Source organism: Chiloscyllium plagiosum, unplaced genomic scaffold (genome assembly GCF_037043375.1).
Source record: "Chiloscyllium plagiosum isolate Xiang-an unplaced genomic scaffold, Cpla_swu_hap1 HiC_scaffold_47, whole genome shotgun sequence".
In the NCBI taxonomy this organism is placed as follows: Eukaryota; Metazoa; Chordata; class Chondrichthyes; order Orectolobiformes; family Hemiscylliidae; genus Chiloscyllium; species Chiloscyllium plagiosum.
This window is the reverse complement of record NW_028270185.1, coordinates 39,421,943-39,494,031: the sequence shown is the minus strand read 5'-3', so window position 1 is coordinate 39,494,031 and position 72,089 is coordinate 39,421,943. Positions and strand designations below refer to the sequence as shown.

Genomic DNA, 72,089 nt, shown 5'->3' with positions numbered 1-72,089 from the left:
CTCGGTGGAATAATAAAATGAGATACCTCATTATTCTTAAATTCATTAATAGTAGTTTTAAAATCAATTTGTTGCTAATATTGAATAATTGTTCAGTTTGGCAAAGAATGTAAATGTGGAATTATCGTTCCATATAATAACTATTGCAAGGACTTAGCAATGTACAATCTCTCAATCATTGTGAATATTGCTTTTCATTTTAAACTTGGCAACACTTTTGAAAGTATTTGATTGTAATTCACTTCAATATTAACATTTATTGTGCTTCTAATCACAATAATAGTTGAATATTTTTCTTGTGCAAAATTATTTAAATTCCGATGAAAATTTTTGATTTACACAAAAAAAAGGATTGGCATCTTTCTTGTTTCATTAAACAATCACAAGAAATGGTGGCTTCTTAAAATCAGACATTTTCAGAAAGAATGAAAATTGTCTTCAGCTGAAGAGTCACATTGACTGACCAATTCATCATTTTGGTCCAAGTTACGTGTAGAACAAAAAAAAATTACATTACATTTCATAAAATGAGAAAATATTATGAACATATAGAATGATTGTATTCATTTTTATTTATCAATTTACAGTAATCACACAAATCTGTCAAGTTGTCATTCCACAAATTATCATAAAAATCATATTTAATTAAGACATCTGTTAACTCCCATCATTATTGTAAAATACTATTTAATTTTCAGTAGGTTACACACAGGATCCATCCATTTAATTCCAATCCAATTATCACAATAAACATCTGATTAATTTTCACTTGAGTAACCGCAGTGAGCATGTGATTGTAGACCTGCCCAGCCTGGTTGGGAACATTATGAAGGAATGTTGTGCAGCTCTGGTAGTATCTCTGTTACCAGACCAGGAGGTACAGCTTCAATTCCCACCTTGCACAGAGTTGTTCCAGAGCAACTCTGAATGTTGATTAGAAAATATCTAAGCATCAATTGAATTGCCTTTCAATTTAACATTAGATATGCTTCCACCTGTTGTTCATTCCAATAATCACAGTATTTGCTATTTATTTTCTTTAGGTCACTAAGAAAAGAATGTATGTAATCAATATTCGTTAGAAAATATTTGAGAATGTTGCAGTCATACAGATGAAATATACAAAGTAATGATATTAATTGATTTTCTTTTGTTCTGAAGAGCTGAGTTCAAACAGCACATAGAACTTGATGCTCCAGTACTATAAAAATGAGGAGAAAAAATAAATTTATTGTTCAGTCAAATAAACAAATGCCAATTCCTTTTATTTATCAATTTTTAATTATTGATCTGTTTATGAATTTTGTGAAATTTGTTTTTCGTTTTCCACTCACCTATTTGTATTGAATGTGAGATTAAACTGCTGTAGAACATAGAACATAGAACAATACAGCACAGAACAGCCCACGATGTTGTGCCGAACATTTGTCCTAGCTGAAGCACCCATCCATGTACCTATCAAATTGCCGCTTAAAGTTTGCCAATGATTCTGACTCTGCCATTCGCACGGGCAGCGCATTCCATGCCCCACCACTCTCTGGATAAAGAACCCACCCCTGACATCTCCCTTATACCTTCCACCCTTCACCTTAAATTTATGTCCCCTTGTAACACTCTGTTGTACCCGGGGAAAAATCTCTGACTGTCTACTCTATCTATTCCTCTGATCATCTTATAAACCTCTATCAAGTCACCCCTAATCCTTCGCCGTTCCAATGAGAAGAGGCCTAGCACTCTCAACCTATCCTCGTACGACCTATTCTCCATTCCAGGCAACATCCTGGTAAATCTTCTCTGCACCCTCTCCAAAGCTTCCACATCTTTCCTCAAGTGAGGCGACCAGAACTGCACACAGTACTCCAAATGTGGCCAAGCCAAAGTCCTGTACATCTGTAACATCACTTCACGACTCTTGAATTCAATCCCTCTGCTAATCAACGCTAATACACCATAGGCCTTCTTACAAGCTCTATCCACCTGAGTGGCAACGTTCAAAAATCTATAAACATAGACCCCAAGATCCCTCTGCTCCTCCACCTTACTAAGAACCCTACCGTTAACCCTGTATACTGCATTCTTATTTGTCCTTCCAAAATGGACAACCTTACACTTGGCAGGGTTGAACTCCATCTGCCACTCCTCAGCCCAGCTCTGCATCATATCTAAGTCCCTTTGCAGCTGACAACAGCCCTCCTCACTATCCACAAATCCACCAATCTTCGTGTCATCTGCAAATTTACTGATCCACCCTTCGACTCCCTCTTCCAAATTATTAATAACAATTACAAACAACAGAGGACCCAGAACTGATCCCTGCGGAATTCCACTTGTAACTGGGCTCCAGGCTGAATGTTTACCATCTACCACCACTCTCTGACTTCGACCGGTTTGCCAGTTTTCTATCCAACTGGCCAAATTTGCCTCTATCCCATGCCTCCTGATTTTTCCGCATCAGCCTACCATGGGGAACCTTATCAAATGCCTTACGGAAATCCATGCATACTACATCCACTGCTCTACCCTCATCCACATGCTTGGTCACCTCCTCAAATAATTCAATAAGACTTGTAAGGCAAGACCTACCCTTCACAAATCCGTGCTGGCTGTCCCTAATCAAGCAGTGTCTTTCCAGATACTCATAAATCCTATCCCTCAGTACCCTTTCGATTACCGAAGTAAGACTAACTGGCCTGTAATTCCCGGGGTTATCCCTATTCCCTTTTTTGAACAGGGGCACAATTTTCGCCACTCTCCAGTCCCCTGGTACCACCCCTGTTGACAGTGAAGACGAAAAGATCATTGCCAACGGCTATGCAATTTCCTCTCTTGCTTCTCACATAATCCTAGGATATATCTTCCGACTCAATACACAGTCTCCCACTACTGTCCTTGATCGGACCTACCCTCGTTCTCGTCATTCTCATGTTTCTCACATACGCATAAAATGCCTTGGGGTTATCCTTGATCCTATCCGCCAAAGATTTTTCATGACCTCTCTTAGCTCTCCTAATCCCTTCTTCAGCTCCCTTCTGGCAATCCTGTATCCCTCCAATGCTCTGTCTGAACCTTGTTTCCTCAACCTTATATAAGCCTCCTTCTTCCTCTTTACAAGACATTCAACCTCCCTCATCAACCAAGGTTCCCTCACACGACCATTTCTTTCCTGCCTGACAGATGCATTCATATCAAGGACACGTCGTATCTGTTCCTTGAAAAAGTTCCACATTTCCACGACATTCTTCCCTGACAGCCTATGCTCCCAACTTATGCTCCTCAGATCCTGTCTTACAGCATCGTATTTACCCTTCCCCCAATTGTAAAACCAACCCTGTTGTATGCACCTATCTCTCTCCATAACCAATGTTCAAGTCACAGAATTGTGGTCACCATCACCAAAATTCTCACCCATGAACAAGCCCATCTCTTGTCCCGGTTCGTTACCGAGTACCAAATCTAATATGGCCTTCCCTCTGGTCCGACAATGTACATACTGAGTTAGAAAAGCTTCCTGGACACACTGCACAAACACCGCGCCATCCAATATACTTGATCTAAAGAGCTTCTAATCAATATTTGGGAAGTTGAAATCGCCCATGACTACTACCCTGTGGCTTCTGTACTTTTCTAAAATATGTTTCCCAATCTGTTTCTCCACATCTCTGCTGCTATTGGCGGGCCTATAGTAAACACCCAACAAGGTGACTGTTCCTTTCCTATTTCTGACTTCAGCCCATACTACCTCCAAAGGCAGATCCCCCTCGAACTGCCTTTCTGCAGCCATTATACCATTTCTAATTAGCAACGCCACACCCCCTCCTTTTTTACCACCCTCCCTAATCTCAGTGTAATATTGGATACACTGAGCTGCCAATTTCTAGAGCGGCCTGCAGTAAATAATTTCAAATATTCAGTCGGCTCGAAGAGAAAGACATTCCTCCATATCTTTCTTAAATAGGTTACTACATCCTCTGAGACTATGTTCTCTGGTCTTTGATTCTCAGACAAGGCGAATCATTCTCTCCTAAATTATCCTACCATGTCCCTCATAATCTAATGTATCTCAGTAAAGTCTTGTTACATTATTCTACACTCCAATGAGTACAGGGGCATTATTCTCAGTTTCATCTCCCGAGAATATCCTCCAATATCCAGGATGATTTGTGTTAAATCTCCCTGAACTGCTATTCCTAAAATAGGGGGACTAAATTTGTTCACATTAATCCAGCTATGATCTGACTAATGCAATGTGTATTTTGAAAAAAAAAAACATATGTCCCCATTCCGTTTAAATAAAGTGAAACAAAATTATTTGACTTCCCGATTACCTGCTGAAACTGGTGCTAACTTTTCATATTTCATGTACAAGGACGCGAAGTGCTCTGTATGCTGATGCTTTGTGCTATGTATTTCCCTACTTAATACTTATATCTGCCAAAACGCATAAACATCTTTTTTTGCATGTTATATGCTGCTACGTTTTTGTCCACTTGTTTATCCTGATTCTGTCGTCCACAATGTTGCTGTGCCGCCCTCATTACTTGCGTCCATATCTATTTTGTGTCATCTCCAAACTGAGCAACAGTACATTAACTTATGTTGTACAGGTGATTAGTACATGTTGTCAACAGCTGTGGCACCAATATTGTTGGCTCCGGGAATCTGCAAGTTACAGTTTACTATCATGAAAATGCCCTCATTACCTCGCCTCTCCATTCATTCCCCTATCCTCGACTAATACATACCCCCAACTGTATTGGTTCATGCTTCTTTGCTTGTGAAGTACTATCGTATAAAACACCGTTCTGAATAATTTTAGAAATTCAGATATATTCTATTTACTGCATTCCCCTTTGGGTATTGTGCTTGTTAAGATCTGAAAATACTTGTAAACGTGTTAGGTCTGATTTCGTCTGCACAAAACCATGCGGAATCCATTTTATTCTGTAATGCATTTCTAATACTCTCTTATTCCAAATTTAATAACAGACTAACATTTTCCCAGTGGCAGATATGCTGTCCACCTGAGCTGAATTTCTCAGGCTGGACACTCACAAGACGTGACCATTGTTGAATAAATGTGTGCTGGAACAAATCAAAACGAAAGAGTATCCTATATCAGACAGACAACAGGGTTCAAGTGAATTTCTTGTAGGGACTTCAATAAAGTGCAGACCAAGAAGGAAAGAGGGGATATGAAATAATTTAATCTGCCAGTGCTGAAGATAATCCAAAGAGGGTCTACAAGTACATATCTGTCAAGAGAACAACGCGAGAAATATTACTTGAAAGATCAAGAAGGTTGACATTGCTTTTGAGCTCATCAGATGGAAGAGGCAATAAACGAATTTTTCACGTCATTTTTTATTGTGGAGACAGTGAGACCAAATGTTCACTCTCCATATGTAAAGAGGACGATACCTTTTCCGAAACTATTTGACCAAGCATCAAAAATTTGAGAGTCGGTGATGTTTCTAGCGGCTGGATTACATTCGACTCTGTCTGGCCTCATGCAACAAAGAGTCCACATGTTCTCAGGACTGGATTTTTAATATAACGAGCAGAGACTGTGTCGGCTTTGCCTTGTCGTACTGCAGCATCGGAGGTCGAAGATGACTTTATAGAGATTCATAAAATCAAGAGTGCTCTCGATAAGGCGAACAGCAAAGTTCGTTTTCCCTTGGATATGGGAGTCCAGACTTCATAAGATTTACACCGAATGACAAGACATCCTTTTCACAAAGAGGATGGCTTGCACATGGAATCAACTGCTAGAGCAACTGGTACGTAGAGGGACTGTTATATTATTTTATAAGACATTTGGACGTTTAGACGAAGAGAAAGTGTGTAGAGGGATTCAAGCAAGGTGGAACAGCTCAGTTTGGGAAGTCTGTTCGCCAAGGATATGTTAGACTTAAGGATACTACAGAAATCATGGAAATACATACTGACAAACATTTCATATTACAGGAAAATAATTGCTGGATATCTCAGAAAATGTAAAAGGCGTATAAAACTCCAGACACTGGACTAGTGTACGTCGTGTGAAAAAAAGAGTTGAAAAGCTTGCAAGGACACAGAACAATCTGTTCTGACCAAGGGAACAATGTGACATTTGTTCGAAACAGCCAGCAGAGCTGGATTGCCATCAGCTTAAATTATGAATCAAGATCCGAAATCAAAATCAGGTGTGAACTTCACGTTTTGATAGTATGAAAGCCAATGAAATAATCCGATGTTTTGGGGTATTAATCAGGACATTTGCAACAGCTCGGACTGCGTCAGTGACGTCCAGCTCAAGAGATACTACAAATGTACCTTCCTGGAAATGTGTTCGCATGGCAGAACATCGAGGAAAACCTGGAGAGAATCTTCCCAGAAAAATCCACAAATGACACTTGAAAAAGCTGAGTGGTTTTAAACCATGATTACTTTTTAAGTCATTATTGAATCGGAATTTGTGCGGAGTGGAAGATAAAAGATGGGTTTAAGAGAAACTAGTCATAAATAGTTGTTAGTTTTCATACTCTGTTAGACATAAAGAAAAAAGTTGATATTTTCCCTTTAAATCGTGACCTTTGCGAAACGTTTTGACTATCGAATTTTCACAGATTAGAGCACGGGGTAATTTTTTTTTCTGTGTTGCTGGTGTCAATTAGCATCGGTGTTTACCCTGTGTTTGTACTGAATCCCAGAGCATTATGGGAGATAAGCGCGGAAATTGCAAGATCCTTGCTGAAATAATTGTGTCATCTCTAAATATGGGTGTGATTTAAAATGACTGGATATTGACGAACCTTGTTGAAGAATGGATACAGGGAAAAGACTGGAATCTCCAGGCTTGTGAGTTTGAAATTGGTGGTTCGCAAGTTTTTTGAATTGGTTTTGGAAGATAGCATTTTCAGAGTCCAGGAAATATAGGGGATCATTAGCATGGTTTAGTGAGGTGGAAACTGGGTCTCACAAAATTGCGAGGTTTTGATCAAGTAGACAAGAGGATTGATGAGGCAAGAACAAATATCTTTGCTTACTTAGGCTTTAGGAAAGCGTTTAACTAGATTCAACATGGAAGACTAACGAGTAAAGTTAGATCAGATGTGGTTCACAGTGAGTTTGCAAATTGGATACAAAATTCAATTAACAACAAGAGAAAGGGTGAGGTTTTGGTGTGTTGTTTATCAGACTGGAGGCTAGTGACCGGCAGTGTTCCACAGGGACCAGTGATGGCACCTTTGTTTGCGACTGATGTAAATGTTTTAGATGACAATATGGAAGGCAGAGATCATTAGTTTGTGGTTGACACCAACATGAGCGACATGCATTTCATGAGGTGACAGCATAAGTCTTTGCGTATATGCGAAGAACATTTAAAAAAGGTTTTTGGACAAATACATGGATAGCAAAGGATTAGAATGATATGGTCCAAGTGCAGAGAAATGCGGTTAATGTGGACCGGCATTATGATCAGTATGTACCAGTTTGCAACAAACGACCTGTTTCTGTGCTGAGGGACGCTACAACTCTCCATGGTGATACAGTCCACAGAGAAGAAGGTTATCTGAGGTTATAGAAGATTAAAAGAGACATTGATCATTCGGGTATATGATTAAATGAATGGTAAAGAGAAATTATCTTGAACAAATGTAACGTACTGCAGTTTGAGTCATAAATGGATGTAGCCCTTGCACAATTACAAGTGCTGCTTTGAATAGTCCTGCGCAATAGACACGTGAATAGGTCACGGAATGGTCTTTGGAAGTCGTGTCACATATCTTCAGCTTCGTTAAAATGCTGTTAGAACGCTTTCATGCGTTGCTCAGTTTTTAGTGTTGAAGTTGGGACGTTATCCTGAGGTTGTACAGGATGTTGGCGAGGCATCTTCTGTAGTATTGTTTCTATGTTCTGGTTTCCAAGTCAGATAAAGAAGAATAAAAAACTGGACAGAGTTAAGAAGAGATTTTCCAATATGTTGCTAGGAATGAAGGGATTGAGCTGTAAGGGGAGGCTGGAAGGCTGGGACTTCTTTCAAAGGAGCATAGGAGGTTGACATTTACCGTATAAATGTTTTTAAAATCCTGAGGGGTACAGATTAGGTCAACTGCAACGGTGCTTTCCTTCTTTGGGGATTTTAGGACTAGTGGGCGTATTTTTAAGATGTGAGGACAAAAGTGAAAAAAAGACATGAGGTTCACTTTGTTTTACTTTACACGGTATGTTTCCTGTGCAAAGTTCTAGAGGAAGTAGGAATGTGGATAAGGTTACAACATTTAAAAGACACTTAGATAAGTGCATGAATAGGACATGTTAAGAGAGATATGGGCCCAGTTCACGTAGTTGGTACTACGTTTCGGTAAATGGTAGCATGGACTGATTGGAACAGTGGTCTGTTTCAATGATGTCTGAGTCAATGACTCAGTTTATTTGAAATTTACAGAGTGCTGAGAGGCCTGTGCAGAGCCAATGTGGCAAAGATGTTTCACCCACTATGACACACTAGAACCCGAGGGCACAGAGACAAAGTGAAGCGATAACAATTTGGAAATGAGACGTGGAGGAATATCTTCAGTCAGAGAGTGGTGATTCTTTGGAGATAGTTGCTGAAGAGGGCTTCGGGCGCCAATTCAGTGAGCAAATGTGTGGCACGTTGGCTCATTGGTTCACATGGCTGCCTCATAGCACCCGGGTCCCAGGTCCGATTCCAGCCTCGGGCGACTGTCTGTGTGGAGTTTACACGTTCTCCCTGTGTCTGTATGTGTTTCCGCCGTGTACTCCGGTACCCCCCACAATCTAAAAGGTATGCACATCACGTGAATTGGTCATGCTATATTGTCCATAATGTTAGGTGCATTAGGCAGGGGTAAACATAGAGTTGGGATGGGTTGATCTTCGGAGGGTTGTAGTGAACATGTTAGTCCGAAGAGCCTGTTTTCATCCTGCAGAGAATCTAATCAAATAATTTCAATTCAGATTAAAATGGCTCAGGATATTTTCCCACGACCCAATGACCTCTGCGCCATGTCAACAGAAGTTACACCGAGCGAGTTTGGAGCTCCCAGCCTCGGTTTTTCACGCGCCTCTCTACCATCACAGTAGGACTGCATGCTCATGGAGTTTGTCACTGGCAGGCAAAGTAGATATCCACTCGTTCATTCCACTCTCAATTTCCAATCGGATCTTCGCCACTGCGTACACAGTTTCACTGAATCCAGACCTGGGAACTCGTGTGATGTGATTGTGCAATAATAGTTTCTTCCTTGTCTCACGGCACGGGTACAGTTACGATGTGAAACTTCATGTTTATTGAAACCAATATTTCAACAATATTTGTGAACTCTCGCCTGTACATTTAATCTTTTATTGAAATCTATAGAATTCAATCTTCAACGTTCTCAATTATGGAATCTCCACAGCCACTGGGGACATCGAAGGTGACGATTCAATCCAGTCTCAGTGGGCTTTCCTGTTGTGCATGTGATGCGGTTCCTCGACTATCTCTGCAATTGCATTAAAGGCTTTTTGTATTGTGCTTTTTCAGGTAATCGAATAGTGGTTCGTCCTCTGCGTTGTGGTCAAGCAACCTCCATTCAAATCCGAGTATCTGTAATGAGCATTTGTTCCATGTTACTCCACATAACCTGTGCAAAACAAACGCAGAAAGGACACAATCAATTTTAAGATGAAAATACTCACTCAGGTGTTGGTTTTAATGTTTCAAGCCGCCATTCTCAGCATCCAATCTCGGAGACTTTTCTCCCTTTAACAATCACTATTCCACGTTTCCATCCCTCCTCCCATCTCGCTGGGGCATTGGAAAAATTAACATTCACTTTCACATTGACACCGTTAAGTCTGTGCTGCAGCTGTCACTCTTGGTAGTTGAATGTGACCCAATATCACCATCAGGACCATTAAGCCACTTAATGCTATCAGACAATGTGGTTGGGTTTTGAATCTTCACATATCGTGTTTTATTTGCATAGATCAGAGATCATTGAAGATTGGGTTCATGAAAAGGGCACAGAACAATATCGAGGGAATTACTTTATTGGAAAAGACCAATGTGTCTGGTCTCCCCACATTTATTTCAAGTCATCATTTGTCTCTCGCTAGATTATTGTGTATAATTTTACAATTCACATTATAGCAGTGATATGACAACTGTAGAAACGATGCAGAAGTGATTTACCAATATATTATCTGGATTGAAGCACTTCAACTTTTAAAGAGTTTAGACAGACTGGCGTTGTTTTTTTGAAAGTAGAGGAAATTGAGATGAGACAGTATTGAGATGTTCGAAATGATGAGCAGTATGGATTATGTACACTTAACGAAACATTTGATGGAGGGATCAATCACCAAGGAGCCATAGATTTATGATAAGAATAAAGAGGTTTGAGTAGCTGCACATAAAAAAATGTTATCAGACAACTAGTGGTTGGAATCTGGAACTCACTGTCTCTAAGTGTTGGAACGGCAGAAATTCTCAGAAAATTCAGAGATATTCAGATGTAAATTTGTAATGCTAAAAGCACACAACCTCAGACGATAAAAAATGGCTGAGGATATTCAAACAGTTATTTTGACAAGAGCACGCACAAGTAGCTTGCAAGAGACGTTCGCTCTGACGTCCACTGGCGTATGGCGTTTCGTATCCTCAGCTGTCATGTGGGATGCAAGGGTTCATTTTCCCGCTGGGGCGGCCCTGACTGTTTCAGCGTTTCAAGGTATGTGTAAAGATTTGCAGTTCCAGTGAAGTTTGCAGATGGTGTGTGAATGTTCGTTAGTGTTGGGAAGTTGGTTTGCAGCAGTTTCCTGCCCTTTCTAGGTGACATCCTCAAGGCTGATGAGACTCTTATGAAGCTCTGCTGTCCTGTAGCGTTTCGAATTGGTGTGATTTCCTTCCCACTGCTTTCAGTTGCTGCTTCTTGTCGTTCAGTACATGTCCCGGTATGTTACGTCCAGGTTAACATGTTCTTTGATGGAGTCGTTGGATGATTCTCGTCATTCTAGAAAATCTCTGGCTGCCACTATTGTCCAATTATTGTTGTGTTGTTCTGGTCGAATTTGTTGACCGCGTCATGTCTGTGCATTGCCACTCTTTACAACTGATTGTAGTGTTTACTGGATCCTCCAGAAATGCTTTCCAACAATAGATATTCCCGCAAATTCCTTGCCGACAAACAACGTAAGGAGGGCATGCCAAGACCCAGCACATCAATCAAAAATGTATCGGAACGGGCAGCCTTTGACTACTCGGATTTATGAGAGAATATAAACCGAAAGCGACATTTAGACAACAACTCACCAGAACAATGGACCCAATACCCATCATGTACAATACAAATATGGATAAGCAATGTTGCACGTAGTGAGAGCAGGGAACATTATACAGGACAGACAATTCACAATACATATTCATGAAGATCTACTTGACACTAAACACCACTGCCAGGTATCCTCAATAGGTTGACTCATTACACTGAGTGTTGCTGATTCTGCGGCTGGAAGCTTAGATTGTATGACAGTCTGCAGCAATGGAGACGGTATTGCGGAAAAGTACAGCAGGTTAGGCAGCATCTAAGAAGCAGGAGAATGAACGTTTCTGGCATGAGCAAGTCATCAGGCACATGCCCAAAAAATCGATTCTCCTGCTCCTCATGTGCTGTCTGACCTGCTGTGTTTTCCAGAACCGCATTCTCGACTCTGATGTCCAGTATCTAAAGTCCACGTTTTCTCCTCCGTTTGCAGCAGTTGTTGGTTCCTTGAGTGAGGGATCAGTTGATATAACCAATGTAAACTTCGATTGCTGATTGAGAAATATAACCAGGTCCGTAGTTGAAAAGAGTGTTTCTGTTGTTTCTCAGGTGCCGTTCCTGGCACGGCCTCTGGCACTGTAATTATTTTGAGTTTCCTGGCTGTTCAATGTGAGCTTCTGTGATCACACAGTTGCCAGGACTCTGGGCAGTGGCTGCAGTTATCTGCGCTCGCAGCCTCGATGCAATTTATACGGTTTGGGTCGTTCTTGATTTCTGCAACAGGTGCACAGTGATGAATCAATTGGTGTTGCAAGAAGGCAGACAGGCGTGGAAAATGTCGAGGTTCTGGTGATATTTGCACAGTGTTTAGAGATTACCTAGATTCAGGAGAAAAGAATGTTGAATATTACGGTTCGTATTGAAGAACTGTCTGGGAAACAAGTCACCAGCGGTGTGGTTTACAAGCGCACTCACAGTAAGCACAATACGAAATAAAACATACAAAAAATGAGGAAGACAGACGAAGGATGACAGTAATCATGGGTGACCTGAATTTCACTCCCCAGCTCCCCCAATTCCCACTTCCAGCTCCATTATAAACAAATTTTAGAGAGCCATAAGCATCAAAGTTGTCCATTGGAACGACTCAATTCTTTCCTTTGTTTTCGATTAGGTTATTTGTTTCAGGGTTTTTTACTTTCCTTGGAAACCATCTCTTTCATTGTGAGCATTCGGAAAGGGAGCCATCCATCTTGTTAGGGAAAGAATATGATGCTAAACATGTTTGTGTCAGGCATGAGATCCCTCTGTCTCAAACGTTTCTTCTACTTTCTCTCGGTTTTAATAGTGTTCTTTCTTTTGACTTCTCCTACCAAAGTGCATGACCTCATAATGCCAACATGAAACTGCATCTGACAAGTTATTCCCCATTCATTGAACCTATCTGTATGCCTGTGCGAAATGCCACGTTCTCAACATAATATGCGGTCCCACGAGTGTGCATTGTCAGCAGATTTGTGCACATTTCACTCTGCCACTCGCTCCATGCTATTAATAGAGAGATAATTGAAGGCTTAAATATACTGAGTCTTGCCAGACATCTGCTGTAAATACTTCTACATACTTGCCTACCTTCTGAACGTGAGAACATCCTCCTTATCTCTGTCTTAGTGGGTAACACCTTCCCCTGAGATTAGAACCTCCAGTCCTGCACTATTCTGGATATAAACCAGAGAGGAACAAACGCTTAAAGTAAAGCATAATCTCACTGGCGTCTCCTCTGGTTGAACAAACTGCCCTGATTAGCACTTTAGTTTTGACAATGACACACCTACTTCAAAGTTACTTCAGTGCCTGTGACTGAAGTAGTGCTGAAAGGCGCTGTAAAAATACAAGAACATCTTTGTTACTCGACCATTGCCGCATTGTTAATCTCTCTACACATGGAAATGGATCCTTCCCATCCACTCTATCTCTCATCAATACATAACATGTTCCCCTCACTGTTGATTTTAAATGATTTCCTATTGGATGAGTTATCCCTGCAACTCCAGAAAACCCGTCTCAACAACTCGATATTTTCTCAGTTCTGCTCAATGCAGGAAACTTTTGTTCTGAACGAGAAACGGATCTGACTCAAAACGTTAGCTTTGTTCCTCTATCCACAGATAATAACAAACACATGGTGTTTATGTAGGGTTCACTGAGTTTATTTGATACAAATTGTGTTTTCCATTAAACGTCTTCACTCCTCGTCCTTTGGTCAGTTGCCCTGGTAAGGGGCAGCAGTTCCTCCTGACCATCAACGCGCCCATCCACACCGCTTTCGAAAACATCATTGTAAACATTCCCAAGAAATCTCCCATTAAACTTCTTTGCTCCAAACAAAACATTCCCAGAGTCGGGAATCTCTCCACAAAGTGTGATTTATTTATCTCTGGACATAGTGCAAAGCAGAGGATTGTGAAGAAATTTTTGGAAAATTTTGCCAATTGGCCGGTGGGGAAACTGTCAAGAAGCAAAGCAGAAATCCTAGTCTCGAGGTTTTTGAATCTTTATATATTCCTTGGGAAGCGGATCCAGAGGCGAATGAACGATGAACTGTTCGACTGAGCAGAGACAGGTTAGAAATCTTTCCGTGCTTGCGGAGGCCAGTGCTTTGCCTCTGATGCTCTCCGGGCATGAACTGACCTGTGACATTGAAAAGATTCTTGTTCCTGCACGTCAGGACGTCAAATTTCATTTCAGCTCCGGGACAATGAGAAAAAACGCTCACAGACAATGCACTGAAAGGCTGGAAGAGACACGGTCCTGGTTGGAGGAGAACTGATTCTTGGTGTCATGGTTGTGTATTTAGAGGGTGGGAGTAGACTATTCCCATGTCTTCAGAATGAATTTCTAAGGATTTATTTTCGAAAGGTAAAGCTAATTAAGGAGTATTTTCCATGGGGGAGGAGTAGACTCAAGCTTGCATTCGGAGATCATTGACGCTGTTGGCTCATCAGTCTCTGTGGCGATGTTAGTCAGTGCGTTCGGCTCTTCACTAACAGGTGCTGTTCTCCAACGACCCAGGAAGGGAGTGACAATCACACCATCCTTTTTTATTCAGCTGCACAGTTCTGGGGTTTTACCGTGGTCAGGAATATGTTCGTCATGAGGCACGAAGGGAGTCGGTCCCGGTTTTAGGAGAGCTGGTTCCCGTGACATGAACGTGTCGGCAAGGCGTGGGATCAGACTGTTCCCATTTTACACAACGAATGCCCCAGGATTCATTTTGGAAACGTCAAACCAATCGAGGGCAATTGTCATTCTACGAAGGGCAGGCGAATTCTTGAATTCGCTAACAGTCTTCTTTATGAGATCCTGCAAGGGGCTTGCTACAAGGAACTCCCCAGTCTCTGTGGAGTAATTAGTTCTCTCGTTCGGCTGTTAACCGATAGGGTGTACCCACGCATGGAGCGGTCGCTGTTCTTATCCATCCGAATCCTTTGCTGTGCAGTTTCGTGTTTTTAGTAGGTTCGGGAATATGCTCCCAATCGGAAAAGCTATCCAGTGAGGAACGACAAATGTGTTTCCTTATTGTTTAATGGCTAGTCAAGTGTTGCGGATGCTGGGAATCTCTGACAAAAACAAAAACTGCTCAAGGTACTCGGCAGGAATAGAAGACCCTGTGAGAAAAACAGAGTTCTGAGAAACTCCTGAAGAAGCTCTGAATCATTGTCTCTGTTTATCTATCTCCAGATGCTGCCAGACATGCTTAGTTTCTCCTGCAATCTCTGTCTTTGCTTCTAAATGAGTGATAATTTGAAATATCGAGATTGATTACACAGACCAAACATATCCTGACATTTACCCTGTCGAAGCTGTGGTGATTCAATTCAAACAAACCTAACAATGATTGCCTATCCCTCAACTCCACAGGGAGGGAGAACTTGAAACCAGTGTAGTTGCGTACTTCTGCAGGTGTGGCCAAGTGATTGAGGCGATGGGTGTTAATTCCACTGTGAGTTCCTCATGCAGTTAAGCATTTTGCTGACTGTGATTGAGAGTCGAGAGTGAACTAGAAGTGTGTTTGTTCTCTGCTTTTTTGTTTGAAATTCAAATCGCAGGATGAAATAAAATGCATATAACCCAGATAAAGAAGCTTGGGAAACTGCAACCAACCGCCTGTCATGATTGAAAAGGCAGAAACCTCCAAAGCATGAAAGACCCATATAGTGGAACACTTACAGTGCTGACTTCGTTTGAGCCTTTGAGCAAAGTGCTGCCAAATGGGGTAAGAACAGTTCAGGGGACTGTATTGGAATGTGCAGACTTCGTGAGCCAAAGGACATTTTCTGTGCTCGACGCATCCATGGCCAGCTGAGAAAAACTCAGTTTGTGAAGGAACAGGACATTGTTTGCAAAACGCACCTCAGCGAGGAAGGGGTCAAAGCTACTTTCTGTCAGTCACGGTATTCATTGGAAGATTTTAATTGGTAATAACTGGTACGGTGCCCATTGGTGGAATCAGTCTATACGATAATCAGGACATGAAACCATGGTGCCTTGTTGCCCTGCCATGAGCAAGCCCTGGCAGCTTACATTCCCTGATACTGCTTTTGAAATAAAGATCACTTTCTCGATGTATCTGTATTTGTATCAAACAGCTCAATGATCTCGGGACTAGACATGAAGAGGAATCTGGAGGTGTGAGAGGGACAGAAACAAAACGAGACGAGACGAGACGAGACGTGAAAGTGTCTAGAGTTTGCCGTGTGTCAGTAGTTTTGTGAGGAATATTTGCTGAGCGCTATCCTGTCAGATCCCAGGAGCAAGATGCCTTGATTTGGTGGGATTCGTGTTATTGAAAGTTACACATGCAAAGCGTGTTGGACTATTTCAGCTCAGTATCCACTTCATATCCCAGCTCACAGCAACGGATCATATTTTCTGGAGAAGTGGCTTGTATTCCACTTAATGCCGCCTTTCACCAGAGAAACTTGTGGATGTAAAGCGCATTGTGTGTGTATAATGATGAGGACTCTATCACTGTCGAGGAATGTGCCTGCATGTCTGCCTCTGTATGTGAACATGAGAATACGTTCCTGAAATGTGTTGTAACCCAGTATGACCACGTCAACCGTCAGTACCATTGTTGTGTCATTTAAGCTCACAGAGCGAATCTCATTGACATTTTCCCTCGAAAGTCAGAACACTCAAAGTTATGGGGCAAATGCTGCAAACTGGGACGAGAATAGATGGACGTCTTATAACCTGGTCTGTACGATGGACGGATGGCCCTTCACTGTCCCGCCCCAACCCTACTCCCCCACGCTTTAAAAACTCGAGGACAGAGAGAGAAATTGACCTGACGAGAAAATCTCTTCACAATCTTCCATCACCTTTTTTTTTGTCCCTTTTCCGACGAATTTTGCAAATTACTTACCATGCTTTTTATCTTCTCACCTAAATCATTTATGTTAATGAAAAAAATGAATGTGGGCTCAGCATCGATCCTTGTGGGACACCATCGGTAATAGTCCTCCAGTCTGAAAGCTAATTTCCACGGCTATTCCCAGCCTCCTGCTGTTAATTTAATTTTATATCGAATTGGAAATCTCACCTTCAACTTTTTGAATCAGGCAAACATGTGGCACCTTGAAAAGGGTTTTATTAAAGTTCAAGTGAGCAATACCTACGACTTTCTCCGGATCAATCATATTAGTTATGCCCTCGAAAACTCAGTCATGTTTGTGAGATACAACTTCCCTCGTGCAAAAAACATTCTGGTTATTCCCATTTATTCCTTGTATCTCCAAATGCATTTAAATCCTATCGTTTCTAATTGCATCCAACAACTTACTTAAGACCACCGTCAGAAACACAGGTCTATCGTTTCCAGGATTCTCCATGTCACCCTTTCTTAACAAAAGCACAAACTTAGCCACTCCCCATTTTTTCGGCACCTCACTCATAGTAATAGCTTACACAATTATTTCTACGAAAGACCGAACAGTTTCATTCCCTAACTTGCCAAAAAGTTCCGAGATACATGAAATAAAATCCCACAGAAATATCCATCTTCATATTTTCCAAGTCCTCCAGCACTTGCCCTTTAAGATGGAAACGACTTTATAAACATCAATATTTAGTTTTAGGGTCCATTTCGTTCTCCACGAAGTGAACATTATATATCTCTCCATCTGCTGAGGTTAAAAACAAAAGTGAGCTCTTTCATCTTAAAGTGGCCCTATTTCGTCTCTAGTTCTTAATGTAATTGTGGAATCTCTTTAGATTATATCCTTAACTTTACGTGCTAAGGCGATCTGACATTCTCGCTCGACCTTTATGATGTCCTCTTTAAGAATGCCCCTTGCCTCCTTATATCGTTCAACAGATTCAATTGAAATCATATGTTTATATGGAAATTGTGACCTTTTTTTAAAAAAGAAATTCATAAGACAATCTTGTCCTAATATAATACCTACAATGTGGAAACAGGCCATTCGGCCCAGGAAGATTCCTTTAATCCTGCCACGAATATCACACCCAAACTCACACCTCTGCCCAATTCCTGTAGCTCTGCATTCCCCATGTCCAAAGAAGGTCACCGACGCATCTTTCGTCTGGGGAGGAAATCCAGACAGAATCGGAGAGGATGTGGAAACTCCAAAACACACCGTCGTCTAAAGTAGAAGTTGCCTATTATTGAGCAGTTTGTCATACTGCACCTCGCCAAAAGCCTTTTGGAAATTCCAGCTGGTCACCTCTACAGGGTAGACTTCATCTTACTTGCTCATTACCTCCTCACAGATGTCTAATATGTTTGTCAGACATTACTTCCCCTTGAGAACCTGTGCTCATGCTTCAAGTACTCGTTAAACCCATCCTTCCAATGACATTTGACAATAAATTTAATACAAAGCTGATTTATTTTATTTTTATCCAGAATATCAAAACTTTGCTTTCAGATCCGAATATGATGAACAACAAGGTTAAATCGCTGTTGAGATATATAATCTCTGCACTGTCTCAGCAGGGTCGATGAGTGAGTGAATTCTTTCCCTGAGTGGGATCCCTCTTTTATCTCAGCAGTGTCGATGAGTGAGCTAACTGTGTTTCTCACATGCAGCAAGTAAATGCTTTCTGACCACTGAAAACTGCCTGGTTTTGAGAGTTGAGAGTTGAGATGAACGCTTGAAACTATTCCTAGAATAACTACACTTGAAACGTCTTGCACATTGTGAAAATGTGGAAGGGACATCAGTTCTACAGAGACTGTTAAGCACATCCCACAGACTATCCATTTAATAGGTCTCTCTTCAATGAGAAGACGTTCATGATAAACTGCCCCCTGGAACTTTTAGAGTGAATACTGTCTTTCCACAGTGTGAATACGTTGATGACACGTTCGTCTCCAGGAACTTGTGCAGCACTTCCTGCAGTCAGGGCATTTAGAAAGGCACGTTAATATTGTGAGAAATGTGATGAGCCATCCGGTCTCTCGGACTTTTACAGCAGGTCCCATCGATTTGGACACAAAGATATCTCTCCTCCCGGGTGAGCACGTAGATCAGACGTCACGTCTCCAGGATTCTTAAAGGTCTCTCATTCATGTGAGCATATTTCTCAGAGATGAAGCACACAGAGGTTTGATAACATTTTCCAAAGTCTGGCGAGATGAAAGATTTCTAATTAGTATGAGCGTTGTGCTGGACGTTTTAAAGCATTTTCGGCAGTCCAGACATTAAAATGGTTTCTCCTCATTTTGAACGAGCAGGTGCTGCAGCAGGTCAGAGACAGAGTGAATCCCTTTCCACACTCTGAGCAGGTGAATCGCTTTTTCCTGGATTCTTTGTCTCCATGGGAAGTCAGCTCAGACAAGAAAATTAATACGCACATTTACATAGACTTTCCTTAGTATGACTGCATTTGTGTTTTGTGAGCTCTGATGATGGGTAGAACCATTGTCCAGACACACAATAAGAGAACGATTTCTCTCTCACTATAACCAGAGGGTTTTTTTTTCCTTTCATGTTCTCTATATTATCAAGTTCTACTTGTGATAAAATGTGCGATTTTATCAGATCATTGCGGAGAGATTGGTTTGTAAATCTTCCCCTTCTAATATCCTGCGAAATTGATGTTATCCAAAAATGAGAGTGGGAAAGCAACTTTCACAAGACTCTGGAAACTTTCTAAGATATGGTCTAAGGGTGAGGGAGTTTCGATACTTAGAATGTGACCAGAATTTCGTCAGAATCTTTCATGCACACAGCATCCACCACAAATAGATCTGCAGGTGGATATAAACACGATCACCTCCCTGTTCCTTCCAGGTCATACGCTGTCCTGCCTTGTCTGACATGCAGTTCTGTTGGAGCAGACATTTCTCACAATTGCATCATGGCAAAGCTGATGCCTCTGTCTTCAGTCCCGAAATCAAAATCCACTGCCTCGCTCCTGAGTCGGACGTGTGCTGCTGGAAAAGCACAGAAGGGCAGACAGCATTCAAGGAGTAGGAGAATCGACGTTTCGGGCAAGAGCCATCATCAGGAAATAAGCTTCTAAACCGAGGGGGTAGAGAGACGAATTGGAGTGGATGGGGGTGGGACAAGGTAGCTGAGAGTGTGATAGGTGGATGGAGGTGAGGGTAGTGGTGATTGGTCACAATGCAGTGCGGAGTGGATAGGTGGGAAGGAAGATTGATACATAGCACAGTTCATGAGAGCGATGGAAGCCCAGGACCTTCATGAACTTGGCTGTTTGGGAGGGACAGTTGAAGTGATCGGCCACCGGTCAGTGATGTTATTTGTTACGGGTGTCCGGGGGTGTTTTCTGAAGCGAACTGTAATTAGGTCTCCTGTTTCCACAATATAGGTAGACTGCATCAGGAGCAACGGATACATTCAATGACATGTGTGGAAGTGCAGGTAAACCTCTAATGGATATGGATGGCTCCTTTGGGGCCTGTGAAAGATTGGAGGTCTGGGTGGAGGTTTTGCAAATTCCGTGTTGGAATGGGAATGGGGCGGGAGGAGAGGGTGATTTGGTGAGGGGCGTGCACTTGACAAGGGAGTCGTAGAGGGAATGATCTTTATAGAAAGCGGATAGGGGTGGGGAGGGAAACACATCTTAGGTGGTGAGGTTCATTTTCAGATGGTGGAAATGTCGGAGAATGACATGATGTCTGCAGAGGCTGCTGGAATTTCAAGTGATGAATAAGGGAGCTCTGTCCTTGTTGGAGGGATGGGTTTTGAGAGTGGAGTTGCGGCAAATGGATGAGATGAGCTGGAGAAAATGCCTCGCCACTGACTCAATCTTCCCACTCGCAACTGTCTGAGTCTGAACGAGTACGTCATAACCATAGTGACATCCGTCACGCTTTCAACAACATATTGCCATCGTCACCATGTCAGCCTACTTGCACCTCATTAACATCATTAACTCTTCCACGTCTCCGCTCTTCTGCAGCTCAAACTCTCATCCATTCGTTTGGATTAAACGGTGGTAACACACTTCCATCCGTCCTCTCAAATTCCCCCTCTGCTCTGGCCTAACTCCCTCTGCCTCTATTCAAGGGTGCACTTGCGTTCTGTTCAGTATTCCATTGTTCCTGACCTAACTGATATTTTTACCACTGCACATTTTCCCAAACGTGCACTGAGGCCTTCGCAACTTTATCTTTCCACACGGGCTTCCACATGCTGGTAGGGCAGGGATTGCGGGTTATTCACCCAAAGATGTAGTCCTGAGATCTTTCGACAATTTTGCTGCACGTGGGAGTATTAGCAACAAGGGTTGTTCACCCATTACCGGGCAGCTAAATTCCAACGTTTTTATCATTTCTGCAAATCTCTTGACTGTCTTCGCTCTGTCTATCACTGTCATATCCACCAGCCCACTCAAGAGCAATTAGTGTTGTTCAATAAATGCCAACCCAGCCAGTGAACACGACACCCAAGATTTTGTTTTAAAACACATTCTCAGATACCTGCATAGCCTGCAATTCCAATTTCCGGAGAATGTTCGATTTGAACTGTTCCACATTTGTTGCCTAAACGTCATCTACCAAGGTCATTAATTTGTGAAATCTCTTCACTCTGTAAATCGCACAATGCTATAGGAAACGAATTAGTCAACAACGGAAGATGAAAAGCTGTAATCTTTGTTGAAATGAAGGGCAATTAATTGCTATCAATACTACATCGTGCCTTTCACATAATGGAAACTTCAAAGTTGTTCCTCTGGAGGGAGTTTAAACAAATTTTGATCCCAGTCACATCATGAGATATTGGGAAGCTGATAAAGTGTTATATCAAACAGGTGATCAAAGAAATGGGTTTCAAGTCGTATTTTAAAACAGAAAACAAAGCTTGCATCACGGACCTCAGACGACGGAATAGACTGTGCTAGAGTTTGTCAGAAAAAAACGCTCTCTTCGCCGGTGGATAGACCATTGGTCTTCTCAACCATTGCTCGTGAATTCAAATCTCACTTGGGCCTTGCTGAATTTGGTTGCAACAAACATTCACAGAAGCATTTTCCCTATTGGTAGGAATTATTTCTGAGGGAACATTGTGAAGTGATTTCCCCTACGGACCAGGCCTCATCTGCTTGACTTTTGAAATCCCCATCTGTGTTTCTGCTTCGAGGAACATTAGGACGACAAGCATCTGATGCCAAGAATGCGATAGTTTAGCTGGAAGAACAACGTGATACAGTCGAAGCAGTAAAGTAACGGTGAAATAGTAGGGGAGGAAAACGTCCAGCAAAGCGGCTGAATGCTACCATTCCTTATGGCGAGGCAGGAATCTGCTGGAATCCAAAAGAAAGGTAGGAGGCTGGAAGAGCACAGCTCGCCAGGCTACCTCAACAGGTGGAGAATTCAACGATTAGCATATACCAAGTATTCACGACTGTGCCAGTCCTCGAAGGACAGTCGCCTGCCTGTTTACACCGTTGCGTATGCAAACAGAATCGGGTTTTAAAGCCCGAAGTGAAGAAAGAAGAGGCAAACAGTTCAATTCCTCATTTTCTGAATGTTGGCCTCTCCTCAGGCCTTTGTCATTCTCACAAGATGTGCCTGTATATTTCCCTCTTTGATTGAAAATGAGGTTCAGTTCTCCCGCAGCTCATGATCAAATTCAATGGTATCTGACTTCAGTCTCATTCGCTTCTTCATTTGAGATTAAGCCTTTGCAGGGAACGACTCTTTAAGATGAACACTTCAGAAGTCAGGCTGCGGGCTACTGGAAGTTGGAAATGAGAATGGATGGATGTTTGATGGACTGGCATTGACATAATTCATTATTCTGTGCTGTAAAAGCTCGGTGTCACGGATAGTATTTTGGAAGAAACGTCTCATTGCAGGAAAAAATCTATGCTGTTAAGAGAAGATGCAATTGCACCTGCCGTCCTAAATGTCAGCTAGTGGTTACAATTCATCACTATCACCGCTATGGTTTGGTTTCAATGCCTGGTCAGGGAATTAGGATTATTGTTCCTGATAATGACAACAACTAAAGCGGAGCATCTTTGACAGGAAACGCATTTTACACGCGTCCGCATGGGCCTTGAAATATTGCTGCAGGGCCGCAAGGTGGCTCACTGGTTAGCACTGCTGCCTCACAGAGCCTGAGACATGGCATGAATCCAAATGGGTCGACTGTCAGTAAGGTGCCTTATTCAGGAACAAATGAAGAGTAATGGGGCAAGAAATTGTTCTGTGAGGGTTAATCCCTGGAGGGTCGGTGTGAATTTGTTGCATCAAATGGCCAGTTTCTATACTGTCGGCATTCTATGATACCTTACTGTGTTGTTTTAGCACATGTTCAGAGAGGGGAGAAAAATGAAGAAAAACAGTCATTTCCCAGTCAGTGGTTAATCCATTGTGTGACCACCAATCTATTCACCTGTGTCTGGACTAGCTCCCATCTTCCCTATACTGGTAATGACAGTGTACACCATTCGAGCGGGTTTTCATGTGTTGCATCATAACAGCATTCTTTCTCAAGATGGACTTCCCTGGGATACAAAAGAGATGATAAAAGACATGGATGCCGATGACTGGAATCAAAAGAAGTCAGGAAGAATGGAAAGCGTCTATTGGGAAACAAAAAAAAAATGGAAAGGAAGCCAACGAAGTACTGGGGCATAACGCCTTTATAAAAGTCAAGGCGGGGTTTCATGAGATGGTGGAACAGATGAATAGATCATGTGGCGTGAAACCAGGTAAAACTGAGTTGCGTCCATATGGAAGTTTCCCTGATGATGTGAATTTGCTGAGAGTAAACCGGAGGGAAAATCCTATATTCAGATGAATCTATAACTAGACTTTCGAACTTCAAAACCAGCGTTGAATGATAAGGAAAAGTTTGGAGCACTTTTTCATTCTATAGTAATTGTAATCGAAAATGATTATTTTTCAGGAAAAATGTGTCAGAAGCTGATTCTGAAATATTTGTAAAGATGCGTGCATAAACATAATGAGTGAATTTCACCAAGACAGGGAGTCTGGTCGGCAGGGTCGGGTAAGTGTTAGGTGCACAATTTCTAATTGGTTAACGTTAATTGGAAATATACCATATATCACCTCCAACCGAGTAGAAAATACTGGTTGTGAAGAAAGGTTTAGCAGATTGTTCTACGTGAACTTTCATAAATTGTGAAAGAACTGAGCTGTTTCTGTTAGCTCAGCATTAAAGGGAAGTCGGTAAGCTCAGTCCGCTGCATAATTGGGAGCCAAAACGCTAACTGGCAGACAGTGCAGGCATCTGCTGTGGCCGTGCCCCTCAGTAACATGTATACAATATTTGGTTTTTTTGGGGGGTGGGATGACTTCCGAGGGGAAAGCCATTGGGAATAGATCTTTGGCACAGAGTTTGCCCTTTTTTCTCAGAAGGGTGGGGGAGAGAGGAGGAGAGCATTTGTTATTGGGGACTCCATATCGATGGGAACAGATTGAGATTCTGTGGATATAGGGCAGACTCATGATTTGTGTGTTGTCTCCCAGCTACCAGGGTTTGTGATGTCTCGAATCGTGTTTTAAGGATCCTTAAGGGATAGGGTGGGCAACCCCAAGTCATTGTCCACATATGCACCAACATCGGTAATAAAAGTGATGTGGATGTATGGCAGAATTTCAGGGATCGAGGGTGACATCTTAAATCTAGAACAAACAGAGTTGTTCTCTCTGATTTGTTGCCCATTCTACGTCGTAGTGAGGTGAAGTATAGGGAGAGAGCATTTGAAAATGTTGTTGCAAGGATGGTGAGATTCCGATACCTGGATAGTTGGGGCTCATACTGGAGTCGATGAACCTTTACAAACAGGATGATCTTCACCCGAACTAGAACAGTACCAATACCCTGAGGGGACAATTTGCCAAAGCTCTTCAGGAGGGTTTGAACGAATTCAGCCACGGAGTGGGAAGCTGAATTGTAGCTCCATTTTGCATGTCGTTGTGAGTGGTTTTGTCATAAATAGCGTTTCAGGTTTACAAGAGTGTACTGGCAAGGATGAATGTGGCTTGAAGTGTGTTTGCCTCAACGCCAGAAGCATCTGGGATAAGGTAGGTGCCATGGGTTGTTACCTGGGACTTCGATGTTGTGGCCATTTCAGAGACATGAACGGAGGACTGAAGAGAATGGTTGTTCGTGGTACCTCAGTTTCGATTTTTCAGTCAGAACAGGAGGGTCGTTTCAGAGGGGGAGATGTGGCATTATTCGTCAAAGACAGTATTATGGTAGCAAAAAGAATATTGGTGAGGACGCGACTGAATCTGCTGAGGTAGAATGGACGGAGATTAGAATCAGGAATGGAGAGGTCACCACAAAAATGTTCTAGATATATGGAGGAAAAGATTGCAAAGATGATTCTGGATAGAAACAAAAGTGACAGAGTAGTTGTTATGGGGAGCTTTAACTTTCCAAATATTGATTGGAAATGTTATCGGTTCAGCACCTCGGATCGGTAAGTTTTTGTCCAATGTGTGCAGGAGGGTTTCCTGACGCTGCTTGTCGACAGGCCAACAAGACGCAAAGCCACATTGGATTTGCTTATGGGTAATGAACTCAGCCAGCTGTTCTCTATGGAGGTAAGTGAGCACTTTGTTGATAGTGACCACAATTCGGTTATGTTTATTTACTGATGGATAGGAATAGGTATTTATTACAGAGCAAGAGGTATCGCGGGGTGAAAGGCCATTTTGATGCGATTAGGCAAGAGTTAAGATGCACCGCATGTGGAAAGTAACTTCCAGGGTTGTGCACACCTGAAATATGGAGCTTGTTCAGGGAAAAGCTACTGCATATCCTTGGTAAGGATGTATGCGTCATGCAGGCAATATGAGGTCGACACAGGGAGCTGGGTTTACTGAAGAAGTTGAATCTCTTGAGAAGAAAGAGAAATAGGCGTATGTAAACATGAGCTATGAAGGCTGAGGTAGGACGCTTGGGAATTAAAAGCTAACCTGGAAGGGCCGAAAGAGAGAGGAGGCATGAGAAGTCTTTGTCTGGCAGGAAGAATCCTGAATATTTCAGTTGATAGTTCAAGAATAAAAGAATGTCTAGCATATAATTATAGCCTGTCAAGAACAGAAGTGAGAAGTTGTCAGCGGAGTCCAAGGATAGCAGAGACGCTGAATGTATTTTGTTTATCATATCAAAAATGAAAAATACAATGTTGTCGAAGAGAGTATTGCGATGCAATGTATTGGAATAAACGAAATTGACATTCATAAAGAGGAGCTGTTAGCAATTCATTAAAGTCTAAAAATAGGTTTGTCCCCTGGACTTGATGGGATGTATCCGAAGATTCTCTGCGAATCGTGGGAGGAGATTGCAGAACTTTTGACTATAAGCTTTATTTCGTCAGTGTTTATGTCATTAGTGCTAGAAGACCCGAGTTTAGCAAATATTGTCCCCTTCTTCACGAAGGGGAGTAGAGACAATGCTCGTAATTATAGAACAGTGATCCTTAGCTTTCTTGCAGCTAACCTTTTGGAACAGATTATGAGCGATACGATTTATGATCATCGAAAAAGAAAGAAGTTGATTCGGGATAGTGAGTAAGATTTTATGAATAGCAGGTTATGCCTCACAAAACTTATTGAGGTCTTTGAGAAGGTGGGCAAACAGGTGGATGAGAGTAAAGTGGTTGATGTGGTTTTCAGTAAGGCACTGTCGGCTGTTGCATGAAATACAGAGTCATGGGATTGAGGTTGGTTTAGCGGTTTGGATCAGAAATTGGCTCGCTGAAAGAAGACAGAGTGTAGTAGTTCATAGGAAATGATAATCCTGGAGTTCCGTAACTGAGAGTGTACTACAAGGTTCCTGTTTGTGTCCGCTGTTGTTTGTCATTTTTATAAATTACCTGGATTCGGGCATGTAATGATAGATTCATAAGTTTGCAGATGACATTAAGATCGACGATGTTGTCAATAGTGCCAATATCTGCTGACGGTTACAGAGGGGCATGGATAATCTGCCGAGCTGACCACAGAAGTGGCAAATGGATTTTAATGTGGAAAAGTGTGAGATAATTTACTTCGCAAGAATCAACAAGAATAAAGCATTGCTGGCTAATTCCAATATTCTTGGAAGTGTAGATGTGTACAGCGATCTCGGTGCCCATGTATATAAAACTCGGAAAGTTACCACCCACGTTGACAGGTTTGTTTGCAAGGATTACGGTGTGTTAGTTTTTCTTGGGAGAGTGATTCAGTTTCAGAGCGAAATGATCACTTTGCAGCTCCAGAAATTAACTGGTGTGGCCGCACTCGTAGAGTTGCGTGCACTTCTGGTCGCCACTTTATACGATGGATGTGAAAGCATTGGAAAGGGTGCAGAGGACAATTTCTAGGATGTTGCCTTCTATGGAGAGACGGTTTTACGAGGAAAGGTTGAGGGACTTGAGGCGGTTATTGATAGCGACAAGGTGTTTGAGAGGTGAATTTCGAGAGACATAGAAGATGATCAGAGGTTGCCATAAGGTGGACAGTGAAGACATTTTTCTTCAAATGGTAATTTTGGCACAAGGACACATCGATGTAAATTGAGGGTGATAGATACCGAGGTAGGTTCCTTTATCACTGAGTAGTAAGGGTGCTGAACGCCTTGCCTTCAACACTCGTAGACTCAACAACTTTCAGGGCAATGAAATGGTCATTGTATAACCTTGTGGATTATGATGGTAAAATACTAGTCAGATTGGTATCACAGGTCGCTGCAACGTTAGGGCCAAAATGAACTTTATTGCGGTGTAATATTCGGTGTTTGAACTGTTCTTCAGCTTGAAGCCGCAATCATCTCTGGTCACTGTAAGTAAAACCAACACCTGGCGAGAACCGAATGTGCAACTTTGGCGCCTTATACACTTCCAGTCTGTTGTGCAATTACATCAAACTGACGAATTGCACCACTGGAGCTGCCGTGTACTGATGACCAATGGCTACTGATCTTGCCACTGGGTCCCTCAAACCAATTACTCTTTTTTTGCTGAAGATCTGAAATGAAACACAGCGCAGAGAAAGTAATACTGATGATGGATCATCGATTATGGGGCATCAGGTTCAGGAAAATGACATAGTAAAATGTGGTGAAAGTACGCATAATTGAATTCTGTGTTCGTTTACCGTGGCTTCCTGCGTTGAACACAGGAAATGTTATGTCGCCACTGTACTGGGATTTTCTTTCTATCGGTATCAATTCGTCAGAGAATTCGATTCACTGTTACTTCACCAGCATTCTTTTGAATGTTCATACGGCACAATGACCCACACTGTACATAACGTCAATAATCTTCTGCATTACTACATCCGAGGGCACGTGGCATGGTTGTTTAATAAATAGTGAAAAATTAATCATATTATGCAAGGGCAAATTGATTTTTAGTTTAATTAGTCAAGTCGCAAGAATCCAGAGCAAGTTTCAAAATGTCAGAAATTCACGTTCATTACTTTGGCCAGAATTCTAGCGCAGCAAAAGGGAAATCTGTCCCTGAATCCCCCGCATCCATATAATCGCTTGCTCCATGTGTCCACTTGGAAGCCTATGTGAAGGGATGTTCAGCCTGACAGAGAACTTGTGAGAATCCTCCACTGTCTGACCTAAAGCTGAAACAGGCGCTATCTATTCCAGCTTGGAGGGTAGCGAAGTGGAGGTGAGACAGAAAATATTAATCGGTTTAGATTCACATTGTTCTCATTGTGATTGTTTAAAAACCTGGGCCAGAAAAGACTCAAGCAGAAAGGAGCAGAAGTAGGCCATTCTTAACACCGCTCCTGCCCCGCCACGCCATTCTGTACCATCATAGCTCACACAGCACTTATATGTCTTTTTCCAGTGTACCCACATCATCGTGTTGCCAAGTGGCTGACGCATATTTATCGATCTCTACCATAAATAGTCATCGAAGTTATTCATCGCTGAGAGGAAAATATTGCATTTCAAGGCAGTTGGATGTTTGCATGAATGTTATTGGTTTTGCAGATGATCAGCCGAGTCTGGTCTGAACACCTTTCAAACCATAGACTAAAACTCGACTCTGATGAGATTTGCATCCACAACTTTTGAATAGCAGTCTTGAGAAAGGCGTAGAAATTCAACGCGCTTTCCATTGCACCACAGAGTGGCGGCCTCACCCAGTTTTCAGCACACAAGTTTGCCTTCGAACGATTTCGTTCGGGACACCCATCTCACGTCTGTCTGACCTCGTCACACTTTCCAGTATCTGGTCCTTATCGACGTGTGCTCTGGATCTTCAAGTGTTCGGCTACATACTGCTGAAATGTCCTCATAACACTGAGCATTACCACACGTTCAAATAAGAAATTCCAGATTAACAACACGCCATGGGTGAAAGCGTTCTTCCTAAATCTTCTCTAAACCGCTTTTCTCCTGCTTTTCATCTATGTCACTGGTTATTATTCCTTCCCGAAAAGCCTCATCCTTGTCATACATATCTATCCTCTTCTTAATATGCGTATGTTAATCAGTTTCTCACTCAGCCTTCTCTGTGCTTAGTTACACAGCCCCAGTTTAGCTCATCTACCTTCACAATGGGAATGGTCCAACCCTTGGCATTATTTACATCTCCTGTGAACTTCTCCTGCAATCAGACGGTTCCTGCAGTCTTGCAATTACAACGGAAAAAGAAATGTTCTTTGAAGAAATGCCAAAATGTCTGAACAGAATCAGCAGCTCTTGTCCCTCTATGATGAGAAAGGACAGTTAACGCTTCGAGTCCAATGATTCGTGTTCGGAACTGATGGGATGTGTAGGTGGGTGAAAAATGTGGAAGAGGGCGGACAGGATCCAACATGATTGAATTCGATGTTGGGTCCTGAAATCTGCATGGTCGTTCAGTAGAAAATGAGTTGCCGATCTTCCAGCTAGTGCTTTGCCTTGAAGAAGAATTGAAGCAGACCAGAGACTGGTATTATGGATTGGGTACACAATGCAATGTTAAAGTGACTGGACACTGGAAGACCGTGGTAATTTTTGTTGATTCTGGACAGAACTTAAGTGATCTCAGCTTTGTCACCGGCTCTGTTTTCCTCTCTCCATTGTAGAGAGATCACATTCTCAGCAGGAACTACAGTTTTCTGGATTGTATAAAGTGCAGACAAATCACTGGAAGATGTGTCTGGAAGTTTCCACAGTGAGGAGAGACATCGGATACCAGTAGGAAATGTATCTTACAACATAAAACGTTACAGTGCAGTACAAGCACTTCGGTCCTCGATGTTGCACCGACCTGTGAAAATAATGTGATGTCCATTGCAATGGAAAATTAACATTTCTTTTGAAACCAATAAAAGCACAGGGAAACAAACAAAAAATAAGGGCCTGACTTTGCAGAGGGCAAGTGTTGCAGGCAGAAAGAAATTCTATGCATATGTAAACCGAACTAATAGCAGACTTACAAGGCCAGCAAACTACCATATCAACAGCCAAGGAATTAGAAAAAAAACAACTCCTTATCTGGAAAGGAACTCGAATGTTTCAGGCCCCTGACATTGAAGTGTTGATAAGAAGAAGCGAATTGTACTTTTAAGGGAATATGTGAAAGCTATCAGGCGCCCATTACATGAGGCGTCTTGCCAATGTATTACCTGGGACACGGGAAACCTGAATTTGATGGAACTCCACGCGCTACATGCTGAAAATTTTCTGGCCCAAGAGAAGGAAAAACGGAAATTAAAGATGGAACAGCAAACACATAATGCTCAGCTGACTATGATGCAAATGGTCGCCCAGCCGTTGGAAGGAGGTGCTGCGTGAAAAGAAGGGCAGGCAGAGGTAAATCCGGCAGGTGCTTTGTTTGCCGAGCAATGGACCACTGAGTGAGGCAGTGAACGCCCAGGCAGCCTCAATCGTCCCTGGAGACTAAGCAGCAGGGTGACTAATGGAGGAAGTTTGAGCTGGAGGTGGGCAGCCCCAAAGTTACAGGTAAACCTCTTTGCTTTATGCTTGGCAACGAATAAACGCTTATGCTCATCTCTACTACTAACCTTATGGGCACTGAAACATGTCCCACCTCTACACTGAGCACTGAGTTTGCGAAGCGTGAACTATATTTTCAGTACAACGATGATGCATATAAGTCAATGCTTACATCTATGTTGTATGTGGAAGGTGCACCTCTTACTTTATTGGAAGATACAAGGGCAACATATTCAGGTCATAAATCAAGGCAGTTCAGAGAGTCGACGCAAATAAAGATGAACGAAAGCTTCCTGAACTCAATGGGTGCATCAGGAGTCGTGACACGAGAGAGATTTACCGCACCCCTATTGTGCGAAACCAGTAATGGGGAAACATTCCAATTCTCATTTCTGTTATCGGAATTCTGTTCTTTCAATCTGATGTCTCGGGATCTCATAGTGAGGCTGGGGTCGGATTTGCGCAGTTCCCCAACGGGCTTGCAGGTAATACAAAAAGAAGATTTAACAGTACAGGCTGGAAAATACGAATCACGACCCCTGATGCATGTCAGAGAGCGATAGGTCCCGTGAGCAATTCACTCACCCAGGAAGCAAGTAGCCATGTTAATCCCATTATCACCGATTTTCTTGCTGGAGATATGCTGCACTGCACAGCACACCACACATACACCGAGATAGTCCTGACAAATCATAAGAGAAGGATTGGTTCAGGAGATTGGTTAAACCAGATCAGTTGTTATTGTGCGAATTTTATTGGAATGATCACAGATGTGCTGTCACTTTAAACATTTTTAAGTATCTGTGACGGTAGGTAGACCCTGTTTTTTTGATGTGGAAGGTTTTTTACCTCACGGATCATTGGCGAAGGCATCCAGCGACAGGTGTCAGAATTTGGGACCATGGGTACGACAGGCACAAAAAACGAAAGATTGTATCTTCAGTGTCGGTGTGGTTATCTGCTTCAATGCAGTTATAAGGACATATAGGAAGATACTAAATCTGCTAACTCAGGCAGATAGGGCAGTCCAGATAATCCCCACCAGGAGTGTCGTCTGGCGTTGGTAGATGTCTCGGATCCAAGATTAAGAAGGGTCCCATCTGATTTCAGGGCAAAAGGAAAACACGACGTGGGGCTCATACGAACCCGTAAGAAGAACCCCGAAATCTGAGTATCGTCCTTGCAAAGCAAAAGAGCCGTTAAAACCCGAGGCTGTGCAAGGAATTAACTCAGTCTTTGAATCTCTCTTATAGGCTGTAGTGATAATCCCCCGTGAATAATCACTGGTGAGAACACTCATTTTTTATCGTTCAAAAAGGCAAACATTCCAGGTGAATCAGGGGAATGGAGGTTTGTTCATGACCTGAAGTTATCAAGAACGCTGTTGTTCCGCACACCCCAAATGTTCCCAACCCCTATATTATATTGGCACAAATTCCACCGGATGTAAATGGCTCTCCATTGTGGATTTAGCAAATACCTTGTTTTGTGTACCCTGACACGCCGACAGTCAATTCCGGTTCACTTTTCCATTCAAAGGCCAATAGTATACTTTTACGTGACATTTTCAAGATTACTGTGAGTCCCCACAATAAGTCAAGAGGCTCTACACAGGAGTCTGGAGACTCTTGTTTTAACCGGGGTGGGGGGGGGGGGGGAAAGGGGGGGGGGTTATCGCTTCTGCAGTATGTAAGGGAATGCTTACATCAACAGAGAAACAATGTGAGAAAGGTAGGCTTGCGATGCTCTGCCATCAAGCCTCGCAAAACTACAACTTGTGGAACAATTGTTGAAGTTCTTGGGGCACTTAATATCTGAACAAGGAAAGGCCATTGGGCAAGACAGAGTTCAAGCAAACCAGCAAAATACAAAGCCTCACATGAAGAAACAATTGCTATCCTTTTTGGTCATGCGATCTTACTGAGAATGTTTAACCCGCATTGCACAACCCTTCAGGCGCCCAATAGTGACATAGCTCATGGTTCAGGTTTGCAGAGCTAGAGTCCGTTACAGTGATCCCTGAGGCCTAGAGTGCCTTTGTTGAATTTAAATGGCACTCCAAACTACACCGACACTGGGATTCCAAATCCAAACAAGCCTTTTGTACAAACAGTGGATGAGAAGCTTGCCTGCATGACATCTGTGCTGATGCAGAATTATGTGTGGAAAATTGAGGCCAGTAGCTTATTTTTCATCTCAACTTAGATCCCGTCATGGCAGGATTTCATAAATGCCTCCGTGTCGTGCCTGCATTTGAAAAGGCTGTTGTAGCTTCCAAGGACATAGTCCGCTTTGTTGAATTAAACCGACTGGTCCCACATGCAGTATCCTTAATGCTTTCTGAGCAAAACACAGTACACATGTCGGCAGCACGTTGTTTCACATACAATGTTATGCTATTGGAGAAGCCTAACATGTCAATAAAGCGATGTAACGTCCTTAATGCTGCTTGTCTTCTCCCCACAGAAGGAGAATGAGACCCACATGACTGTGTCGCTGTAATTAATGACATTTGAAGCCCGAGACCAGACGTGTAGGATTCACCAATTTAGAATCTGGATACGGCGTTTTATTGTGGATAGGTCAGCATTCAGAAGCAAAGAGATAGGCCAGTGTTTGGTATGTTGTAGCAACTACCCACGATATTGTCAAAGCGGGATCACTTCCTTCTCATCTGTCAGCGCAAGCAGCAGAGCTGATTGCCTTGATTGAGGCATGTAAATTGGCCGAAGGAAGAACTGTGAATATTTACATCGACAGCAGATATGCATTTGGGGTTGCACATAATTTTGAATCCCTGTGGAAAAACAAGGGCTTCTTGACCTCCACTGCAAAGCCAATCACATAACATGGCCTGATCTCTGACCTCCTCAAAGCAGTCCGATTGCCTAAATTAATCACTGTATGTACATGTGAAGCCCACAGGAAAATTTATGATTCAATTTCTCAAGGCAATGAAAATGTAGACTGAGTGGCAAGGACGGCGGCCAATGAGCCGCCAACTGATGAGTTTGACATGTGTATGTCAAATATTTGTAATCCAAAGCTGACTTATGGGAGTTACAGTCGCAGGCCACATCGAAGGAGAAGCGTGAATGGACAAGGGCAGGGTGCAGAATGAGGGAATGGGTGTGGTGTGGCCCCAATGGTAAACCCTGTCTACCACGATCTTTATTCCCTTTCTATGCCAAAGTAACATACGGTAAAGACCATGTGTCAAAAGTGGGGATGTATGACAATATTTCAGCACGCTGGTACAGAAAGGGATTTACTCATTACTCAATAAAATAATGTGAATAATGTGTTATCTGTGCCACTAATAATGTGGGGAGGGGAATACAAATGAATCAGGCAGAACACCCCCAACCCCAAAGACCCTTTGAACATTTACAGATGGACTTTATTGAACTAACACACAGCGAAGGGAAAAGGCATTGTCTGGTAATAGTTGATGTTTTCCCACGGGGTGGAAGTGCTCCCACGTCTCAACAGGATGCCAGTGCGGTAGCCAAGGCTTTGCTAACTGAAATAACTCCGAGATGGGGCATCCCTGAAAGGCTAAGCAGCGACAATGAAAAGCCATTTATAAATATTGCCCTACAGCAGATCAGTGATTACTTGGGAATAAAGGTGAGGCAACATTGTGCCTACCACCCAGCGAATGGTGGGGCAGTGGAAAGAGATAAAACTACAGTTATAAATAAATTGGCAAAATGTTGTGAGGAACTGGAGGTGACATGGACAAAGGCATTTCCAATTGTGCTAATGTATATGAAGGAGAGGACGAGTAAATCTTAGGACGTTTGTGATTTTGTTTGGGAGGTGGCCCAATACAGGAATTGGCCCAAGACCGATTGTAAGACAGATAACAGACCACTGTGAGGACGAGATATTATGTTACGGCATAAAACTCTCCACACTTCTGTCTCAAATACAGAATCAAAAGAAGGGCAGCAATACCCCAATCAGCAGAAGGGAAGATGCACAATCCAGAACCTGAAGACTGGATAGTGGTGAAAGACTTCAGGAGCAAAAGCATGAAGGCGAAGAGCTGGCTGGGACCGTTCCAAGGGCTCCCTACAACACAGACAGCTGTTAAGATCGCCGAAAGAGCCACGTTGAAACCCGCCAGCCATTGCAAACGTGTGGCTAACCTTGAGGAGACATCGGACAACACCGGATCCAAATAAGTGTAAGTAGTGATTATAAGACTCATACAAATATGGGGCTGCATGGCAGGACGAGTCGTGAAGGCAGGGGTGTCCGGGATACAACCGCAGACGGTAATCTGAACCAAGGATGTTAAGTTGACTTTTACATGTCCGTAAAAGTCATGCCCGTTTCGTAACCAGGACGACTATAAATAAGGCAATAAATATTTGCGCAGAGATCCTTCAATACCCTGTTACTGGCACTGAGTAGTATCCACCACAGTTACAGTTACACCTGACATGGGATATCAAAGAAGGAGGTGCCATGGAACGGTAATAATAACCAAGATTCAGAAGAGCGATGAGGAAGCCTGGTGGAGTGAAACAGATAGACCCTTCTCCGGTATCTATAGACAGGTGAATATAGTGGTACAGCCTCGCACCCACCCCACCCGAGATGCAGTGCAGAAGGTCCTCGAAGAAATAGTCGCTCCTGGACTCGAAAAGATGAATGTCCAATGAACCGCACTGCAGATGGGCGGAAAGGCCTTTTCCACGCTGACAGAAATGGAAGAAAGAAAGAAACTGTTGTGCAGCTAAAATGATCACAAATGTATGAAGTAAAAGTGGATTCATTGAGAAAACGTACAGCGCCATATTTCACTTTCCGTGGACGTCTATTGTTAAGGACGCAGTGCTCTCACTGCTGTAGCAATGTGGGATATCCCCTGACCGTTTATGTTGTTGACAACCTTCCCAAAGCAAGGAATATTGTATGGAACTGGCCATTAATCGAGCATTGTCACAAACAGGATTCAGACGAGCATAAAACAAAGAAGTGCGAATCCTGGATATCTGAATCAACAACAGGAATTGACAGAGAAACTCTGCAGGCCTGACAGGATCTGTGGAGACACAGAGGTTTAATGTTGCAAACGACAGATTCAGGCTACTTATGCTTTTTATTATTTTATTGCCTTGTTAATTGTCAATTTCACTTCGCAAAACAGCATACTTACCAGAATCTCTCATGAGCTGACAGACGTCATCTGTAAAAATGCAAAATTCCTTTATCGGCTGTAATGCTGTTGCTGTTGCCCTGAGTTGGTGAAAGGCTGGCCTTCATTACCTTTTTCTTCGCCTTTATGTCGATGAGCAGCCATGGTGAATGGAGAATTTCTGTTTGTGTCCATTTGTCTCTCTGTACCATCTCACTCTCTTCTACATTCTCCCACTCTCTTTCCGTCAATATCCATCATTTTTCATTTCTACTCTTGGAAAAGTGTTAAAATTGGAGACTGTTCCGTGGCTTTCTCCGCCACCCCCCCCCCCCCCCCCCCCCACCTCTCCCCCGGCCAGAGTGTGTAGAACTGGGCTCATAGTCTCCAAGTAATGTCTGTGTTACTTAGGTCTGAGATCAGGTGACATTTGTTCTCTCAAAACGTTATGAGCTTTTACAATTCTAAATAGTATTCATAATAGACCACAAAAAAAACAGTTTCACTCCAATTATAGGATTTCTATGATGCCATTGCCGTTTGCCTAAAATCAATGAATGGTGACAGCAGACAATGAGAGCCATTATCTCATTGGATGCGTTATTATTACAACATTGTCCTGCAAGTCTGCAGTGTCTCCTGCGTCTCTTCATTATTCCCAAAAAACTTGAAAAGACGGACGATGAATAATAGTAGAAGAGATAGACAAATCCTTGTCGAACAGAGTAAAAAGAACTCTGCGTTGAATTAGCAGGATAGAACAAAGATTAATGGGTCTACATCAGGCGGTAGGGCCTGGTAGCACGAAATAACAACGGTCTGAGTTCAAACACAAGAAGCATGCTGATCCGTCACTTTCGCGATGTTGGATAAACAATACGGCTTTTACAAAAAGTTTAAACAATTACCTTTCAATGTACAGAACATTTGACAGCATTTGACACCATTAACACCTGGTTAGTACCATATGCTTAAACTGACGAAACCACAGATACTGTTCTTCAAATCAATAAGGGCAATTAATGAAGTATTTGCTCACAGTTATCCAGACCACCTTTCTGTAATAAAGCTGCTCGATGAGAATTTTTATCAACGTCCTCTTGTGCAGGAATGAAGTTCACAGCTGGCGACTCTCCACTGAAAATGTACAGGAAGAGGCAATCTCTTCTTGCTTTGATTTCAAACTGATGCCTTCACCTCTTTAACCTGACAGGATAAACAATATGCGTTCATCCTCTCGGGGCCGATTTACCGCGTGAATATGCACAGAGGGAAACTCATACTAAGAGACCGTAATTGTGGTGAATTTACCAGGAGTGGTGTGTGAGCCGGTGTTAACAGTGGCCAGTAAGGGCTAAATCATTGGCACTGACATTGATCCTTGTACCAACAGCCCCTCACTCACTTTCTGCCTCATTCATCCCAGTCATCATTGACTTTCAGTTTATCCTACTTTCCCTTCGAATCTTTACACTTGTTCTGGACCACTTTCGGGTGTCCACTTGGAAATGCAGCTTTTCGAAACGAAATTCTGGAGAATGCACGTCACTCTTTGGGATAGGCTTCACTGCCCAACCATAATTACTCAAGAGATTGAGATGATAAGTTACTTTACTTCGTCCTCGAAGTGCTCAACACAGTGATACCGCCATGATGTCGATAGGGAGGGAGTTCCAAGAATTAGACATAGCGACATTAAATGAATAGCGAGATAGCTTCAGCTCAGAAAGGTGAGATCCTTAGAGGGGATTTGCAGTGACAATTTATTCGTGTATGTGCTGCCATGGCTGCCAGAGGATGTGGTGGAGGCTCGTACAATTTCAACATTCAAGAGGCATTTGAAATGGTATGTAAGTACCAATTGGGTTAGGAGGGATATGGACCATGTGTTGGCAAGAGGGACCAAATTGGGTTGGGATTTCCTGTCAGCATGAACAGATTTGAACGAAGGGTCTGTTTCCCTGCAGTACATTTCTATGTCTCGATGATTCCAGTTGGATGCAATCAATCAGTGGATTCCTTCTGGCAGAACCGGCTCTGTGCTCTCTGTGGAAGCAGAAAATGGTTTTCATTCAGATTAGCCACAAGAAGAGGAGCAATAAATCTTCATTTCCTGACTTGGAATTTTATCCAGGCCTGGGCGATTCAAACCCAGACTCTGAAGCAGGGAATCCACTGAAGTTGACAATAACCCTTTCGACCGAACCTGTACAAACTCTTGTGCCTATCGTTCTTTGTCCCCACATTTTGAAGCACCGGTCCTTGCCGTTGGTGGTGAAGGAGCTAACTACAGCCTCGCAGAAAATCCGTGGGGTCAGAGACGCGATCGATCTGTCATGCAGCGGGGATTGCATTGCTCAGAGCAGACGTGTTTGCTGTGTGGGACGGAAACTGAGCTCGATCACACACAGATACGGTGTAACAGCTGCCATGTGGAGATGGTTGGAACGGTTTCATTCGCACTCTGGGAAAAAGACTGGATCCTAAATTCAGGGGGCCGAAAAGTATCACAGATAGAAGGCTGAAAATTAGTTTGGGAACGATATGAGTCATGACCGAATGGCGGCAGACCAGATGGGCTGAAAGCTCTAACTGTCCTCCGATGCCTTCTGGTTTCTTGCCATTCATTATCTAAGGAAATAGAAACAGAGTTAATCGTGCATTTCGAAGTCCTCCTCTCATAACTCGCCGAGGTGAGAGATGAAACAGTTCTGCTATTAAATTTTGAGACTGGGAGAATGTTTGGGGACGGAGTAATAAAAGAGAAACTGAGTATAAAGTTGAGAGTCAGGAGATATTCAATAAAAAGGTAGACGGAGATGGGCATGGAGAAATAAATGTCACTGGTCTTGAAGACTTAACTCGATTTTCAATTCCAAGATTCTACCAGACCTGCTGAGATTTTCCCGCAATTTCATTTGTTGGTACTGAAACAGAAGGGAGAAGTGTGATCCTGGACCAATCAGCAATGTCTGCTCTGTGGACGTTTGAATTCCCTGTTCGAACAAATCACTTCTGACCCACACGGAAACCTCATTATCCTGCATCACCCCCACTCGTGTTACTGACAATAAGCTGTTCATGACGTAAACCCATATGGGTACACAACAGCATCATTTACCGAGTTTATGGGAAAATTGCAGGGAGAGTTCCATTCGCTTTCCATCAGAACATTCACATTCAGTTAATTCTATTGCAGCACCATTTGACATGCAGCTGTCACTGTCATGTGGCCATTCGCTTTCGACGTCTCTGGACATTTTGGTTGGGGCACGTTTGGAATGGTACCTCACGTTTTGGAAGGGACATTGTTTAAAGCATATTCGGCTGAACTGATAACCTTTTCTCTTGCACCTGCAATACAGTGGAGACAGTTTCCACTCAGAAACCAAGAGATGATCAAAATCGGAGGAAGAAATGTGTCAACAAAATCTGCCTCAGCGAGGGAATTCGCTCTTGCAACATTAATGGGGAGCGGCATACCTATTAACAAACAACAGCGCCCTGCGTGGGTCTCGACACCACACCATTGAGAGTAAAGGTCTCAAGCTCTACCGACTGAGCGAGCCAGGACAGGATTGGTGTTGGTTAATTTATCATTTCATACTGAGTTTAATTCAGCTGACACGGCAATTTTCAAAAATCTTGTTCATTCCTCTCCATTGCAAATAACATCACCCAAGTGGCGGCACGCTAGCACAGTGGTTAGCACTACTGCCTCACCTGAAGCAGGGACCTGGGTTCAATTCTCTACCTCAGGCGACTGAATGTGTGGAGTTTGCACACGTGGGTTTCCTCCGGGTGCTCCGGTTTCCTCCCACAGTCCAAAGATGTGCAGGGTCAGGTGAATTGGCCATACTAAATTGCCCATAGTGTTAGGTTAGGGGTATGGGTGGGTTGCGGGTCGGTGTGGACTTGTTGGGCCGAAGGGCCTGTTTCCACACTGTAATCTAATCTAAATCTTTCAACTCTCAGATTTATTCCTTCAGACCATTACAATCCATTTAGGCCTTGCCCAGGGATTTACGATTCTCTGTTAATATTTTCATATTTTGACCCTGATCCTTAGGTCGCCGAAGTGATTCCCGGACAATCTGGCAGACTGCAAATCAATCGGGAAAATACCTCAGGAAACCAAATCATTTCTGATTAGAGTGTACATCTGCTGAAGAGATACAGTCCTCACCATCAACACTTTCTTTGTTCTATCTGCCTACAAAGTTTACCACTTCTCATATTCGAGACAGGAATCCTGATTATAAAATGTTTTAAAAACAGGAACAATCTTCTGAAGCCATTTCCAATTTGAATTAGAATTTTTTTATCCTTTCACACGGTAACAGCCGTTCCTGAGGAAGGACTTTCCATGAGTTGAGTCCCAGGTCTGTGCAGGAAGCCGCTATTTGAAACGGCAGTGGCCCCTTTCTGTTGGGGGACTTGTAGAGAATGGGGTCACATTCTGCTGCACGTGACCGTTTTACTCACTGCGGACTCAGGGTCAATCATGGATGAGTTCTCGTGGTTGTATTGTCAGAAGATGGTCGGTCTCAATACTTAGAGTCATAGAGATGTACAGCTCTGTGCTCTTTTTGGGTTAGGAGAACCAACATTTCAACCAAATGCTCTGACCATTTGAGACACAGCAACTGGCAGCAAAATTGTGCGTGTACACTTCCAAACGCACAGTGCTCGAGAAGATGTGGACAGAAGTAGTTCTCATTGTTTTAAGAATCAGTTGCTCATGTACCCGTGTTTATCGCAGAGAGGGTGAGAGACCCGAGGAGTAACAAACACACCGTTAAAACAACATCAGGACCTGTGTAGTTCTGTCATAAAAAACTGCCTGCAGTTGTTCTATTGCAAAGTTGGGTTTCAAACCCACGACACAATAGAGACTGGACCCTAAACCCAGCACATGAAACCTCTCTGGATTAGTGGTGCTGGAAGAGCACAGCAGTTCAGGCAGCATCCGAGGAGTAGTAAAATCGACGTTTCAGGCAAAAGCCCTTCATCAGGAATACAGGGTTTCGCCCGAAACGTCGATTTTACTGCACCTCGGATGCTGCCTAAACTGCTGCGCTCTTCAGCACCACTAATCCTGAATCTGGTCTCCAGCATCTGCATTCATTGTTTTTACCTACAGTAAACCACTCAGCGACGCTCCCTGACGATAACTAAGCGCCAAACCTGTCAAGACTAATGTTTCAGCATCGCTTCACTTCAGGCCATTTCCCCTGACACTTTTTATGAACACATTCGCATAATTAAAAAATAATATTTACAACGATTTGAAAGGTTTGCACGGTGTGGACATTAGTGAGAAGTTGAATATTCTTCGACAGTTTTCCCTGGAGCTTCAGGCCTGAGGGATGTCCTTGGAAAAGTTTACAAAATCATGAGGTAGACGAGCAGAGAACATAGTCAATCTAAACTTATTCAGAAGTCAGGTGAGTTTAAAGTGAGATAGCATGGGTTTAATATGAGAGCAGTACAATTTGAAAAGGATGTGAGCGATATTTGTTTTTAATACAGACATTTTTGTGCGTGTGGAATAAATTGCCACATTTAGTGGCAGAGTTTGGTGCACTCACAACACTCGAAAGGCATCTAAATGGGTATACAGACAGGAAGTGTTCCTAGAGATAAGTGACAAATATTGGCAAATATGTTTAGATTAGTTACGGTCATCTATTCAGCAGGTGCAAGTTGGATAGGAAGGTTTGCTTCCGTGCTCGGCAATTCTGTGACACTCCAGTACCTGACAACAGTTTGAATAGACCACTTGCAAAAACGCATACTGTTTGATACTAAGTCAGCGTGTTTGAATTTTATTTTTTCTTGAGGCGTAATGATTTGAACTGACACAGAGAGGAATGTTTTCCAGACATTTACAGACAATGACCATTCTCCTTGATACATTCCCAAGTTGTCCATCAAATAATTTCGTTGACTAAAAAAAAACCACACAAATCGTGTTGTCCCCTCAACTCTCGAGTGAATCCAAAAACTTACAGCTCTTAACGTGGACCAGGTGCAGAGTAATTATCAGACACACAAACTCATTACTTCTGTCTGTGAGTCAGTGAAAGACATGTATGTCAAGAACCGCTCACACAAATACCATCGAAGCAATTCCAAACGGAGCTTCCCGTCATTCTGGAGATTTAGTGCATTGCCAAGTAACAGAAAGTGCTCAAGTAACATAAAACATAACAGAAATATGTACCATGCAAAGTGAATATTACCAATTATATTCTCGATTAAATTAGGTCAAAAATGTGCTGGTGCCTCCATCTGCTTGAGCGAGCCAATCTCCAGCCTCCCTCACTAGAACAGTAACTAAGGAAATGAGAGAAATATAACAAGGTTTTACGTTGTGATTGCCCACCTTTTCGCCACAACAACAAAAAACGAGGGAGCAGATTCAGTGCAGGATCTGGCTTCACAACAGCGGTGAGATAACGACGTCCACTCACTTTCAGGGAAAGCTGTGAACTACTCACATTGTCCAGAATATGAATACACAGCGCAGGCTGTTTAGTTCCCATATTCTACTGCTGCCCCGACATTCATACGAAAATGTACCTTTCAAAGAGAGCGTTTGTAGCTGTGGAATGATAGTGGCAGCTGTTTCCCCTCGCTCTTACTGCCGCCTTGGTAGTGTTGGGGCTGGTATTCTCATCTTACACGCGGTAGTTGAGTGTGCAATTCTCTGTTGTGGAAAAGCGGAGTGTTTTGGAGCAGAAAGATGTGAAGTTCGGATGCTTCTGGAGTTCTTGTTGAAAAGTTCGGTGACGCGAGGAAGATGGTTTGCAGACTTTTCCTCGCCTGTCTAGGTGACATTATCAGCGCTGCAGAGGTTCCTGTGAAGCGCTGCTCTCATGTTTTGGTACGAATTCATTTGGTTAAATTCCCGCTGCTTCCGTTTGTTGGGATTGCAGATTGGGTCCAACGGATGGAATCCGTGGATGTGTGCCCTGCTTCTAGGAATTGTCTGGCAGTCTTCTGCTTGCCCTGTCCTATTATTGTTGTGCTATTCTAGTCGAATGTGTGGCCCTTGCCGTTTGGACGTATTGCTACTAGGGACTGCTGGACTGACGCCCACGCAAATTCTTTGCCAAGAACCAATATCCACACACCTTCATTCGCAGATGCATGGCACACAAAGTTCGCAACGAGGATATGCTTTGAGGTAATTTTTAAATCATGCTTCCCTGTATTAAAAACAAATTCTGGAAAACGATATCCAGACTCCTCCGAACACTCGGACTGATGACAGCACAGAAACCGAGAGCCTCACACAGACAACAACTCACGAGAAAACAAGACCCAATACGTATCATGTGCAGGTCAAACGTGGTTGACGAGATTCCACGCAGGTACTGCACGAAACACGACATAGGAGAAAGAGGCTGACAACTAGAGAGCTGCATTCATAATTTCATCAGGACTGTTAACGCCTCGGACAGCTGTTCCTTGCAGTTATGCACAGAATATTGAATGTCTCTGATTCCAGGGCTTGGAACTCGGATGATATGACCGTCTGCAACACTGGTTACTTCCTTGTGTGAGGTAACTCCTGATGGAACACATGTAACACTCTATTGCTCATTGAGAAATATATCCAAAATAGGAGCTCATAGCAGCATTTCTGTTGTCTTTCTGGTGCTGTCCCTGACATGCCCTGTGGCACTGCACTTATTCTGTGTTTCCTGACGTTTCGGAACATGCTTCCACGATCGTATTATGGGCAGTAATGTGCATTTTCGCTTCAATAACGGGGGTGTGAAGCGGAGGTCCACCATTCTCTATTCTATTTTTCTCTTCTTATGCACAACTGCAATACAGTAAACGATCAATTCGTATTGTAAGGGGATATACAGAGGCGTGTGAAATACCGAAGTTTTAATGACATTTATGCAATGGTTAGCGATTACCTTGATTCAGGAAATAAGGATGTAAACTCTGTTTGGCTGGAGTTGAGAAACAGTGAGGAATGAACTCACAAGCATGTGTAGTTTACAAGCCCACTCGCAGTAACCACAAAGCGAAATAAATCATACAAGGAAAAACAATTGTGTGTGAGTGACAAAAATGGCAATAGTCATGCGTGATCTTAACTTCCCATTAACACTCTCGGTTCCATTGTAAAAACGTTTGGAGAACCATAATCAAAAACATCCCACATGTCCCATAAAAAATCACGAAGGATATCTTGGTAATTCATTACTCTCCTGATGACTTAATTTTGCTATTTTCTTGGAAACCATCTCTTTAATTGTGAGCATCATAAAAAGGCTTTTTATTTGCCAGCAAGAAATAAATATGTGATTAACCTTTGTTCGTTTCATGTATAAGGACACTGAGACTCCTCTGCACTGCACATCTTTTGCGTTTCTATCTATTGTAATAGTAGTGTGTCTTTTGATTCTTCCAAACAAAGTATATGACGTCGCATTCCCGACATGAAACTGCATCTGCCAAGAATACTCCAATTGTTGGAGGGAATCCTGAGGAACAGAATGTACATGTATTTGGAAAGGCAACGACTGATTCAGGATAGTTAACATGGCTTTGTGCGTGGGAAATCGTGTGTCACAACCTTGATTTGAGTTTTTTGAAGAAGTAACAAAGAAGATTGATTAGGGCAGAGCAGTAAATGTGATCTATATGGACTTCAGTAAGGCGTTCAACAATGTTCCCCATGGGAGACTGATTGGCAAGGTTAGATCTCATGTAACAGCAGTGGACCTAACACCGACCCTTGTGGTACGCCGCCAGTACATGGATACCAAGAAGAACATGTTCCATTAACTACAACACTGTTTTCTATTGGCAAGCCAATTACTGATCAAAGCTGCAATCTCTCCCACAATTCCATTCCACCGCATTTTGTATAATAGCCTATTGTGGGGAACCTTATCGAACAACGTTCTGAAACCCATATACACCACATCAATCGGTTTACTGTAATCTCCCTGTTTGGTCACTTTGTCAAAAAAGTCAATAAATTCGTTAGGCAAGGCCGACCCATCACAAAACCGTGCTGACTGTCCCTGATCAGATTATTCTTTTCCAGATGGTCATAAATCCTATACATAATAACCTTTTCCAACACGTTGCCAACAACTGCAGTGAGACTCACTGGTCTGTAATTATCAAGGTTGTCTCTGCGACACTTTTTGAACACGGGAACAACGTATGCTATGCTCCATTCCACAGGCACTATTCCTGTAGAAAACGATGATTTGACGATCGATGCCAAAGGCTCATCAATCTCTTCCCTTGCTTCCCAGAGGATACTAGGACAGATCCCATCCAGCCCAGGGGACTTGTCTGTTATCACACTCTGCAGTATTTTTATCACCTAATCCTTGTGAACCTCAATCTCTAGTACTCTGGACGCAAGTATCTCAGTATCTTCCTCGCCAACATTTTCATTTTCTATAGCGAACACTGTCGAAAAATATTTATTTAGCGCTTCCCCTATCTCCTCTGACTCCACACACAACTTCCCATTATTATCCTTGTTTGTCCCAAATTTAACTCTCGTCATTCTTTTAATCCTGACATACCTATGGAAAACCTTAGGGTTAACCCTGATCCTCTCTGCCAACAACTTCACATGTCTCCTCCTGGCTCTTCTCAGCTCTCTGTTTAGATCTTTCCTGATATCGTTGGAACCCTCGAGCGCTCTAACTGAGTTTTCACATTTTGTCCTAACATAAGACTTCTTGTTCTTCTGACCAGGAATTCCACTTCCTTAGTAAACCACGGCTCACGGGTTCTATATCTTCCTCCCTGCCTGACAGATACATACTTATCTAGGACACACAGGAGCTTTTCCTTGAATAAGCTCCACATTTTAATGTGCTCACCCCCTGCAGTTTCCTACCCCATTCTACGCTTCCTAAATCTTACTTAATCTTCCTAAATCTTGGGACTTGTGCCTCACAACACACTTCACATTCAACAACCAGATATACGAACAAATCAACGGAACACCCTTGGGCTCACCGATCTCGGGACTCATGGCAGAAGCCGTAATGCAAAGATTAGAGCTGTCTTTCCGCAAATTCAACCCAAACACTGTTTCAGATACGTGGATGACACCATTGTAATCATTAAAAACACGGAAATAGAGAAAACACACAGGATCATCAACTCCACACTCACAGGAATCCGATTCACCAGAGAGGAAGAAAAGGGCAACCAACTCCCATTCCTAGACGTGATGGTACAGAGAACACCTAACGGAGAATTCACCACAAAGGTACACAGGAAAGCCACACACACAGACCAAGTCCTGAATTATGAGAACAACCACCCCAACATACACAAACGAAGTTGCATCAAGACACTATTCAAAAGGGGCACAACACAATGCAGCACACCAGAACTGCAAAAAGTGGAAGAGAAACACCTATACAAGGTATTCGCCGAAAACGGATATCCTCGCAATTTTATCAACAGATGCGTAAGGGATAGACCACGGAAAGAGGACATGCCACAACCCAAAGGACTAGCCACACTACCACACATCAAGAACATCTCCAAACTGACAGCCAGACTACTGCGACCACTAGGACTCTTAACAGCACACAAACTAACAGCCACACTCAGACAACAGCTTACCAGAACTAAGGACACGATATCCAACATGAGCAAAACTAATGTAGTATACAAAATCCCATGCAATGACTGCACAAAACACTATACCGGACAAACAGGAGGACAGCTAACGAACCGCATCCAGGAACATCAACTAACCATGAAACGAAGCGACCAACTATGCATAGTCGCCACACACACAGACGACAAGCAACATGAATTCGAGTGGGATAACACTACTATTATAGGGCAAGCCAAACAAAGAACAACCAGGGAATTCCCAGAAGCATGGCACTCATCCACAAACTCCATCAACAAACACATCGACTTGGACCCAATATACCAGCCACTGCAGCGGAGAGCTGAAACTGACAACAGGAAGCGGCAAGGACAGGCCACCATAAATGCCGCACGAAACACCACAGAAGCGCTTCACAGGAGGTTCCCAAGCACTGAGGATGCCACCTAGACAGGGGACGAAACGTTTCCAACAAAAACTTCCAGCTCGGCGAACAGAAACACATCATTGTCTTGAGTGTTCCAGAGTTTTTCATTGTCCCAGAGTCCAGATGAAGTTTGCATTCCTCACGTACGTGAGCGAGAATGACTTCAATGTCTCAGATCAGTTCCTGTCCCGAGAACATCAGAGTCAATGTCCCGTCCTCTACTCGGTCCGACAGTTCACACTTCTTCATTCTCCTCTGATTCCATTTCCCAAAGAGTTTCTCAAGATTTACAAAGCTGGAGCCTAAATTATATGGTTTGCTTCCTAAACATTTTTTCAACTGCCAACTGACAATATTTCCACAGTGTCTCTTCACAATCCTCTGGCTTGCACCATGTCCAGGGATGAGAAGTCGCGTTTGGTGGAGAGATTCCCGAGGCTGATGAGTTTCACTTTGGAACAAAAATGGTTAAGTGGCGATTTCCTGCGGTTGTTTCTAATGATGGAGAGGGAGCGGTGGGGAATGAGCACTTTGACGAGCAGGAGGAAGTGTTACCACTGACCCTAGTCAGAGAACAGTGGACAGGGATTAAAGGAATCTAATGAAAAGCAGCACTTCTGCTCAGGACGTTCAATAACAGCTGCAGAAACCCGATGTGTCGAGCAGTGTATCTGGAAAGAGAAACAGAGTTAATGTTTTAAATATGGAACATTTCTGATGAAGAACTCGAGTTTCCCAAGTCTAATCAAATTACCGGCCTGGTTCACAAAATAGTTTTTCTGAATTTTGAGCGATAATTGTACCAGCAGGAATGCATTCATAACGTAGTCAGCAGGATTCGAACCTACGTGGGGAAACCCCAATGGATTTCTTATCCATCGCCTTAACCACTCGGCCATGACTACAGATGGCTCAGGCGGGTTGAGCCTAGACCAAACCAGCCGTAATCTCATTGAAAGCTCTCGCTGTCTTGATGAGCGAAATGCTTCCATCTCCTTTCATACCTTTGCTGTCATTTGGAAGGTGCGAGACACCAATGTAAAAGAAGAAAAGCACAAAGGTAGTAAAAGATGTTTGCAGGCAAACTGAGTCAAAATTTTTTATTGAAAGGAAAATCACACTTGGCAATTTGCCATATCTCTTTGCGAACATGACCAGCAGAAGTAAGCAAAGGAGCTATTGATCTCAGTATTCTCGGACCTGAAGCAAACAAAATTTAGTGACATATTCATTTCTTTTTCTGGCGAACTAAATGATCTTTCCTGATGGTTACAATGAAAGAGATGGTTCCCAATAAGAGACAGAGATTAATTCGCATGATTCATTTTCAGTCCCTAATTACCCCAGAGATGGAGGAGGTGAGTTACTTTTCTTCACTCTTCAACTCCTCAGCACGGAGGTACAAACATGAAACCGCTAGAGATGGAGTTCTTGAATTGGGAACCAGAGACACTGAAGAAACTAGGCTAAAGTGAGGACTGTAGATGCTGGAAACCTGACTTTAGATCAGAGTGATGCTGGAAAAGGACAGCAGGTCAGGCTGCATCCGAGGAGCAGGAGAGTCAACGTTTCTGTTGCCAGTCATGCTCCGCTGCACAAACAATTTTCGTTTTTGGCTCAGATTTCCTGCATCTGCAGCTATTTGTTTTATGTTTACCTTCATAATGTTTTGGACAAAACCAACGACCTGCCAGCATCGGAAAATCGGCAGACGTACTGGAACACCGATATGTTTGCTGAATAATACAACCATTCCATGAGCGGGAATACGATCCGGGCCACGGTGCTGAGAATACCGAATCCTCACAAGTAAATAACAAGAGAAGGCGATAGATACTATCGTACATGGTGTAAATAAAACACCCTGTCTGAACATTTTCGTTGCAGATTTTTTTCATATTGTCTTCGAAGATTTACAAAGTGGGAAAAGGCCATTCCGCCCGTGTGCATTGCGGCTAATCAGAGAGCCATCTATTCTAGTCGCAGTTTCGAACTTTGGCCCAAAGTCTCACGTGTTCTAATGTATCCAGGTCAAATGTCAATGAGGTTATCCTATGTTCTTACATGTCACAATAATGGGACAGAAGTATAACGAATTGTAACTCTTTTGAGGAACTCATGCTCATTTTCACCCACAGAGGGAGACACACCAGAAGATACCGCCAAACAGACGGAAGTGTCCGTTGTGGAGAGCTGGAATTTGAAATGGACAATAGGACAAATGCAGGCTTTTCATGCGGAAGCACAGTGGCGATGTCCCGAGAAAACTTGACAGGGGAGCGTCAAAGTATACCACGGTTAAAGCAAAACACTCCTCCTCAAGCCAGGTAGGCCTCGAAACTACAATCTTCTGATCCGAAGTCAGACGCGTTCTCCATTATGCCACTGGTCCAAGTGAAAGGCTGGCGATTGGCAGAATGCCGATATGTAATGCCATGGACTTTCACGGAATCAGAATTAAAAAGGTGAACAAGCACCGAAGATACTCACCAACATTGCTTCACTTCGAAGTTTCGAATTTGTGAAGCAGTGCCTTTCACTGGCAAAGGAGAAACATTTGTCCTCAGCTGCCTGCTTCAGGGTCGCGTCCTTCTCTGCTGGAAGTTTCCATCGTTTTAAAAACAGTCACGACGCGATTTCATGATCCACTCCAGTGAAAACGTGTCATGGTGTCGTCCAAACAAGACCCTGCAGAAACTCGGCGAGAAACCTCTGGTCATTTCGAGCTCAGGATGTGGAATTAGACGAGATGCGTGACACCTTCTTTGGCGCCGCCACTTCACTGAAATTAGCGGCTCAAAACGAGCCGTTGTAAACATCAGCCTGATTTGTACCTTCCTGCAGTGCATTTGCTAAACAAAATCAGATCGCTCCCATCCGGCCCAGCTGACTTATCTTTTTTCACACTCTGCAGTATTTCAAATATCTCTTCCTTGTGAACCTCAATCTCTTCTCGTCTAGACGCAAGTAGCTCTGCATCTTCCTCGCCAATATTTTCATTTTCTATAGCGAACACTGTCGAAAAATATTTATTTAGTACTTCCCCTATCTTCTCTGACTTCACACACAACTTCCCACTATTATCCTTGATTGTCCCAAATTTAACTCTCGTCATTCTTTTATTCCTGACATACCTATGGAAGGCCTTAGGGTTAACCCTGATCCTATCTGCCAACAACTTCTCATGTCTCCTCCTGGCTCTTCTCAGCTCTCTTTTTAGGTCTCTCCTGATATCGTTGGAACCCTCGAGCGCGCTAACTGAGTTTTCACATTTTATCCTAACATAAGACGTCTTGTTCTTCTTGACCAGGGATTCCACTTCCTTAGTAAACCACGGCTCACGCGTTCTAGATCTTCCTCCCTGCCTGATAGGTACATACTTATCTAGGACACACAGGAGCTTTTCCTTGAAAAGGATAAAGTGAGGTCTGCAGACGCTGGAGATCAAAGCTGAAACTTTATTGCTGGAACAGCACAGCAGGTCAGGCAGCATCTAGGGAACAGGAGATTCGACGTTTCGGGCACATGCCCTTCTTCAGGAGAAGAAGGGCATGTGCCCGAAACGTCGAATCTCCTGTTCCCTAGATGCTGCCTGACCTGCTGTGCTGTTCCAGCAATAAAGTTTCAGCTTTCCTTGAATAAGCTCCACATTTTAATGTGCTCACCCCCTGCAGTTTCCTACCCCATTCTACGCTTCCTAAATCTTACCTCATTGCATCGTAAATTCCCTTCCACTAGCTGAAACACTTGCTCCGTGGATGCACCTATCCCCTTCAATCACGAAAGTAAACCTCAGAGAATTGTGATCGATGTCTCCAAAGTGCTCACCTACTTCCGAATCTAAAACCTGGCCAGGCTCGTTACCCAGTACTAAATCGAAAGTGGCTTCGTCCCTTGAAGGCATATGTACGTACTGTGTCAGGAAGCCCTCCTGCACACACTGGGCCAAAAATGACTCATCTATGGAACTCGTACTGTAGTGAGCCCAGGAAATATTTGGATATTGTCTTGAGTATTCCAGAGTTTTTCATTGTCCCAGAGTCTAGATGAAGTTCGCATTCCTCACGTACGTGAGCGAGAATGATTTCAATGTCCCGAGAACATCAGAGTCAATGTCCCGTCCTCTACTCCGTCCGACAGTTCACACTTTTTCATTCTCCTCTGATTCCATTTCCCAAAGAATTTCTCAAGATTTACAAAGCTGGAGCCTAAGTTATATGGTTTGCTTCCTAAACATTTTTTCAACTGCCAGCTGAAAATATTTTCACAGTATCTCTTCACAATCCTCTGGCTTGCACCATGTCCAGGGATGAGAAGTCCCGTTTGGTGGAGAGATTCCCGAGGCTGATGAATTTCACTTTGGAACAAAGATGGTTAAGTGGCGATTTCCTGCGGTTGTTTCTAATGATGGAGAGGGAGCGGTGGGGAATGAGCACTTTGACGAGCAGGAGGAAGTGTTGCCAGTGACCCGAGTCAGAGAACAGTGGACAGGGATTAAAGGAATCGAATGAAAAGTAGCACTTCTGCTCAGGACGTTCAATAACAGCTGCAGAAACCCGATGTGTCGAGCAGTGTATCTGGAAAGAGAAACAGAGTTAATGTTTTAAATATGGAACATTTCTGATGAAGAACTCGAGTTTCCCAAGTCCAATCAAATTACCGGCCTGGTTCACAAAATAGTTTTTCCGAACTTTAAGCGAAAATTGTACCAGCAGGAAATCATTCATTACGTAGTCAGCAGGATTCGAACCTACGTGGGGAAACCCCAATGAATTTCTAGTCTATCGCCTTAACCACTCGGCCATGACTACCGACAGCGTGGGTGGCTTGAGCATTGACCAAATCATTGTAAGCTGCCGTTGACTTGATGAGATCAATGCTTCCGTTCTCCTCTCCCACCTCTGCTGTCAATTGTCAGGTGCGAGACACCAATGTAAAGGAAGAAAAACACAAATTTAGGAAAAGATATTTGCAGCCAAACTGAGTCAAAATTATTGATTGAAAGGACAATCCCACTTTGGCAATTTGCTAGATCTCTTTGCAAACATGATCAGCAGAGCTGATCAAGAGAGGTATTGATCTGAGTCTTCTTGGGCATGAAACAATCCAAGGTTAGAGACATATTCATTTCTTTTTCTGGCGAAGGAGCTGGTCTTTCCAGATGCTCACAATGAAATAGATTTTTCCCAATAAAAGACGGCAAATAAGTCCCATCTAACGCTGACACCATCGTGAGCGCTGCTGTTACACAATACCACAGAGTCAGGGTCAATTCCCGCCTCATGCAACTGAATGTGTGGAGTTTGCACATTCTCCCCGTGGCTGCGTGCACTTGCTCTGGTTTTCTCCCATAGCCCAAAAATGTACCGGTTAGGTGAAATGGCCGTGCTAAATTGACGTGGTGAATGGAGAGGAATGCATTTGGGCTGGGGCGGGTCGGTGTGGAGTTGCTGGGCAGAAGGACCTGTTTCCATATTGTAAGTATTCTAATCTACGGTAATCAATGGCCAAGGTATGACGCACGTTGTTCGATGTTGCATATATGACTTTTCGATTGTTTTTCTTCAAAGTTTCTTTACAATTGAAACGGGAGTGGAAGAAGGGAAATGAATGTCTCCCATAATTCTTGCCTTCTTTTAGCATTCACAGGCGGTATTTTTCCTGTATTTTTTTTTCACACTGTGGTTACTGTTATTGTTCTTGTAAGCTACACCGGCTGGTTTCCTCTTTCCTCAATGTTCCTCATCTCTACCCAAACACATTTTCCATCCTTATCTCCTGAATCAATGTAATCTCTAACCATTGCATAATTGCCACGGAAACTGGGCTTTTCACACGCCTGTATATGCCATTTTCCAATATTAATTGATCGTTTACTGTGTTGCAATTGCGCATGTGAAGAAGAAAACAGCATAGAGGTAGGTGATCCTGGGTTTCAAACGCACCTAATTGCAGCTAAAACGCAGATTACTGCACACAATGCAATCACGGAAGCATCCACCGAATCGTCAGGAAGCACACAATAAGTACAATGTTGGATGTCATGTCAGGAACAGGACCAGAAACACAACAGAAATACGTCTCTTGGGTACTATTTTCTCAATGAGCTATCGTGTTTTACATATGTTCCATCGGGAGTTACCTCACACAAGGAAGTAACCAGTGCTGCAGACGGTCATATAATCCGGGTCCCAAGTCCCGGAGTCAGAGAGACTCAGTGCCCTGTGTGTACCTACAAGGAACAGCTGTGCATGGGGTTTATCGGGTAACTGAACTGCATGAATGCAGCTCGATGGTCGTCTGTCTGCTTCTCCTCTGTAGTTTTCTGTGCAGTCCCTGCGTGCAATCTTGTCAACTACGTTTGTCCGGCACAAGATGGGCATTGGTCGCTTGTCTCTGAGAGAGGCTGTTGGTTTATGTGTTGTCATAATTCCGAGTGTAAGGAGGAAACTGGTTGTCAGTTCCCAGAAACTGACTTTAATAAATGGAAGCGTGCTTTGTAACTTGCCGCGTGGCATATCCTCGTTGCGAAGTTCGTGCACTGCGAATCACGTTGCGGGATAATCCTACTTTGGCAAAGAATTTGTGTGGCAGTCACGAGTTGCCACGACCAGCTATCCCTAGTAGCAATACGGACAAATGGCAAGAACTACAAATTCGATTAGAGCAGCCCAAGGTTAATGTGACAGGGCAAACAGAAGGCAGTCAGAAGATTTCTGGGTGCAGGGCAATCACCCAAGGTGCCTTTTCATATGAAAGTCTGTGCATCAGTAGAATCTGCAACCCAAGTAGTCTATGTTGGTTATTCATATTCCAGACAACTTGTGTTGTTCCCCGTTTATTCTGAAAGTGAATAGACATAGTTATCTCACCGTTATTTCGAAAGAAGATCCTGCATTGAATCTGTTCGACGTTATTTGATTCTGTGGTGAAAAGGTGGGCAATCGCAATGTGAGACGTTGCTATACTTTCATTTCCTTCATTACTGTCCTGGTGATGGAGAAAGGTGATCACCGGGGCATTGATGGCCTAATTTAATCATGGATACAATTGGAAATGTTCACTCTTATTGGTTCGTTGTTGTTCTGTTTTGTTTTATGATACTTGAGCACTTTCTGGGACTTGGCAATAAACTAAATCTCCAGTAGGTTTGGAATTGCCTCGCTGTTACTTGTGCGAGCGGTTCATGTCAGAGACGACTCACAGTGCATCACAGACAGCACGTAAGCTTCGGTGTGTCTGATCATGGTACTGCCTTTTCAGTTCTGATTCTGTTCCACGTTAAGAGCTGTCAGGTTTTGGATTCGCTGGAGAGGAAAATGGGCAATGCGATATGTGAGGTATTTTTCTTTAGCCAAAATCTTTGATGGCGAACTTGGGAAAGTGTCAAGAAGAATGGTCATTGGCAGCAAATATCCGGAAAACCTTCATCTCTGGATCGATTGGGCCCATCCACCCTCCGAACAAAATAGACAAACTCGCTGACTGAGTAACAAACATCATGCGTTTTTTTTGCAAATGGTGTATTCAAACCGTTGCCGATGGCTGGAGCATCTCAGAGTTGTCGAGCATGGAAACAAATCCCGCGAGCCAACTTGCCCTTGCTAAACACATAACCGAAAGTAATCCATACATATCTCACAATATTTGTGCCTTATCTCTCCGGGGTCTTCTGTCTATACACCCATTCAGATGCCTTTGAAATGTTCTGAGTGCACCAGACTCTGCCACTAAATGTGGCAATTCATTCCACACACAGAAAAGTTCTGTGTGAAAAACATGTGTCCCTCACATCCCTTTTAAATTTTTCCTCTCTCACATTAAATGTTTGCAATGTAGATTTGAACTCGCGTGTCTTGTGAAAAAGTGCTCCCTGACTATTTACTTTGTCTGTCTTCCTCATGATTTTATAAGCTTCTGAGAGGCCATATCTAAACCCTGAAGCTCCTGGGAATCTGACGAAGCCTATTCAGTTTCGTTCTCATGTCCAAGCAGTGCAAACCTTTCAAATCCTTGTAAAGGTTTTCTAAACGTGCACTTGAAAGAAGTGTGTCCAGCTGCAGCACTTGCTTGACCGCGTGGTCACTCTGGAGCTGCGGGTGGACTCACTGTGGAGCATCAGCAATTCTGGAGAGTTATGTTGCCTCCCAGGTGCTCAGGCCAGGGATGTCGCTCATCGGCTGGAGAGCATTCGAAAAGGGGATCGTGAACAGCCAGTTGTCAATGTGCATACAGGCATGAGATGAGGACCTGCAGGGAGAATTCAGGGAGCCAGGAGAGAAATTAAAAAGGAGGACCTCAAAGGTAGTAATCTCGCGATTAATGCCGGTGCCGTGTGACTGCCAGCGGAGAAATGAATAAAAAAAGGCACGATGAACACGTGACTTGAAGAATGGTGCTGCAGGGTGGGTTTCAGATTTGTTGGACCAGTTCTGGACAATGTGGGACTATAAGAAATTTGACGATCTACATCTGAACCAGACGGGAACGAATGTCCTTTCGGGAGTTTTTGCGACTGCTGTTGGGGAGGTTTTATACTGTTGTGGCAGGGGGCTGGGAACCACAAGATTAAACAAATCGGCAGTGCGGTGGAAACTGGAAACGCTAAGAATCAGGAAGATAACATTAATAATGGGAAGATTAGGCAGAGAGCAGATGAATGCAAAAGAACTGGTGGCCTGAAATGCACCATCTTAATGCATGGAGTATAGACAGATGAACTTAGGGTTTAGGTTGATGCCGGGGAATATGACGTTATTGCGATCACAGCGATTTAGTTGAAGGAAGGGCATGGTTGGCAACCAAATGTTCCAGGGTATAGATGCTTCAGATGGGACAGGGAGGGAAGAAAAAGGAGAAGGAGTTGCATTGCTGGTCAGAGATGATATCATGGCTGTGCGAAAGGAGGACACCATGTAAGGCTTGGGTCGTGAGACACTATGGATGGAGCAGTGAAATAAGAAGGGTGAGGTTAGATTTTTGGGGCTGTATTACAGTGAGCGTGAGGTGTAAGAAAAACATAGTTAAACAGATCATGGAAAGACGTAGAGGCAATTATTTAGTGTTGATTGAAGATTTCTGTTTTCCCAACATTGTCCGGGATACTCTTAGCGTCAGAGGTCTGGATGGGATACCATTTGTAGGAAGCCTCCAGGTGAGTTTTCTGGAGTGGTATATCAATAGTCCGACGAGGGAATAGGCCATATTGGATCTGATATTGGGGAATAAGCTAGGCCTGGTGATAACAGTTGCTGTGAGTGATTTCTTTGGGAAGTGTCCAATATTCTGTAAGTGTTAGAATACTCATTGACAAAGATCAGAGTGGTCATGAGGAAAGAGTACTATCCTGGGACAAAGCTAATTATATCAAAATTATGCAGGAGGTCGGAAATGTGGATTGGAAACAGCTTTTTGTAGGAAGGTCCACATTTCATACGTGGCAGGCTTTCAAAGATAGGTTAAATATAGTGCAGGGTAGGCATGTCCCGTTGAAGGCAAATGATTCGAAAGGCAATATTCGTGAACTGTTGATGACAGGACAATTGCACGACTCGCCAAGAGGAAAAGGCAAGCATGCATAACGCCTCGGCAGCCAAGAACATAATGGTCCCTGGAGGAACATGAGAAGAGTAGGACAAGTCTGAAACGAGGAATGAAGGGGGTTAAAAGGGGTCATGAAACAACTTCACGCTAGCACAATTGAGGAGAATCCTAAAGTCTATTATTCATATATAAGAAGTAAACGGGTAACCAGAGAAAGGATTGTTCCACTAACGGAAAATGAACGAAGGCTGTATGTCGAATCTGAGAGATTGGGTATGATTCTGAATGTTTATTTTGCATCAGTGGTCACTGAGGAGAGGAACATGGTGAATGTTGAGTCTAGAGTTAGACATTTGATTAGTCTGGATCATGGTGACATAAGAAGGGAAGCTGTGTTGGGCAGGCTAGTGGTAATTAATGTGGACAAATCCCCAGGAACGGATGGGATCTATCCCTGGTTCCTGATTGAGGTCAGAGAGGAAATAGTTGGGGCACTGGCAGATATCTTCGTGGCATGCTTCAGCACAGGTGAGGTTCTGGCTGACTGGAACGTTGCTCATATTGTCCCCTGTACAAGAAGTATATAGGGATATTCTGGATAACTACAGAACAATGGGCCTAACATCAGTGTTGGGAAAGTTGCTGCAGAAGGTACTGAGGGATAGGATTATTCATATTTACAAAATAATGTGCATATCAGTGAGAGGCATAGATTTTTTCAGGGAAGTGCCCAAGTTGATAGATGAAGCAAAGGTTGTTGATGTCACATACATGCACTATTGTAAGGAGTTAGATAAGGTAACCAAATACAGAACGTAAAGTAACATGGTGTGCAGCGTGTTCTAGACAAGTGGATAATTAATTAGTTGTGCAATAGGAGACAGGGAGTGGCAGTTGAATGAGTTTCGGGAAATGGAGAAAGATGAGCAGTAGTGCTCCACAGGGGTCAGTGTTGAGGCCACTTTTGATTGTGATATACATAAATGATCTGGAAGACAGCACTGTTGGAATGATCAGAAAGTTTGCAGATGACACGAAGATTTCTGGACTAGCAGAAAGTATAAGTGACCGTTAAAGAGTACAGGAGGATATTGATATACTGAAAATTGGGCGTAAAAGTGGCAGCTGGAGTTCAAAACAGACAAATGTGAGGTGAGATATTTCGGTTAGTCTAATTCTAGATGGGGTTATACAATGAACGGAAGAGCTTTGTGGAAAAAATATTGATGGACAGAGAGATCTGTGAGTACAGGTCCATTATACACTGAAGCTTGCTGCACAGGTGGATAGAGTGGTCAAGCAGTCATATAGTATGTTTGGCTTCATTGGATGGGGTATTGAATAGAATGGCTGGAAAGTCATGTTGAAATTGAACAATACATTGGTCTGGCCACACTTAGAATACTGTGTAAATTTCTGCCGCCACATTACCAAAAGGATGTGGACGCTTAGGAGAGGGCACGTAAAAGGTTTAAGCGGATGTTGCCTCGTATGTAAGGTGCAATCTAGGAAGAGAGGTTGCGTAGGTTAGGTTTGTTTTCATTCGAAAAAAGGAGTTTGAGGCGGACCGTTTTGAGGTTTACAAAATCATGAAGGTTACAAACAGCGTCGATAGAGAAAAGTTTTATTTCCCAGGTTGAAGGATTAACTACCGAGAGGTCACGCTTTCAAGGTGAGAGGTGAAATGTTTAAGAGGGATACACGCGGCAACTACTTGGCACAGCGCGTGGTGAGTGTCTGGAATGCGTTCCCAGCAGAGACGGGAGAGGTAATCACGGTAGATGCATTTAAGATCCGTCTGGATAGATGCATGAGTAGGTGGGGAGCAGAGGGATACAGATGCTTAGAATTGGGTGACAGGTTTAAACAGTAGATTTGGATCAGCTCAGGCTTGAATGGATGAAGGGCCTGTTCCTTGTCTGTGCATTTTCATTCGTCTTCCTTCTTAAATTACGCCAATTTCGTTACAAAATTTGCGAGTTCTATGTGTCTGAAGTGAATCGATGCTGAAACACTAGTCATAACAAATCTGAGTGTTGGATTTTGTGTGGTAGCGTGGTCGAGCGGTCTGATATGCTGGATTTTGAAGCTTCAGTTTCTATCGAATCGTGGCTTCAAATACCAAAATCGTAAGTGCGCTACTATGTGGAGATGTATGTGAGAGAACTGCGCATTTGTGGATTCCTTTTAGTTTGAGTATTTGCAGCTCCTCAGTATGCTTACCCTCTCGGTGATAAAATCAGCGGCCGTCTCTGAAAACAACGCAAATTCCTGCTGTCCGACGTATCCTCATATCCCGTCGATGACTTTGCTTTAGGATATCTGCGTTGCCAGTTTCTGTATCTCAAATGGTCAGCGCAGTTGGGTGAAATGTTGGTGGTTCGAGCCCACCCAGGGAATAAGCCTCAAATATTTCAGCACAACCATTTACCCCGACCATATATTGACATTGTAACCGATAAAACTCATCCATGATTCACCCCAAGTCCGCAGGGAGTGAGACGTTTACACGCAGCAGAATACGACATCACTTTCTCCAAGCTCCCGATGCCAACAGAAAGCGGCCACTGCAGCTTCAATCAGCGACTTTCTGCCAAGCCATGGGAAACAACTCGTGGAAACTCCTTCCTTAGTAACAGCTCTTTCCGTGTGAAAGGAGCAAAACTTTCACTTCAAATTGGAAAGGGCTTCAGGGCATTGGAATGTTGATCCAGTTCTTGGAACGTGTTATAAATAAAAATCCTGACTTGACAATAAGAAGTGGTCAAGGTTTTAGGTAGAAAGGACAAAGAAAGTGTTGATTGAGACGACTCTGTCTCGTCAGCAGATGGGAAATGCCCAACACTGTAAACGGAAATGATTGGGTTTCCTTATGTAATTTCCCGACGGATTTACTGTCTGTCAGAGTGATTGGAAATCACATCAGCGATATAATGGTGAGGATAAACATATTACGGGTAAAATTATTACGGTTGAACCTTAAATCCCGGGACAAGTGTTAAATCGGTTGTAATGCTTTGAAGGAATAACTGAAGTGAAAGGTGTGAATGATATCTTTGTGATGAGGAGGAATGAACTGGATCCTAACAAATTGCAGATGAATTATGCTCGCAATATAATAGCAAACTAATCCACAGTGCACCGTGCTAGGTTAGCTCAGTCGGTGCAGTGTGAGATGCTTAATCTGAGGGTGGTGTGTGCAAGCCTCGCAATGGGCGCTTTCACCGCTTATTACAATTCCGGCTCTTCGTTCCAAGTGCAGTATTGCAACACTTCACAGGGGTATGTTCTTGCTGCTTTCATTGACACATCTGTCCGCCTGCTTTTGATCACACGTCGGTTTCTGAGTGAACACTGTTTCCATTTTACTGGAGGCGCCAGAGACAACTTTATCAGTGCAGCCGAAAATACAATGAATGATGTCCATTTCAAAACGTGAGGTTCCAAACCAACCGTGCACCACCCAAAGTGTTCAAAAGCACGGAAAGCGAATGGCCACTTGCTAGGGGTCTGACAGAGACGGATCAATGTCACATGTCTTGAACCAATTTTCAGTGATTCAGATTGTTCTGATGAAAACAGAAGAGAACTCTCCCTCAACGTTTCGCAATTGTTCTTCTTGCGTTTAACGTAATGAATAGTATATTGTCAGTAACGAGAGTGGAGGTGCGGCAGGACCGTGAGGTTTCAGTGTGGGACATAGACACAGTAAGTCAAATATCCCCAGCGCACGGGAGAACTGTTTGGTCCAGGATCACTACCATCTTCTGTTTCTAAACCAACAAATGAAATTACTGGAAAATCTCAGCAGGTCTCGTGGCATCTTGGAAATAAAAATCGATTTAAGACTTTGGGACTAGTGACACTTCTTTTCCATGTCCATCTCCACCTACTTTTGCACACTCTTCCTTTTTATTGAATGTCTCCTGACTTCCAACTTTATATTCAGCTTCTCTTTTATTACTTCCTCTCCAACCAGTTTCCAAGTCTCCAATTTTGTATTAGAACTGTTCCATCTTTCACATTGCCCAGGACTTCGAACTGAACAAATAACTCTGTTTCTATTTCCTTAGATAGCAGATGGCCAGAGACTGGAAGGCAGTGTTGTTCCGAAAACTCACCCATGATTCACCCCGAGTCGACAGGGAGCAAGACGTTTACACGCAGCAGAGTACGACACCATGTTCTCCAATCCCCCGATGCCGACTGAAAGCTGCCACTTCAGCTGCAATCAGGGCTTCCTACCAAACCCTGGGATACAGCTCGTGGAAACTCCTTTCTCATTAACTACTCTTCCCGTTGGAAAGGAATAAAATTTCCATTTTAAATTGGAAACGGCATCAGGAGATTGGAAGGTTGTTCCTGTTCTTGGAACATGTTATAAACAAAAGTCCTGTCTTGAAAGTAAGAAGTGGTAAACGTTTTAGGCAGGAAGAACAAAGAAAATGTTGATTGTGAGAACTCTGTCTCGTCAGCAGATGGGAAATTCCCTATACTGTAAACATAAATGATTGGGTTTCCTAAGGTAATTTTCCGACTGATTTACTCTCTGCCAGAGTGACTGGAAATCAGTTCATATGAAAATATTCGGGTTGAATCTTAAAAGCCGGGACAAGTGTTAAATAGATTGTAATGTTTTGAAGAAATAACAAAAGTGACAGATGTGAATTATGTTATTTGTGATTGGGAGGAATGAGCTGGATCTTTGCAAATTGCTGTGCCAGGTGAATTATGCTCAGAATGAAATAGCAAACTAATTTATCGTGTCCCAAGCGTGGATATCTCAGTTCGTTGCAATGTGAGTTGTTTAATCAGAGAGTCATGCGTCCAAGCCCCATAATAGTAGTTTTCACTGTTTGATAGAGTTCCAGCTCGTCGTTCCACATGCAGAATTGCAAGCTGACAAATATGTCCTCCTGCTTTGATCACATGTCGGTTACTGAGTGAAAACTGTGTGCACTTTACTGGAAGCGCCAGATAAAACTTTATCAGTGCAGCTGAAAATACTATGAATGATGTCCATTTCAAAACATGAGATTCCACTTCATCCGTGCACCAACAAAAGTGTTCAAAGACACAGGACGCGAATGGCCATTTGTTAGTGGTCTGACAGAGACGGCTCAATGTCTCATTGGTCCTGAATAAAAATTAATTGATTCAGAATGTGCTGATGGAACGGAACGGAGATCTCCCTGTACATTTTGCAAATGTTCTTGTTGTGTGCTCATATAAGTTTATATAATGAACAGTTTATTTCCAGTAACGTGGGTGGGGGTGGGGAAGGATTCTGAGGTTTCGGTGTGGGACAGACGTGATCTAATCGAACGGGTAAGTCAAATATTCCCAAAACATGAGAGAGCTGATTGGTTCAGGATCACTCCCATCTTCTGTTCCAGAATCAACAAATGAAATTGCTGGAAAATCTCTGCAGGTCCGGTCGCATCATGAAAATGAAAACCGAATGAGATTTCGGGACTGGTGACACTTCTTCTTCCATCTCCATCTCCCTCTGCCTTTCAAAAACTTCCTTTTTACTGAATATGTCCTGACTTCAAACTTTATATTCAGCTTCTCTTTTATTGCTTCCTCTCCAAACATTTTACCAGTCTCTGAAATTGCATCATGCTTGTTCTATCTCTCACTTTGCCCAGGACTTCCAACTGAACAAATAACTCTGTTTCTATTTCCTTAGATACCAGATGGCCAGAGATTGGAAGACATAGGAGGACGGTTAGCGCTTTCAGAATATCTAGTCTGCTCCGCCATTCGATTCTGCCTTATATCATTCTTAACCCCATTCTCCAGTCCTCTCCCTGAACACTTACTCCCCAGTCTTTTTCGCAGAGTGGGTCCTAATCGGTCGCAAAACCCTCTACATGTGTTGGCAGCTGTTATACCGTGTCAATGTGTCATCAATCTCAATTTCAGTGATTCTTGGCAAACACGAACTGTTGTGAGCAGCTCGATCAGGTCTCTGGCCACACTGTGATCCTGCGGGGGAACAGTAATCATCTTCATCTCCTACGCGAAGGATCGACGCTTCAACAAAATCGGACAGAAAGAAAGATAGGCTTGTGTGTCAAGATATGTGGAGTTAATTGCTTTCTGACCTGGTCAGTAAACCTTACTCTGTATATCCCCACACATTCCAGCTGTTGTGATGAAAGGGAATAGAAGTGCAATTTATTGCCATCTACGCTATTATTCGATATGTATTCTTCCTTGTTCTGAATATGCAGGGAGTTTCCAGCACTGATGGTCATCATTTCTAAGAGTGCATGCTGCGGGCCCTGATCTTTTCAGGAGAGTAGCAATATCACTTTGTGCGAAAGTGGCCCAGTAAAAAGCTTAGAAGATACATTGTTGTTCCCTCTTTCCGGGCGACAGTCTTTCATATCATGATCGATGGGATTTTAATGCATTCTCAGCAAACCTTGTTTTGAATTTACTCGCCCAATACTACTGTAGCGGTGAAAATAATATAATTCCGAATACCTGCTGCGTGAATTTCATTTTCAAATTTTTATTCGCAGTGGTCCTTCATGTGTGGTGATGTCTATATCACTGCTGGCTATCCTGTTTAAGAGTGCCGTTACATATGTTCCTCTGTCTTGGCGCTGCAGGGAAAATTGTCTGCAGCTTTTCAGCCAATATTTCCTTGATATTTGAACATGTTATTCTTTATTTTTTCAATCATGTCCACTTTAAGGACACAGTTACCGACACTGATCCTTTCTGTAACAACAGTACCGCATTTGCTTTACACGCGAAGTTGGCCTGGATCAGTAACAAGGAGAGCATTACTTACCGTCTGTCACAGCGAACACTGGATTCATGATGTTAGTCTCTGTAAAATGCATCCGAAAATGTGCTCTGAACGCTTCATTTGAACGCTGTCTGGCGTTTCTCAACGTGTGTCAACCAAAACCAGAAATCCTCAATCATAGTTTGGAGCAGTTCACATATTCGAGTTTCGAAGCAGCAGACACGGATACAGTTCATTCAGTCAACAACAGGAATGAAAAGATTTACAGGCACAGATGAACTGTCGACTCTTGTTTTCATACTGTTACTAATATTACCGTGTGGCCTGAAGTCTAAGCCATGTTGTAACTGAAAATGAGGAAATCACAGACAGGCTGCCGAATGACGCAGTATGTATTTTGTTTTCTTGTTCTCACAGAGTTCCAGGAAAGTATGACAGCGAGGGAGAGGAATGTAAGTCAAGTGCAGCTCTGGTGAAACTCCTTCTGTCTGATTCAGTCATCAACAAGAAACGTAAATGCGACTAAAGCGGGAAACTTTCTCACAACTCGAACAAAGAGCAATCACGAAGAGTGACCACCTCCTAGACATCTCAGATCGCCTTTGACCTTCCCTGAATATGTATAAAATCTATTTTTCGTACACCTGAAAGTTAGAACTGTTTGATTTACCGACAATAAGTGAGTCGCATGTCCTTGATTCCACATAGGGTTCCATCTCGGTTTGCAGCCAGGTGGCAGTTGCTCATGGCTCTGCTGGATAAGGCACTATTATGGAGAAAGAAAAGGAAAGTTGGAACTCTTATTGGCTCTGGGTTTCGAATAATCTTGCTACGTGTTCTGCCATTCTCGGATTCCAGTGCTAAACCAGTTTTTCAGTTCATCCGAGCAGCAGGAGAGTTGGCGTTTCTGGCAGGAGCAGAATTCATCATCTCCAGTGATCACTTTATCTGAGGAGAGAAAATGAACAAAGTTTCACACAGTGACTAATCGGAATTGCATTCCGTTTCCGCATGGTGGCAGATATGGGCTAGCAAATTCAAAGCCAGATTTGCTGATGAGAACAACAAGCACGACCGCTCAGATAGAGCAATTCCTTCCCACCGCTTATTCTGCAGAACCGGTGCTGTTACTGTGAGTATGCTGCAGGGTATCACCATTTACATGCTCTTGGGTTTCCGGTTTTGGCCTGTGTGCTCGCGTGGCTGAGCAACCTGAGACTCTGATTTCAGATTCCACTTCTTAAGAAGGCTTGTGTTTGCATCCCTGCGGGGCCACGTGTGCTAATGGACTAAGCTGGCAACGTTTTGCAGGAATGAGTTTTGTTAAAGTTGAACAGAAAAAAAAGCAGTCATTTCTTCTAAACCGGCTGTGATGTGGCACAGCAGAAAACAACCATCATGTCAGTGCCCATGTTTCCCCCTTGTGCTGTAGTTGTCACGTTCCCCTCCAGCTCGAAAGGCCACCAGCATAATATGCGACTCAAAAACAGGCTGCGCCAATCTTTCAAATTCCAGACAATTTGCATTTTTCACTGTTTCTCTGAAAGTGAATGGAGATATTTATTTCCCTGTTTATGTGAAATTAGGTTCTACATTGAATCTGCTTGCAGTTTTCTGCTGTTGTTGCGAAAAGGGGGGAAATTGCGATATGAAACTTGATTACTTTTCCTAATTTCCTTAATTTCTGTCCTGATGAGAGAGGCTGGTGATTGGTCCTCTCGATCCGGTGGAGACATCAGCCCAATTGTTAACCTCATCTAATCGAGACTGTAATTGGTAACCTTCACTTTTCATGGTTCATTGTTAGTCAGTTCTGATTCATGTAACTTGAGAACTTTTCTGGAAGTATTAGTGCACTAAGGCGCCAGTACGTTGAAAGCACCATTTGGAATTGCCTCTCTGCAATTTGTGTGAGCAGCGCATGACCCAAACGACTCGCTCTGCCTCACAGACAGCATTCATGAGTCCGTGTGTCTGAAAATAGGCTCTCTTTGTCAGTTCTGCTTCTGTTTCTGGTTTGTTAGTTTTTGGTTTCGCTGAAGAGCCGCGCGGGCAACATGATTTGTGAGCTATGTTCCACAGCCAGAATCTCCCACTGACAAGTTCGGAATGTGTCAAGAAGAATGGTCACTGGAAGCCTAAGACCAGAAAAAAGTTGAATCGTTGCTGGTATTAACCGAAGCAGCCAGTGGGAGTTATATCAAATGGGAGAGTACTCTCTTTGCATGCGAGAGATTGCGGGTTGTTAGCTGCGTTCTCCACCCCCTTTTAGGGCGGCACCGTCGCTCAGTGGTTAGCACTGCTGCCTCATAGCACAAGTGTTCCACGTTTGATTCCTGTGCGTCAGTTTGCACATTCTCCCTGCGTCTGCGTAGGTTTTTTCCCAGACTGCAAAGATGTGCAGGGCAGGTGAATGTCACATGCTAATTTGCCCATTATGATCGGTGAATTATTTCGAGGGAAATTGGTTTGGGTGGGTTACTCTTTGTCGGGTCGGTGTGGACTAGTTGCGCGGAAGGGCCTGTTTCCATACTGTAGGGAATCTAATCTAACCATCTTCCAGAAAACTAGCCCAACGCACTGACCAAGTGATGAGTGCCTATTCAAACTGATGATCGCCACTGCAGCATCTCAGAGGGGGTGAGCCCGTAAACAACCGCTCTATTTGCCAAATTTCACGTTTATTCTTTTTCAACTTTCCTGTCAGTATAAAGATCCATATGTCTTTGAAATGTTGAGAGTGTACCAGACTCCACCACTAAATCAGTCAATTCATTCCAAACATGCAAAACTTTCTGTGAACAAAAAATATCCTTCAGATCCCTTTTAAATTTTACCACTCTCCCCTTAAACCTGTGTTTCCCTTGTTTTGAACTTGCCTGTCTTGGGAAGAAATATTCATTGACCATTTACACTCCCGTCTACCTCATATTTATATAAACCTCAGTAAGTGCATCCCTCAGCACTCAAGCTCCAGGGAAAATTTTCACATCCTACTCAACTTTAAGCTACGATCCAAACACTGTAAGCCTTACAACATCCTCATACGTATTATCGAACTTGCGCCAAGTTCGCCAGTGAAAGTGCGTGTGTTAAAGTGCCTGAAGTGAGGCGATGCTGTAACACTCATCCTGAAAAACGTGGTTGCGGGGGTTTGTGTGGCAGCATTGCAGAGGTATCGAAGGAGCTGTCTTTAAACTATAACCTCGATCCAGTCATTGATTTGAATTTCCACCACGACCAGAACCACAGGGGAAGTAGGGTACTCTGTTTTTTATGAAAGACCTATAAACATTGAGATGTCAGGATTTAATCCCATATTCGGCTTTTTTTTGACGGGAACTTTCACTAACTAAGGCAGAGGGACTGCCCAAGCTCAACGATTCAAAACTATGCGTGCATTTACTTGACTATTCAACACAGGAAATCGGACTCAGTTTTGTTTGTTTTACAGATACTCGGAGAAAATTTAAAACAACCTCCAGTTATGCAGAAGATTTGAAAGCTGGATATTCTCCACTGAAAATACACCGGAAGAGGCAATCTATTTTTGTATTTGTTTTAAACTGATAACTTAGCCTGTTTAAACTGACAGGATAACGAAGATCTGTCCATCCTCTTGGGCACCTTTAACCGCGTTAATATCCGCAAAGGGAAACTCACACTTAGAGGAATGAGCTCATTGTGGTGAATTGTTAAGGCGTACTGTGTGAGTTAGAGTGAATAGTGGTCAGTAAATACTGACACTGACATTGAACGTTGCAACGCCAGCTCCTCACTCACTTGCTGTCTCATGCCTCCCAGTCACCATTGCCTTTCACAATTTCCCCTCGTCCGTTCCACTTCACAACTTATTCCCGACTGCTTGCAAGTGTTCCCTTAGAAACTGCAGCTTTAGTAAACGTATTATTGGGATAAAGGCTTTACTCAATGGGATGTGATGCACCGTCAATCCCTAATTACCCGAGAGATTGAGATTTTGAGTTACTCCGCAGAACCCTGGATGTCCTCAGTAGCGAGGTACAGGTATGATGACGCGAGGCAAGGATTTCGACCTAGTGACATTCAAGGAACAGCGAGACATTTTCAACTGGGAAACGCGAGATCCTTGGAGGAGTAATTGCGGTGATAGCTTTCGCTTGTATTTGCTGCCATTGTTCTTCCAGACAGATGCTGATCGATCACTGAATTGTTCTGGCAGGATCCGTGTGTGTGTTCTGGGTGCAGCCAGGATTTAGTTTTCATTCGGAATGCAGGGATATCCATTGATACTGCAGTACTATTTGGGACCTGACCTGTACAAACGCCTGTGCCTGCTCTTCACGTCATAATCGTCTTCTCAGCAGCGTTTCTCTCTCCAAGTTTCCAAGTTTGTTCATATTATCACCCTTGGTTTCAATGTGAAGAAGGCAATGCTGTGATAATCTGATGTTGTTCAGCAGATATACTGCAGCAAGTTAAGTAAAGACTGATGCAAACACGAGCTCGTTTTGAGCTGTGCTGATGTGTTGGCAGCAAGAAAGGCATCGTTCAACACGCCTCATTCCGGATGACGAGCTCGAAATGACCAGTGGTTTCTTGCTGAATTAGTTCATGGTCTGGAATGTAAAAATCCTCAAATATGAAAGTACAGCGAAAGGTAACGGTTCAAAGAATGTGGAATTCCAAGTGAAACAGTGTTGGTGATTATATTTGCTGATTTTTCACCTTGTGATTGCTGTTTCTATGATGTGGACGTTTACATTACCTATAGAGAAACTGTCACAGCCAAACCTGGTTTTTGCGTCAGTGACAGAATTGCTAACACGCCTTATGCCGAGTTAGGGGATTGTCAGTTCGCATTTAAAATCGCGAGGATGCAGCGTGTTAGTCCATTCCTGTTGTCTGTCATGAACGGAAGGGGTTGGGTTTTCGAATGTACAGTTCTTTCATCCACTTTCATTTCTAGCTCAGAGCAACGTCTCTCAATGTCTGTCGAACGGGCTTTGGTTTAACCAAAATCTGCCTTTCAGCAGTTGAACTTGCATGTTGGAGCGGACAGCTGAAGTGAAGCACAAGGAGCTGGTCAAATTCTGAGAACTCTGCCACCCTTGAGTGTCTCTTTCTGGGGAAGACATGACGTGGGTAATAACACAATGTGACGATGTCAAACTTCAATCCCATTGTTGTGTCATCTAAGATCAAAGTGAGAGCCTCATTGCCATTTGCACTGGAACCATCAGAACACATAAGGTTATGGACCAAAGCTGGAAACTGGGAATAGAATAGATGAATGTCTTTAAACCAGACTGCACCATGGGCCAAATGGGCTTTTCCATTCTGCAAAACGTGAAGACGAGTAGAAAACAATCTGCAGTGAAACTGATCAGGAATGAAAGGGAAAAGTCATTTCATTGAGAAAAAGTGCAAGAGCGTCTGTCTTCATTCAGTGTAATCTCGTAGTTAGGATTTGGAACTAGAACTGCTATGACATTAGTTCTATTTTCGGACAGGGAATGAATGTTTTATTGTGCAAATATATCGCGGTACCAGTATTTCTGACCACTGGTCCGATCCTGGTGATGCTTGGTTTTGTGCCAGGTTATCAAAAATCAAAAAGATGCAGGTTTTGGAAATCTGAACTAAAAACGAGAATTGAAAGAGAAACCCGCTGCACCTGGCAACAGCTGCAGAGAGAAACAGATCATTTTAGAGAGACAGAAGCAGGTTAGTTATTGGTTTCTATATTATACTGTTGGGAAAATGATAATCTTACCTGTCGTACCAGGACATTTATCAAAATCAAACTTGAGCTTACAAACGTCGAATTTACAATCTTAAAAGAACGTAATCAGTTGTCATGCTACTTTCATTTTCATGAGCTGGTGGAAGGCTATGCTTTAATGGCTACATTTCCTTTTGCTTTCTGTTATCGAGCTGTCACTTCGAATGGAGAATTGTTTCCTTCAGTGTCTACCTCAATATGTGTCTCTGTTTTTCTATATTTCTCTCTGTATCCTCCTAGGCATTTTTCACATTCTCCGACACTCTAGCTGTCCATATCCCTCATTTCCCATTTCTGCTCTTCAAAAGCCTGACATTCCGAGACAGTTTGAGATTCGAACGGCTGAGAGGTTTTCTGACGCCTGGCTGCAGTCGGTCGAAGTAGTCTCACATTCTCTGGTAATGCGTCTGTCACTTCGACCTGAGGCAAGGAGACATTTCTTCCTCAAAATCTAAAGACCCTTTTGAAGTTAAAGTTGAATTCCTCATCCAACAGAAAAAGAAAATAATTACATGACAGCTGAAGAAGAACAAGGATGCATTTACTTTTGGTGTACAACAAATGAATGGTGACTGCAGAGAATGAGGGTGATCATGCCGTGGTGTCAGTGCCATTACCACAACATTCCCCGGGAATGCTGCAGTGTCTCCTGCCTCACCACATAATTTCCACAAAACTGGGAATGAAGGAATGAGAATAAGAGGATGAGAAGCAGAAGTGCTTGTGGAACTGCGGGAAGAATCTCCAGGTTAAAATAGTAGTTAAATAGAGCAACATACACTATTGGATTTAAACCAGGAAAATGAAGCCGGAACGTGAAATCAGAATATACAGCAATCCAAACAGGACACTGAGTTTTTCGATCAGCAACACAATACTTGCGAGAAATAACGAGCTTTCAATACAATGAGCAGGCACCAGTGTGATGGGAGGTGCTTTCACCAGCTAAGCCACGGCGCCACGTTAAAAGCCAGATTTGTCGTCCATGTGTGCAATGCCTGAACCACTTGATCACAGGAATTCGAAAACGCGTTTTCTGTATTAGCGTTGCTCATTATGAATGGCAATCAAACTCTGCTTATGCAAAAACAGACATTTCAATGCTGAGCATGCCCCACTGAAAACGCACAGAAAAAGGAAGTATCCTCTTGCATTGGCAACCAACAGATATTTTCATCTGTTTAAACTGACAGAATAAAGAGGATGTGCTCACCTCCTCTCGCGTCCCATTAACCACGTTAATACAGACGTAGGGATTTTCAAACCAAGATGAACAGGCTCATTGTTGTGAATTGACAGTAGTGGTGTGTGAGTCATTGCGAACAGTAAGAACTAAATAGCACTGACACTGAGCCTTGCACCATCAGCTCCACACTCACATCTTGTGTCATGTTTCCTAGGCATCAGTGCATTTGACTTTAATTATTCTACCTGTACCTCTCCTCAAGTTATTCCCAACCGCTTGCAGTGTCGAATTAAAACATGCAATTATTAGAAATGCATTTCTGGGACACAATTGTCTTTCAATGAGATAAGATTCACTGCCCATCCCTAATTATCAAAGATATAGGGGTGAGTTACTTTTGTTAACTCCTCAAATCCTTAGTATGGAGGTAGTGACAAGAAACCGCTAGAGATGGAGTACCTGGATTGCGGAAAGCAGACCGACCCCAAACTGCTTACATAACTCACACAGGGAAGAGCAGATGGACCCCACTCTGTCAATGTAACTCAACCAGGGGACAGAAGTCTGACATCACACGGTCAATGTAACTCAACGAGGAAATTATGGCCTGACCGCACTCTGTTAAAGTAACTCACCCAGGGAAGAGTAGACTCACGCCACTCTGTCAATGTTAGTCATCCAGCGAATAGCAGACTGACCCAACACTTTATATGTAACTCACCCAGCAAATGGCAGACTGACACCACTCAGTCAGTATAATTTACCCAAGAAAGAGCAGACTGATGCCACTCTGTCAACGTAAATCACTCAGAGAAGTGCAGGCTGTACCCATTCTGTCTCTGTCACTCATCCAGGAAAGAGCAGGCTGATCTGATTCTGTCAATGAAACACAAGCAGGGAGACGAGCCTGATCCCACTCTGTCAAAGTAGCTCACTCAGAGAAAAGGAGACTTATTCCATTCTGTCTATGTGAATCATTCAGCGGAGACAGTAATGAAACCACACTTGCTTTTAAACTCAGACAGAGAAGAGCAGACTGTCACGACTCTGAGGAAGTAACACGCCCGTGGAAGAGCAGACTGACACCACTTTCTTAACGTAGCTCACCCAGGGAAGAACAGACTGAGTGCACTCTGTGAGATTACTCACTCAGAAAGGAGCAGACTGACCCCATTCTGTTAATATGACTATCCCAGGGAAGAGCAGATGAAGCCCAATCTGTCAATGTGACTCAATCAGGGAAGAGCACTCTGACGTCACGCCATCACTTTAACACAACTTGGAAATTGCAGACTGACCGCATTCTGTCAATGCAACTCACCCAGGAAAGAGCATACTGACGCCAATCTGTCAATGCAACTCACTCAGGGAAGAGCAGACTGATCCCACACTGTCCAAATAACTCACTCCGTGAAAAGCAGACTGATGCCACTCTGCCAATGTAACTCGCACAGGAAAGAGTAGACTGACGCCACTCTGTCAATGTAACTCACTGAGGGAAGAGCAAACTGACGCCACTCAGTCAATGTTACTCACGCAGGGAAAGGCAGATTGACCCCACACTCTCAGTGTAACTCAGCAGACTGATCCCACACGGTCAATATAAGTCATTCATTGAAGAGCAGTCTGACCCCACTCTATAAATGTAATTCACTCAGGGAAGAGCAGACTGATCCCATTCTGTCTATGGCACTCACCCAATGAATGAATACTAACTCCACTCTACCAATGTAACTCGCCAGGGAAGAGCAGACGGAAGCCAGACTGTCAACATAAATTATCTAGGGAAGAGAATACTGAACCCGCTCTTTCTGTTTCACTCAGGCAGGGAAGAGCAGACTGTCAACACTCTGTGAAAGAACTTCGCCCAGGGAAGGGCAGACTGACCCTACCGTATCTGCGTGACTGACACGGGTAAGAACAACTAACCAAACTCTGTCAA

General features: G+C 43.1%; 1 non-coding gene across 1 annotated transcript; it reads right to left on the bottom strand.

Moving 5' to 3' along the window:
* Positions 1–47,711: 47,711 nt before the first annotated feature.
* On the bottom strand, positions 47,712–47,793 carry trnas-aga (transfer RNA serine (anticodon AGA)). The gene has a single exon. It is a non-coding gene; the product is annotated as a tRNA-Ser (tRNA).
* Between the last annotated feature and the right edge of the window lie 24,296 nt (positions 47,794–72,089).